This window comes from Carassius carassius, chromosome 5 (genome assembly GCF_963082965.1).
Source record: "Carassius carassius chromosome 5, fCarCar2.1, whole genome shotgun sequence".
Lineage (NCBI taxonomy): Eukaryota > Metazoa > Chordata > Actinopteri > Cypriniformes > Cyprinidae > Carassius > Carassius carassius.
The window spans coordinates 11,450,785-11,522,873 of record NC_081759.1 but is presented as its reverse complement, the minus strand read 5'-3'; the positions used below and the strand labels follow the sequence as shown (position 1 = coordinate 11,522,873).

The 72,089-nt window shown below is 37.9% G+C and overlaps 2 protein-coding genes across 2 annotated transcripts; one reads left to right on the top strand and one right to left on the bottom strand.

The window, feature by feature from the left end:
- Window positions 1–29,460: 29,460 nt before the first annotated feature.
- On the bottom strand, window positions 29,461–32,047 carry LOC132140178 (uncharacterized). Its single transcript, XM_059548988.1, has 4 exons — window positions 31,538–32,047; window positions 30,227–30,610; window positions 29,912–30,128; window positions 29,461–29,750 (listed from the first exon to the last, which is right to left on the bottom strand). Exons 2-4 carry the CDS (start codon window positions 30,368–30,370, stop codon window positions 29,461–29,463), a joined length of 651 nt encoding a protein of 216 aa, XP_059404971.1. The 5' UTR covers window positions 30,371–30,610; window positions 31,538–32,047.
- A 445-nt stretch (window positions 32,048–32,492) lies between these two features.
- On the top strand, window positions 32,493–35,070 carry LOC132140177 (uncharacterized). Its single transcript, XM_059548987.1, has 3 exons — window positions 32,493–33,455; window positions 33,563–33,649; window positions 34,963–35,070. The coding sequence occupies exons 1-3, from the start codon at window positions 32,847–32,849 to the stop codon at window positions 35,068–35,070; spliced, it is 804 nt and encodes a 267-aa protein (XP_059404970.1). The 5' UTR covers window positions 32,493–32,846.
- The last annotated feature ends 37,019 nt before the right edge of the window (window positions 35,071–72,089 follow it).

Here is a 72,089-nt window from a genome sequence, read left to right as displayed (position 1 = left end):
GAGGCAGCGTAGTCGTGGGTCAAAACACCGCTCTTCTGTTCCGATCAAAACATTAAACAGGTTCTCCCCACTCAGTGATGCACCCACTGAGAAACCTGATGAAAGTGCTCTAGTTATTGGTGATTCTATTGTACGGAACGTGAATATAGAGACACCAGCCACCATACTCAAATGTTTACCGGGAGCCAGAGCGCCTGACATCTTGGCAAATTTAAAAGTGCTGGCTAATGCTAAACGTAAATACAGTAAGATTGTTATTCATGCCGGCGCTAATGATGTTCGACTTCGCCAGTCGGAGATCACTAAAAATAACATTAAAGAGGTGTGTGAACTTGCAAGCACGATGTCAGACACTGTAATATGCTCTGGTCCCCTCCCTGCTTACCGTGGTGATGAGATGCATAGCAGATTGTCATCACTCAATGGCTGGATGTCTAAGTGGTGCCCACAGAATAACATAGGTTTCATAGACAATTGGACGAGCTTTTGGGGCAGACCTGACCTGTTTAAAAGAGATGGTCTTCATCCCTCCTGGGGTGGCGCCACTCTTCTCTCTAGAAATATGGCAAATAGTCTTAGTGTTTATACTTGACTAACTGGGGCCCAGGTCAGGAAGCAGACAGACTGGCTAAACCGACCGTCTCCTAGCTGCCTCCCGTCACAGAGGTCAGTTAATTCTCAGCATCACACTATAGAGACTGTGTCTGTTCCCCGAACTAGAAAATACAAAAAACGTCCAAACCAAGTTAAGATTAACAATTTAATTGAGGTTCAACAAATAAAAAACAGAAGCAATATGGATAAACAAATGATAAAGCTTGGCTTATTGAATATCAGATCCCTTTCTACGAAAACACTTTTTGTAAATAATATGATCACTGATCATAATATAGATGTACTCTGTTTGACAGAAACCTGGCTAAAACCTGATGATTACATTATTTTAAATGAGTCCACCCCCCAAGATTACTGTTATAAACATGAGCCACGTCTAAAAGGCAAAGGTGGAGGTGTTGCTTCAATTTATAACAACGTTTTCAGGATTTCTCAGAGGGCAGGCTACAAGTATAACTCGTTTGAAGTAATGGTACTTCATATAACATTATCCAAAGAAACAAATGTTAATGATAAATCCCCTGTTATGTTTGTACTGGCTACTGTATACAGGCCACCAGGGCACCATACAGACTTTATTAAAGAGTTTGGTGATTTTACATCCGAGTTAGTTCTGGCTGCAGATAAAGTTTTAATAGTTGGTGATTTTAATATCCATGTTGATAATGAAAACGATGCATTGGGATCAGCATTTATAGACATTCTGAACTCTATTGGTGTTAGACAACACGTTTCAGGACCTACTCATTGTCGAAATCATACTCTAGATTTAATACTGTCACATGGAATTGATGTTGATGGTGTTGAAATTATTCAGCCAAGTGATGATATTTCAGATCATTATTTAGTTCTTTGCAAAATTCATATAGCCAAAATTGTAAATTCTACTTCTTGTTACAAGTATGGAAGAACCATCACTTCTAACACAAAAGACTGCTTTTTAAGTTATCTTCCTGATGTATCCAAATTCCTTAGCATATCCAAAACCTCAGAACAACTTGATGATGTAACAGAAACTATGGACTCTCTCTTTTCTAGCACTTTAAATAAAGTTGCTCCTTTACGCTTAAGGAAGGTTAAGGAAAACAGTTTGACACCATGGTATAATGAGCATACTCGCACCCTAAAGAGAGCAGCCCCAAAAATGGAGCGCAGCTGGAGGAAAACAAAACTAGAGGTATTTCGTATTGCTTAGCGGGAAAGTAACATATCCTACAGAAAAGCATTAAAAACTGCTAGATCCGATTACTTTTCTTCTCTTTTAGAAGAAAACAAACATATCCCCAGGTATTTATTCAATACAGTGGCTAAATTAACGAAAAATAAAGCCTCAACAAGTGTTGACATTTCCCAACACCACAGCAGTAATGACTTTATGAACTACTTTACTTCTAAAATCGATACTATTAGAGATAAAATTGCAACCATTCAGACGTCAGCTACAGTATCACATCAGACAGTGCACTATAGACCCCCTGAGGAACAGTTCCACTCATTCTCTACCATAGGAGAGGAAGAATTGTATAATCTTGTTAAATCATCTAAACCAACAACATGTATGTTAGACCCTATACCATCTAAGCTCCTAAAAGAGATGCTTCCAGAAGTCATAGATCCTCTTCTGACTATTATTAATTCCTCATTGTCATTAGGATATGTCCCCAAAACCTTCAAACTGGCTGTTATTAAGCCTCTCATCAAAAAACCACAACTTGACCCCAAAGAACTAGTTAATTATAGACCAATCTCGAATCTCCCTTTTCTGTCCAAGATACTAGAAAAGGTGGTATCCACACAATTATATTCCTTCTTAGAGAAAAATGGTATATGTGAGGATTTCCAGTCAGGATTTAGACCGTATCATAGTAATGAGACTGCTCTTCTTAGAGTTACAAATGATCTGCTCTTATCATCTGATCGTGGGTGTATCTCTCTATTAGTTTTATTGGATCTTAGTGCTGCGTTTGACACAATTGACCACAACATTCTTTTGCATAGACTTGAACACTTTGTTGGCATCAGTGGAAGTGCATTAGCATGGTTTAAATCGTACTTACATGACTGCCATCAGTTCGTAGCAGTGAATGAAGATGTATCCTATCGATCACAAGTGCAGTATGGAGTACCTCAAGGCTCAGTACTAGGGCCGCTACTCTTCACGCTTTATATGTTACCCTTGGGAGATATCATCAGGAAACATGGTGTTAGCTTTCACTGTTATGCTGATGATACTCAGCTCTATATTTCTTCGCAGCCCGGTGAAACACACCAATTTGAAAAACTAATGGATTGCATAGTCGATATAAAAAACTGGATGACGAGTAATTTCTTACTGCTAAATTCTGAAAAAACAGAGGTGTTAATTATAAGACCTAAAAAGTCTGCTTGTAATAAACTAGAACACTGTCTAAGACTTGATGGTTGCTCTGTCAATTCTTCGTCATCAGTTAGGAACCTAGGTGTGCTATTTGATCACAATCTTTCCTTAGAAAGCCACGTTTCTAGCATTTGTAAAACTGCATTTTTCCATCTCAAAAATATATCTAAATTACGGCCTATGCTCTCAATGTCAAATGCAGAAATGTTAATCCATGCATTTATGACCTCAAGGTTAGATTATTGTAATGCTTTATTGGGTGGTTGTTCTGCACGCTTAGTAAACAAACTACAGCTAGTCCAAAATGCAGCAGCAAGAGTTCTTACTAGAACCAGGAAGTATGACAATATTAGCCCGGTCCTGTCAACACTGCACTGGCTCCCTATCAAGCATCGCATAGATTTTAAAATATTGCTTATTACTTATAAAGCCCTGAATGGTTTAGCACCTCAGTATTTGAATGAGCTCCTTTTACATTATAATCCTTTACGTCCGCTACGTTCTCAAAACTCAGGCAATTTGATAATACCTAGAATATCAAAATCAACTGCAGGCGGCAGATCCTTTTCCTATTTGGCGCCCAAACTCTGGAATAACCTACCTAACATTGTTCGGGAGGCAGACACACTCTTGCAGTTTAAATCTAGATTAAAGACCCATCTCTTTAACCTGGGATACACATAACATACTAATATGCTTTTATTATCCAAATCCGTTAAAGGATTTTTAGGCTGCATTAATTAGGTAAACCGGAACCGGAAACACTTCCCATAACACCCTATGTACTTGCTACATCATTAGAAGAATGGCATCTACGCTAATATTTGTCTGTTTCTCTCTTGTTCCGAGGTCAACGTGGCCACCAGATCCAGTCTGTGTCCAGATCAGAGGGTCACTGCAGTCACCCGGATCCAGTACGTATCCAGACCAGATGCTGGATCAGCACCTAGAAAGGACCTCTACATCCCTGAAAGACAGTGGAGACCAGGACAACTAGAGCCCCAGATACAGATCCCCTGTAAAGACCTTGTCTCAGAGGAGCACCAGGACAAGACCACAGGAAACAGATGATTCTTCTGCACAATCTGACTTTGCTGCAGCCTGGAATTGAACTACTGGTTTCGTCTGGTCAGAGGAGAACTGGCCCCCCAACTGAGCCTGGTTTCTCCCAAGGTTTTTTTTCTCCATTCTGTCACCGATGGAGTTTCGGTTCCTTGCCGCTGTCGCCTCTGGCTTGCTTAGTTGGGGACACTTCATCTACAGCGATATCGTTGACTTGATTGCAAATAAATGCACAGACACTATTTAACTGAACAGAGATGACATAACTGAATCCAATGTTGAACTGCTTTTAACTATCACTTTTGCATTATTGACACTGTTTTCCTAATGAATGTTGTTCAGTTGCTTTGACGCAATGTATTTTGTTTAAAGCGCTATATAAATAAAGGTGACATTGACATTGACATACAGTACAGACCAAAAGTTTGGAAAAATTACTATTTTTAATCTTTTTGAAAGAAGTTTCTTCTGCTCATCAAGCCGGCATTTATTTGATCAAAAATACAGAAAAAACTGTAATATTGTTAAATATTATTACAACTTCAAATAATAGTTTTCTATTTGAATATACTTTAAAAAATAATTTATTCCTGTGATGCAAAGCTGAATTTTCAGCATCATTACTCCAGCCTTCAGTGTCACATGTAACATCCAGTCTATCACATGATCATTTAGAAATCATTCTAATATTCTGATTTATTATGAGTGTTGGAAACAGTTCTGCTGTCTAATATATTTGATGAATAAAAGGTTAAAAAGGTTTTTTTTACTTTTTATTCATCAAGTATCCTAAAAAAGTATCACGTGCTGAAAAAATATTAAGCAGCAGAACTGTTTCCAACTTTGATAATGAATCATCATATTGATATGATTTTTAAAGGATCATGTGATAATTAAGCTTTGCATCACAGAAATAAATGATAATTTAAAGTATAATAAATTTAAAAACAATTATTTTAAATTGTAATAATATATCACAATATTACATTTTTTTTCTGTATTTTTGATCAAATAAACGCAGGCTTGATGAGCAGAAGAAACTTCTTTCAAAAACATTAAAAATAGTAATGTTTCCAAAACTTTAGGTCTGTACTATATATATATATATATATATATATATATATATATATATATACATTAGGGGTGTAACGGTACGTGTATTCGTACCGGACCGTTTCGTTACAGGGCTTTCGGTACGGTGCACGTGTGTACCGAATGACCGAATGCAATATTTTGTGTGTGGAACATAGGTCCATTTTCATGTTTCCAAACGAACATATTAAGTGGCGGAAGTCTCCGCGTTCAGCGCAAATCCCGCCCTGCAGCTGATTCTAAGGCCGGTGACACTCTGGCTGCGTGGCGTGAGCGTGGCGTTTCTGCTGCGTGTCAGTTGCGTGACAGCTGCTTCGCGTTTTCTGTGTCTTTACACACCAGAACCGTGCCTGACGCGGCGCAGGCGCGCTGCTGCTACTGTAGGTGACATAGAGGGAGGCCGCCGAGGCGCCGACAGACCAGGATCTTGGCTTCACGACAACAATACCTATACTTCATGTTGAGCATAAATATAAAGCCTACTGATAAAGGACACAGTCAACATTATTGACAGCAAAATAGACTATGTTTGACAGGTGCAATATGCCAGTGTGTCACTGGCCTAAGGTTTTCAAAAGGCATCACGCGAGGAAAAAAAAACGATTGTAATTCAAACGCAGCTCCCGTCGGCATTTTAACAGACCTTTGCTCTTAATTCCGATCGCTCTAACGTAATAACGAAATCTGAGCAGGTCTAAAAACTGAAACTGTTGTTGCTGCACTTTACACTTTGGAAAAGTTATATATATATTTTTAGATTTTTATATTTATATTTTCTTAGACAAGTGGATACGCACCTCTCCCATCTCAATGCATGCACTTAATCACTATATGTTGCTAGATGAAGTCATATGCTAATTAGTGTATTGCCTTTTACTTTTATGTCTCTCTGTGCTCACAAACTGTATTTTAATTTAGCCAAATTCTCAATAAAACTGTTTGAATTTATTTTACTGTCTGTTTTTCAGACAACAGATTAAATAGGATGCAATGACTAAAACGTGGCCCTTTAAGACTACATATTTACCAGCTCTCCCTCCAAGATGTTAATCTGCACAAAAATCCTAATTTGTAATTGAGCCGTCGTATGTTGAAATCTAATACACGTAAGATAAAACAAGCAAAGACAATTCCTGAGCTGTAAAATTAAAGCAACATAATATCTGTTTTATCTGAAAGCGCTGCTCCTCTCAGCCTCTCTCTGAACAGAGCAGACACAGAGAAAGAGTTGTGCGCGCGCTGGTAAAGCAAGATCTTGTGCTCGTGTGGCAGTAACAGTAAGTCATTCAGACTCGCTAAGGTTTGTCCAAGAAGTCGCTAGTCGCTTTTTTGGGAAAACGTCGTTAGGGGGTTATGAAAAGTCGCCAAATCTAGCAACAAAGTCACTATGTTGACAACACTGGCAAAACTCCCCTCTCCCTCTCCCTGCATGCCTGCAGTATTGGTAGTAGTTTGGGGGAGTTTTCAGGAGTGATGATATTACTGTGCCGAGGTCGAAGTGCTCTTCCGCCATACATTATAGTGATAATTTTTTATCCGCTTAGAAAATCTCCACATTTTATTTTGTGCCACCATACTTACTCATGTAACTACTCATTAGAGGCTGACATTTTTTCGGGATTTCCGCGGGTCACGGGAATCCCGCATTATTGGGAACAAAATCACTATTAATCATGGGATTGGGACGGAACGGGATAAAATGTCAGCGGGAATGGGCGGGACCGGGAATACACTTGGATCCCCAACTTTATACACAAATATAGCCTACCTTTTATATAAATAAACTATAAACTAGGGGTGTGCGATATGAAGATTTTTGATCGTGGACAATAAAAATGTCTCTACAATCTGCTTTTGAAGAAATGTAGCATCGTGCTGCAGCGCTCATTCTATCAGCTGCAGTTCTGGCTCCTCCGTCATATAGACGGTTTCAATCGGGTGCACGCGCCTGGCCCTAAGTTAACTTCCGGTCTGTGTTGTGTATATCGGTCGGGCTGCAGTGCCTTCTACAAGCGCAGTTAAAGTCAAGGTGATGAGTAGACTGAAGTTGGGCTCAGGTGGTTGTGCTGTGGGATGTTTTTCCCATACATTTATTTGTTTTTGGAGACTCGCCACGATTTTAAAACTGATCGATTTTCAAAAAGGCTTCGTTGAATAAATATGAGTAACGTTACGTACCGCACGTTTAATAATAATAATTCCTTACATTTATGTTTAAATATCAAAACGAGGCACGGGTGTTTTTATATCACTATTTCTGAAGGAAGACTTGCATGTTATATGCCTGATAAAGCAGCGTTTGTGAGCGTAGATCTGCTTTGTTTTCAGCTGTTACAAGGGAAACCACTATTTCTCACGCTTTATGCATCTCCTGCTCGGAAATAATTAATTTGCATTTTCATTAAGTCCACCTGATTTACGCAGCAAACATATTTTGTTTGTTATAAAAAAAAAAAACTACTCTAGAGGGACTTGGCTGTTGTTATTGATTCTATTTGGAAGTCTACCGGAAGTTAAGTTAGGGCCACAAAAGCGCGCATGCGCAGTAACGTTTGTTTATGTTGATCTCTCCAATCAGAAGGTTATAATGACGGCAATAACTGAGTGGGAAGTTACAGGCTAGTTCTCAAGGAGTTTGTCTGTTCCTTTTACTGAATATTTTCGGGTTAAAGCATAATTTAAATAGATTCAGCACATTCATATGCAGTCCCTTTCCCAGTAATGCATTTAAAAAAGTAATCTTACAGCGCTACTTCATCTGTCTCTGATTTTAAATAAGCAGAAATCTGTATGTATGTGTTTCTGGTGTCAGTGCGCGCAGAGCGGAGTGATTATTAAATGCTCAGAGCATAGGGAATTTGTTGTCAAAATACTCCATCATTTTTGGTCATTCAGGAGACCCTTCCATACAGATAAAAGTAATCAATCTTTCGACGTTTATTTGTGCGCACTCCGAATAACAACGAAACGCAGTGCTTCTGTAAAATAATTAGGCTAAAGCAAACAAGATGCAGTTTCTGCTGTCTGGGTCATGTGAACTTGAGCGTGACTCAGGTTAGCATGGATGATTTACATGAAATGTAATGTGTGTTGTGCAATGTATATATATATATATATATATATTTTAACATTTTTATTTTACTAAAGTTGGCATGCTGTGATCTGTAGCCTACTGTATTTTTTTTCTTTTACGGTAACTGACAGATTCCAGCCAAAAAATATACAATCCGGGAGTGGGCGGGAATGGGAATCATTCTTCTGGTTTTGGGACGGGACGGGATTTTCCCCCAGTTTTTCCGTGGGATTGGGACAGGATGGGATTTTTTTTTTGCGGGAGTGGGATGGGACAGATTTGAAAATCCACTCCTGTGTCACCCTCTACTACTCATGTAACCGTCTTTCAATAGGGAAAACATGGAAGTGTTTGGTGGCTTCTAAATTCTTCTTGGTTTGGATCCTAAGGAATAACTGGTGCTAAGCTAAGTGCTTACATAGTGGCGCTACAGCGATAAAGTGCACACACTGAGACGGGAGAGGTACGTATCAAATCGTCTAATTTGAGGGAAGAACATAGTGAAATATGAAAAAAACGGTGGCAGTTTCCTTTAACTAGGCAATGATGCAAACCATCAACTCCAACAGATTCCTGTATGACATGGACCCTAAACTCAGAATGAATCCTGAAGGCAGCATATCAATACCTCAGGTTTCTATAGTCTTCCAGGAAATATGGCATATGAAAAAAGTATGACTGAAAAAAGTAAAACAACCATGTCATTTATTCAAAATTGGACCAACTGAAATAAATAAATAAAATCATGGTTTTTAGTTTAAATGCCATGGAGAATAAGATAAAAATAATAATTATACACTTGACACCAGATTATTGATGTGCACTACTGGCTACTGTTACTAGCTGCAGGGCGTATTGTGAGATTTATTCATATTTCTGTTCTTTCTTTTCTGTTTATTTTTCAACTCTAACTAAATTTTATTTTATAAATCATTTTAATGAACTAATAATAAGTAAATTAAATTAAACATTGACAATCATGATTATCTTATATATTTCAGCTAATTTAGCTTTTGATTATAGTGAAATTAAGTTGTAAAAAGCCTAAATATATACTTTAAGCAACAATTGATACCATACTTTGATTGAAGTATAGTTATGGTCTTTATAATAATAAATAATCCATTTACTTTGTATAAATAGTTTTTTTTGTTTTGGAATATTAAATCTAATCTAATCAAAATTGGCTGCAATAAATTATAATATTAAGTCTTGTTCTTCTTCTTCTTCTTATTATTATTTTTGTTTTAGAACAGAAATGAACTACATCATTCAGAACGAGGGAGAAAATTCACTACTTTTTTCACTGACCTTATAAACTGTACTTTGATTTTTTTCCTTAAAAATAAGATATTTGCTGCAGTATGTCAGTGATACTATTTAGCTGTTTTCACTTGCTAAATTTGAAAGATGTCTCTGGTCAAAGAGCAAAAAATGTCCATTATACAAAAATTTGCAATTAAAAGATTATGTATGTTTTCCATGTGTAACACAGGTTAGAATTCAGCTATTTAAGAAACAGAAAGAAAATAATATAATTTTCAAATAATTATATTTCTAATAAAATACAGGATATATTTAAACAAAAAGCTTAATAACGTCATTGCAGTTTAAAATAATAAATTAATAAAATGACTAAATGCCTAATTAACATAATCAGTCTGGACGGAGATTGCGCGTGATGTCATTGAGACGAGACGCGAAAACAATGAGAGACACACACATTGCTGATCGCGAGAGGAAAAAGCTAAGATGAATCTGAGGCAAATATCTAAATAATCCTTTCTAATATTCGAATAATATGATGTATAATATGTTGCAGACCTATTATTTAACTATACTGGGTTACTTTTAGAAGGTGATTGTTGATATTGCCGCTGATGATTGTTGATTGAGAACCCCTGTGAAATCCAATGTGGGTTAAAAGCATATGAACCCCGGATTTGGTGAGTTTCTAAGTAATATTTGTTAATCTTACTGAAAACTGAATATTATAATTGTTTATTTGTAATAGTTTCTGAAGGAGTGTGAAATGTGATGTAATATTCCAATTAAGCACTTACACGCTATATTGTGCATAATTAATGTTTTATCTATGCTGAATAAGAAAGAAAAGGGTTTTTGAATACTATTTTCATATAGATTGATAGATGATTAATGAGTGTGTAGTGTGTGTATATTGTGTTGTTCTAAAGGAAATGGTGTGTAAATGCTTTTGAAACTTAAGACGCTGTTTGTATGAACAGGTCAGGTTTTTTTGGTGTGATTGGATCAAACCCTTCATACGATGAGATGGCGAGCCTCCCAACTGAATCTCTGTGAATTTGAGAAGTGCGGATGGAGTAAACCTGTGCGTTCCAATGGATTAGTGCTTCTACTGATCAGGTGGAATCCAGTTCATTGCATATATTCTGATCGGTAGGATCGCAGCAAAGTTTCAGAGCTCCAGAGTCAGATGACAAAGCTCAGTGTACAAAAGAACTCTGAGTCGAAGAGCAATTCAAGTAAATCAAAGCAAACGCACACACAAGTTCGCAAAGACCCTCCTACAACTGACCATAAACAACCTCACAGGCCTAAGCCAGGCTATTGCTTCCAATGTGGCGAGGATGGACATGTTGTTTCAGTTTGTGAAAATGACCCAAACCCGTCTCTTGTAACTGATAAGAGAAAGCAATTGAAAGAACGTCAAGTCCTATGGGATAGTCAGTATGGTCCAAGTTCCTCAGAAACTTTAAACGCCGCCCAGCACTGGTAGCGAGACGTACGAGGGCTGTCACTTGTCAGAATAGTCTCAAGAAACCAGTGAACATCAGCAACTTAAAGTCCCATGGTATAAACCGTCTAGTTGATCTACCCAAAGGATTAATTGGTACAAAATGCACTGCTCAAGTGAACATTGAGGGAAAACCTTGTTCTTGTCTACTTGACACCGGGTCACAAGTGACCACCATTTCCCATTCGTTTTATGAGCAGAATTTGCCTGGACTAAGCATAACTTCCCTAGATGACCTGCTGGAAATAGAAGCAGCCAATGGTCAAGCAGTACCCTACTTGGGGTTTGTTGAAGTAAAAATTGCATTCCCCAGAGACTTTCTTGGATCTGACGTTGAAGTGTCTACTCTTGCCCTGGTTATTCCAGAAACCGGAGGCACTGCTCAACCAAAGGTGCGAATAGGCACGAACACCTTGGATCTCGCATATGACAAACATCTTGAAACGAATAATTCAGTCTGTCGAGCCGTCCCATTTGGTTACCGAGCTGTAATCCAGACCATCGAGCACAGACGCCAACAGAAAGTAGACAGCAGCATAGGAATCGTTAGGCTTCCTGATGTTACCCCTACTGTTGTTCCTGCGGGTCAAAATGTTGTTCTTGAAGGAGTGGTGAGTGTAAAGGGACAAGTAGCTGAAAAATGGGCTGTGATGGAACCCCCTTCAAATTCAACTTTTCCAGGAGGATTGCTAGTTGCCAGTTGCTTACTCAACCTACCTCAGCATCCATTGCGTAAAGTTCCAGTGGTGTTGAAGAATGAGACCGAGCATGATATCATCATCCCTGGAAAAAGTGTGATTGCAGATATTCATGCACTGCAGAAAGTGATGTCGGACAATATTGTGCAAGCTGATTGTTCAGAGTCAAGTAGCCATGAAAAATCCACCAAAGAACTTTGCTTTGACTTCGGTGATTCCAGTTTGCCAGAAGAGTGGAAAAGAAGAATCACTCAGAAACTGCGCACCATGCCCGAGGTCTTTGCATTGCACGACATGGATGTTGGACAAACGAGCAAAGTGAAACACACCATCAAATTACACGACGAAACCCCCTTCAAGCACAAAGCAAGACCGATCCATCCCAACGACCTTGAAGCTGTCCGCAGACATTTAGAGGAATTATTAGATGCTGGTATCATCCGTGAATCAGAGTCATCCTTCTCTTCCCCTATTGTTGTAGTAAGGAAGAAGAACGGCGATATAAGACTTTGCATCGACTACCGCAAGTTGAATACGCAGACCATCAAGGATGCATATGCCTTACCCAACTTGGAGGAAACCTTTTCAGCACTTCGAGGTTCAAAATGGTTCTCAGTGCTCGACCTCAAATCTGGGTATTACCAGATCGAACTAGAAGAGAAAGACAAACCCAAGACCGCTTTCGTTTGCCCATTAGGTTTTTGGGAGTTTAATAGGATGCCCCAAGGTATCACAAATGCTCCCAGCACATTCCAAAGGCTGATGGAGAAGTGCATGGGTGACATCAACCTCTCGGAAGTCCTAGTGTTCTTGGACGATTTGATTGTCTTCTCAGATACCCTAGAAGAGCACGAAAGACGTCTTCTTCATGTTTTAGGACGTTTGAGGGATTATGGATTAAAGCTTTCGTTGGAGAAGTGCAAGTTTTTCCAGACGTCAGTAAAATATCTCGGTCACATAGTCTCAGAAAACGGTGTGGAGACGGATCCCCAGAAAATAGAAGTCATCAAGACCTGGCCAAGTCCGAAGAACTTGAAAGAGTTGCGTTCCTTCCTGGGTTTCTCCGGTTATTACCGGCGATTTATTAAGGATTATGCAAACATCGTAAAGCCATTAAATGAACTTACCGTGGGATATCCTCTGCTTCAGAAAAGTTGCAGGATGAAAAGTAAGGAAAGGACTTACCTTGACCCCAAAGAACTTTTCGGAGGGCGATGGACAGCTGACTGTCAGCAAGCATTTGAAACGCTCATCTCAAAACTAACCGAAGCACCAGTGTTGGGATTCACAGATCCTGGGTTTCCGTATGGGCTGCACACAGACGCAAGTACCACCGGACCAGGTGCAGCGCTCTATCAGGAGCAAGAGGGAGTGCTACGAGTAATTGCATATGCCAGTCGAGGGTTATCAAGAAGTGAAGCCCGGTATCCTGCTCACAAGCTGGAATTCCTAGCCTTGAAGTGGGCAGTGACTGAAAAGTTTTGCGATTACCTCTATGGAAACACTTTCAAGGTGATCACAGATAGCAACCCCCTTACTTATGTTTTAACTTCAGCCAAGTTGGATGCAACAAGCTATAGGTGGTTGTCTGCTTCGTCTACCTTTTCCTTTACTCTCCAGTATCGACCTGGAAAGAACAATCTGGATGAATTGCACTTTCGAGACGACCCCATGGTGATCTGGTAAATGATCCTACATCTCAAAAGGAACAAGATCGAATACGGCAGTTTACTTTGTACCATTCACCTGAAACGGCCAATTCCATCTCAGTTTCCATGGATGCAATCCAAGCAGTCTGTGAAAAACACTCCTTACATCAAGCAGGTGGCAGTAATGGTATCACTCTCGTTGAATCCCTTTCCATGAGTCCAGATGCAATTCCTGAGGATTACGAGCAAATGGAAGGATCTTCTGTTGTTCCCTGCATGTCGGAAAAGGAATTGAAAGAAAAGCAGAGAAATGATCCAGCCATGCGGGAAATAATCATTCAGTTGGAATCAGGATGTACTGTCTCACCTGTACTTAGATGTGAGCTTCCAGAACTTCCTTTTCTGTTGAGAGAATGGAAAAGACTTGAGTTAAAGGATGGTATTCTCTATCGCAAAAGAGCTCATGGAGACTGTACAACTTACCAGCTTGTTCTACCACTTGACTTAAGAGCCATGATCATGGAGAGTCTACACGATAATATGGGTCACATGGGAATAGAACGGACCCTTGGTCTCATCCGGTCCCGATTCTATTGGCCCAGAATGGCCATGGATGTCGAAAATAAAGTCAAGACCTGTAATCGCTGTGTGTGTAGAAAGACCCTACCGGAAAAAGCTGCACCTCTAGTGAACATCCAAGTCACCCGGCCACTAGAGTTAGTGTGCATGGACTTTTTGTCATTGGAGCCCGACCGTAGCAACACCAAAGATATCTTTGTGATAACAGACTTCTTCACCAAGTATGCGGTCGCAGTTCACACCCCAAACCAAAAAGCCAGAACTGTCGCAAAGAGTCTGTGGGAGAATTTTATAGTTCACTATGGTGTGCCTGAAAAGCTCCACAGCGACCAAGGACGTGACTTTGAGTCCAGGACAATCAAAGATCTTTGTGACATTGTTGGTATCAGGAAGGTTAGAACTACACCGTAGCATCCTAGAGGGAACCTGGTCGAGCGTTTCAACCGCACGCTGCTAGGAATGCTCGGTACCTTGAAAACTCAAGAGAAAACCCGATGGAAAGACTTTGTTAAACCACTTGTACATGCCTACAATTGTACAAAGCATGAAACAACAGGATTCACACCGTACGAGCTGATGTTCGGACGACAGCCAAGATTGCCAGTTGACTTGATTTTCAACACTACAGTGAGTCAAGACAATCCTAAGTTCCATTCACAGTATGTGCAATCACTGAAAACTCATCTTCAAGAGAGCTACAAATTAGCTCAGAAGAATGCAGCCAAATCTGCAGAGAGAAACAAAATCCGTTTCGACCGTAAAGTAACAGAGTCATCTCTCGAGGAAGGTGAAGTACAAGTGAGGATGAAATTCAGTTAAGAAGGTCCAAAAGAGTGAAGCAGAAGTCAAAAAGACTGACTTACCCGGAAATGGGAAACCCAATGATATCCATTATCCAATCCCTGCTTCAAGGACTGAACACTGCTTTTGTAGAAACACTTGCAGAACATCCCAAACCAGTTAGACACCCCAAGCTCTAAAGTCTTAGGTTTTAGCTATGCAAAGGGACTTGCATAGATTTAAGAGGGGAGGGTGTAACACAGGTTAGAATTCAGCTATTTAAGAAACAGAAAGAAATTAATATAATTTTCATATAATTATATTTCTAATAAAATACAGGATATATTTAAACAAAAAGCTTAATAACGTCATTGCAGTTTAAAATAATAAATTAATAAAATGACTAAATGCCTAATTAACCTAATCAGTCTGGACGGAGATTGCGCGTGATGTCATTGAGACGAGACGCGAAAGCAACGAGAGACACACACATTGCTGATCGCGAGAGGAAAAAGCTAAGATGAATCTGAGGCAAATATCTAAATAATCTTTTCTAATATTCGAATAATATGATGTATAATATGTTGCAGACCTATTATTTAACTATATTGGGTTACTTTTAGAACGTGATTGTTGATATTGCCGCTGATGATTGTTGATTGAGAACCCCTGTGAAATCCAATGTGGGTTAAAATCATATGAACCCCGGATTTGGTGAGTTTCTAAGTAATATTTGTTAAGCTTACTGAAAACTGAATGTTATAATTGTTTATTTGTAATAGTTTCTGAAGGAGTGTGAAATGTGATGTAATATTCCAATTAAGCACTTACATGCTATATTGTGCATAATTACATATTCTGATATGTTTTATCTATGCTGAATAAGAAAGAAAAGGTTTTTTGAATACTATTTTCATATAGATTGATAGATGATTAATGAGTGTGTAGTGTGTGTATATTGTGTTGTTCTAAAGGAAATGGTGTGTAAATGCTTTTGAAACTTAAGACGCTGTTTGTATGAACAGGTCAGGTTTTTTGGTGTGATTGGATCAAACCCTTCATACGATGAGATGGCGAGCCTCCCAACTGAATCTCTGTGAATTTGAGAAGTGCGGATGGAGTAAACCTGTGCGTTCCAATGGATTAGTGCTTCTACTGATCAGGTGGAATCCAGTTCATTGCATATATTCTGATCGGTAGGATCGGACTTTTCCTTAAGCGATCATTTTGCACCATTGACTGTTGAAACGAAGCGTTCATCTACACCAAGAGACTCTTGCACACACTAACATATTTTTTCCACTTTGGATGACAAAGAAACATTCATTTATACACAGACTGAGAAGTTATTGACTGTTATATTGTTGGAATTATTTTCGAATTGTTTCAAATTGAACTATTGTGATTATTATACTTTTCTTTTCTTATTTCAATTGTTTTAATTTGGGTTCATATTTTCTATGGTCTTTTATATAAAGATAGAAAAACCCTAAATATAAGAAAAGCTCTTATTAAACTAACAGACAACTGAAAATATAAGTTGAATAACTAGAAACAAATAGAAAGAAAAGCTAAACCTATTTAAATAGAGAACAGAGCTCAAAGATACCAAAAAGAACAACAAGGGATTGAAAAGAACATTTATTTCATTTGTTTTTATTTATTTTTCTTCTATTGTTGTTGTGTTTGTATTACATTTGTTTTTTATTATTATTACTTTTGTACTAACAAAATACATCTGAGTCATTTCCAGCTATTATCTGTGTCCTTGTGTGCCTTGATTACTTACCCTCCTGTAACGAACCTAGTCACTGGTCCAATATCAGGTGTCTAAAGTGACCTGTCCCTTAGTCAAGTAACTTTTTATGCTACACATGGAATACAATTCTTAAAAACTGATTTTACTAATTTATTGTTTTGCATTCCCTACAAAAGTTACCGGCCAACATTTTATTTATTCACCAAAGCCAATGTCCACTTATAATTCATGTTTGGCAAGTGTTGATTTGTACCCTGGCAGCATTTATAGAAAGCATCCTGTTTTTGTATTTTGGCCATGCAGGAAGAGCAGAAGATAGAAATGACTGTGAAGAGTGCAGAGAGGATCACTGAGACTGACCTACCAGCAACACTTGAAGGCCTCCTTCTTATATAAATCATGCTTTGTAAGAAAATGTGTTAATACTTAGGAGTTAGGGATTTGAACAAATCCAGTTGGTGCTTAAATGCTGTTGTCTTCACATTGCATCTGCGACAGAAGACCAACTCATTTAAGAAGTATACTTGTTTGTTCTGTAAGCAGACCAGAACCCTAGAAACCCCTTGTGAAAAAGAAGTACACTTAGAGTACCTATTATGTGTCACAAATCAGTCAGGCTCATCACTCTTTCAATCACAGCGCACTCCCTCACCTAAATAATCATCACCGGCACCTGTTCAGAATTCAGTCACCAATTCACCACCACGTATAAGCACATACCTCAGTCAACACTTTGTTCGATCTCGTGGCTCCGCCGGAACAAGCTCCGGAGGTCCTGCCCCTAAACACCACCTCCATCGAAATTCCCTTGGAAAAAAGTTCCCGTGGATATTCCCTCCTACTACCAAGAATTCAATGACGTTTTCTGCCCTCACAAAGCCTCACAACTACCTCCTCATAGCCCCTGGAATTGCGCAATTGATCTGATTCCAGGTGAGCCAGTGCCTTGTGGTAAGATTTATCCTCTCTCCTTACCAGAACAGAAGGCCATGGAGTCGATTAACGCGGTTTTATATACGCGTTTTGAGTCATTTTCTCCTGATAACCCCGAAAATAACTAAATTACACTTTCAGTTTTAATCGTACAGATAAAGAGCAATACATCAATCGAATCTGTAAAGGGTCTACTTTTTTGTATACAGACATAACAACAAAACTTTGTGCACTTATAAAATGAAGATAACAAACAAGGTGTGCTGTCTGCAGCCTTTGTCTGCGCTGATCTTCATTTATACACGCGTCATTAAAATGAACTGTAACTCAGTGAATATTTAACGAAGAAACATGAGAGAGATATCTATAGAAAGCCTGACATGTCTTCTTTTAAACTAAACTAGTGCTACTGAAAACAAATATTCTTTGATAAAGTAATCCATATGAAAACAACGCGATGTCCGTTTTTCACGTCTCCCTTCATTATCTTCTAATGCGACCACGCCCCTGCGCTAAATGCGCTATTCAAATTCTAATGTTTCACTGAAGCACGCGGCTTGAATACCCCCATACAACTGAAGACAACGCAGCGAGAATGTTCAAGTTTTTTTTATTTTATTTTACTGTTTGCTTTACAATGAGAGGAATAAGACATAATTCACTCCAAAAAGATGTGACGTGGTTGAGGATTTGAGATTTGGATTTCCTCAGAAAAAAAGAATGAAGCACTTTATTCAGCAGAGATCATAAACATGAGTAAGTCTCTTTTTATTTATTTATATACTTGTACTAGTTTTCACATTACGTGTAAACATTTTAGTAGTTAGACTCTTTCTAACTAAATTCATGACTAAATGTATAATGTGAAATATAATGAAGTTTCAATAACTATGTACACTACTATACCATTCAAAAGCTTGATGTAAATAATATAAATGTAACAAATAAATGTAACTGTAACAAATGTAACACAATGCTGTTCTTTCAATTTATCCCCCCTAAAAAACCTGAAAAAGCTATTTTCAACATTAATAATAATAATAATAATAATTAAATAATACAAATTCTAGGCTACAACCCAGGGGTGACAACCCTGGGACAAAGTGTGTTATTTGAAGTGAAGATAATGTTTTTGGTCATTTAATTTGAGGAAACTTAACAATGAAATGCACGTAGTGCAAAATGGAATATCAAACATGTAACTTGAGTGTATTTTAAGGCATGATAAAATATTGCTAAAACAATGATTTAAAATGTGATTTAATAAAACTATTAATTGGAAATTTTTATAAAATACATACTTTGTATGTCTCTTTTCTAAGAAACAGTCATGGAAGTGAACTTTAATTTCAGTCAAGGTTTTATTAATATTATATTACCTGTAAATGCAGGTTTTTAAAAATATACTTTTAAGAATTGAAGTACACTTCAAGTGTACATTTATACCAAATACAGTAAGTGCACTTAAGGAGACTTATAGAAATTCACTAAAAGCCATTCAGAACACCTCAGACTGGCAGCCATCCACATACAGGCAAATACAGCTCACACTTTCTTCAGTTCATATGTATTTGTGATATTGAAAAATTGATCAGCTAATCTCTGTATTGACCATAGACTGTCAATTTTCAAATGGTAGATTGTATGTAGATTCTTTATTCTAAATGCCGTTTATAAATTATTTGTATATAACTCTGAGTATAGAGATCAGAAAGCCTTGCAGGAACATAAATATAAATTTCTGGTTAAGTCTATTCACTGCTTATACAATTTGGTCTTTCCATCAGAAAAGAACAGGAGAAGCTGGCTCGCATCCATCTTATAAAGATCCTTATCTCTTTGACACTGAACAAAATTGAATTTTAAATTAAGTGGATTAAATTTTCAATGAGATTGAAGCAAGTAAAAAAAAATACAAAAAAAAATAAAAAAGGTTTTGTTTCCAGAACCCCAGAAATGTGAAACAAATGTTTTTGATAAATTCACAAATCAAAAGCTAGTAAAATTATAGTGTTCATTTGTTTTGTACTTTTCTTAAACTCGTCGGTCATCCGAACATCTGTCCATCCATTTTCCAAACTGCTTATCTCAGCTATCAAATTAGTGTCTTCACTATTCTATTCTATTCTATTCTATTCATTCAAGCTGTCCAATGACTGAACAGTCAAAGAAAAAGAAGCATTAACTCCATACACAAATTATCTAGTAGTCTAGTATTACACAGTTCATATTTCTAAATGCACGTGAGCATTCGATGGCATTGAGATTATTCATCAGAATTTGCAGTTGTAAACCACATAACACATTTTCTTATTAAATGAAGAGATGGCAACTTGGCATCTGTGTCACTGAAGAAACGGTGAACCTGGTTTCTCATAAGCCAATTATATAATGGCCTTGACGTCACTGAATCACTTTAAGTAACCATTCCCTTGGTAGTTTTGTAAAATGAATCCTATCTGTCACAAATCTGTCCACGCTTTCTCTTATGAAATGCCAATTTGGTAAGAGACTACAAATATAAAAATCAACATCTAATGACTATCTAAGATTGAAAATTAGCACCCAGGCAGTTGATTTATGATGTGAGTAGCTGTTTCTACACCAAACCAGTTTATTCAGTATACTTCAACACTGTGGATAACAAAAGAAGCTTGACATCCAGATTGTCATTATTTGGTTTGATTATATTGTAGTGTAAATATACAGTATGTAATCTAGTGCTATTGCCCTTGCATGTTCCATCATGCCACATTACTAAATCCCTATGGGCTGAACCAACATCAGTGTGTACTTGTGAGTGTCAATGCATAGACACAAAACAAGAAAAGCTTGCTTCCCATTTCACATATTGTCTATCCTAAAAAGTAAGAGATGCTGTAGGAATGTTTGCATTTCAAATCCTAGAATGTTGGAAAATTGTTTGTTCTAAGTGTATTATTGTTATTCTACGTCTTATGTATTATTCTATTCTACTTCCTATATTAAGTATTATTTTTATGATAGTTATTAAACAAAATAATCACACCAAATATGGTTTTCTCTAAAATGAATCATCATAAACAAGTTGAAGATTAGCAGACAGACATGGTCTTGTTTTTCATTTGTCAAAGAGAGACCATTTTTCACCATCCATTGCATTTCTGGAGGATAAAATTAAATCCCATTCAACAAATTTATTTATTAATTTAGGTACCGTATTTTCCGGACTATAAGTCACACTTTTTTTCATAGTTTGGCTGGTCCTGCGACTTATAGTTAGGTGCGACTTATTTATCAAAATTCATTTGACATGAACCAAGAGAAATGAACTAAGAGACATGAACCAAGAGAAAAGATAACCGTCTACAGCCGCGAGAGGGGGCTCTATGCTGCTCTGTGCGCCTGTAGTCTACACTGAGCAGCATAGAGCGCCCTCTCGCGGTTGTAGACGGTAATCTTTTCTCTTGGTTCTAAATAAATGTGACTTATAGTCCAGTGCGACTTATATGTTTTTTTCCTCATCATGACGGTTTTTTGTACTGATGCGACTTATACTCAGGTGTGACTTATAGTCCGAAAAATACGGTAGGTATGTAGGTACGTACAAAGCTAAACAGATAGCTTACCCACAAATTAACATTTCTTCATCATTTACTCACCCTCAGTGTTAATTTCGTTAAGGCCATCCTTAAAAATATTTTGTACAAACAGTGTACATATAAAAAAAAAAGGGTCGGTAGGTAGGTCTATATATATTTTTTTTTCCAAGTTTCAATGTAAAAAAAAAATGTACAGTTTTGGTGATGGTGATTAAGTTGGTATGAATTTAAACAAATTAGCATATTGTGACGTCACTGACTGGGTCTTCAACACGTGCCCTCGGGCGCATCATTGCAAACCTCATTTTGATGCAGGCTATATAGACCACAAACAAATTGAAATCATTTTCAAAAACATGTTTATTGCATGAATTTCAGGTGCATTCATTTGAAGAAAAAAAAATGTGGTAGAATCAAGAAATAAAGAAGACACTAGATTTCAATTAAAGTGGATTTTTAGAGGAAAACAAATAAATTAAAATGTCAGACTAGAATTTACAAAATAAGAGTTAATTGCATGAACATCTAATATGAGAAAACGAGTCACATTTGGAATGTTTACATCCATAAACAAACATATCAAGGAATGTGTAGGAACCCTGTTAACATGACAAATCCTTTTCTTTCATTGCTATGGCCAAACTATGGCATCTTTGGAAAAGGTGCCCTTTTCAGTGCAGGCTTGTGCTTGCACTGTGGGCAGACTGGCAACACAATTTTATAATTCTTTAGAAGGTCTTTGTCCTTCTCGGCCCCAGGTGCTGCACAATATGCACATAAATCCGTAAATTCCTTAATTTCAGGTTGTCTGATGCATAGTAGGCAAACTCTACAAGACAAGTGGATATCCTTCATTGTTAACTGTTCTCCTTTTTTTATAGTTTTGTTTTCTCCAGTTGTCCTATAATTAATAGATATAGATAGATAGATAGATAGATAGATAGATAGATAGATAGATAGATAGATAGATAGATAGATAGATAGATAGATAGATATTTACTGACAAAACTGACAAAAGACCACCTATAGAATATGACTACATGACGGAGTGCACATAACCTAAATGGACAGAGACTTGGACAGATTACTTATTTCATGCAACCATCACCACCACAACACTGTACATCAATCAAAACCTAAAGAGATGAACAGATAACATGATAAAGTTCAGGAGTGTGTCAAATTCTTTAAATGCATACCTGTTATGTTTCTGCGACAGATGTCAGAGTATGCTTGCTTCGATTTGGCATGTCTTTTTCAGATGTTTCATGTCCAAATAAGGAATTAAAAGACTCAAAGTGGGCTCCATCTTCTGACAGCAGAGGATGTGGTATCCAAGCTGGTAGGTCTCCCTCAACACTGCTTCTCAAGGGCTTACAACAAGCACAATCACCACATTTGTGAAATTCCACAATGTAATTTCTCTCCCTACAATGTTTAGCCATGAAGGTTTTGTAGTTTTCCTTATTTGCAAGGTCTCTCTTGTGGTACTTGCCGATCTCTATTGAAGCATTAATTTTGCCAATAATATCAGCCTGTTCCTGATGAATTGCAAAATCAGATGCTGGTTCCAGAACTGTGAATGGCCTTCCTTTCAGCTGAACACGAGTGATGCGATCTTCCAGTAAATCATTCATAGGTTTGACAGATCCACTCCACTCATCTCGGAGCTTCTTCACCATATCGGCTTTCTTTCGAATATCCTGCATCCCACAACAGCTTCTCAAAACCTGTTCAACTTCTGCTGAGCATTCCTGTCTGGACAGAGCAATGTTTTGGAAAGCAAGGTTTAGAACAGACATGATTCGCTCCACTGGATTTGCCCAGAGGTGGAAAGAATACAAAAATATTCTACCATTACATTAATGAAATTTTACTTAAGTACAAGTAAAAGTACCAGTCTAAAAATCTACTCAAGTAAAAGTAAAAAGTAGCTAATTTAAAATTTACTCAGAGTAAAAATGACTTTGTTACATTTTAACAGTGGGAGGGAGGCAAAAATGGGACAGGCCAAGGGTGTCGAACTCAGTTCCTGGAGGGCTACAGTCCTGCAGAGTTTAGATATAATCCTAATTAAACACACCTGATCCAGCTAATCTGATCATTTAAGCTTATTTGAAAACTACATGATATGTGTGCTGGAGTAGGGTTAGAACTAAACTCTGCAGGGCTACAGCCCTCCAGTAACGGAGTTTGACACCCCTGGGATAGGCCTATTAATCTCAAACTATTTGTTTTTAATTAAAGGAATCAGTTATTTAGAATAATAAGACATTTGGGCTGTTAACAGGCAAATCAGTATCAACAAACTCATCTTTTCAATGCAGACGAAATGCAGAAGCTTCATCGGAAGTGGCATTTAGATGTACAACCCGAATTCCGGAAAAGTTGGGACGTTTTTTAAATTTTAATAAAATGAAAACTAAAGGAATTTCAAATCACATGAGCCAATATTTTATTCACAATAGAACATATATAACGTAGCAAACGTTTAAACTGAGAAATTTTACACTTTTATCCACTTAATTAGCTCATTTAAAATTTAATGCCTGCTACAGGTCTCAAAAAAGTTGGCACGGGGGCAACAAATGGCTAAAAAAGCAAGCAGTTTTGAAAAGATTCAGCTGGGAGAACATCTAGTGATTAATTAAGTTAATTGATATCATGTCTGTAACATGATTAGCTCTAAAAGCTTTGTCTTAGAGAAGCAGAGTCTCTCAGAAGTAAAGATGGGCAGAGGCTCTCCAATCTGTGAAAGACAAATTCACAGAAAAATTGTGGAAAACTTTAAAAACAATGTTCCTCAACGTCAAATTGCAAAGGCTTTGCAAATCTCATCATCTACAGTGCATAACATCATCAAAAGATTCAGAGAAACTGGAGAAATCTCTGTGCGTAAGGGACAAGGCCGATCAGCAGATGCCAACTAAAGCTCTATCATGCAAAAAGGAAGCCATATGTGAACATGGTCCAGAAGCGCCGTCGTGTCCTGTGGGCCAAGGCTCATTTAAAATGGACTATTTCAAAGTGGAATAGTCTTTTATGGTCAGACGAGATTAAATTTGACATTCTTGTTGGAAATCAGGAGGAGGGAGACCTTCCAGCATGTTATCAGCGTTCAGTCAATGTCAATGTCAATGTCAATGTCACCTTTATTTATATAGCGCTTTAAACAAAATACATTGCGTCAAAGCAACTGAACAACATTCATTAGGAAAACAGTGCCAATAATGCAAATTATTCAGTTCAAATTGTTCAGTTCAAAAGCCAGCATCTCTGATGGTATGGGGTGCATAAGTGCATACGGTATGGGCAGCTTGCATGTTTTGGAAGGCTCTGTGAATGCTGAAAGGTATATAAAGGTTTTAGAGCAACATATGCTTCCCTCCAAACAACGTCTATCTTCAGGGAAGGCCTTGTTTATTTCAGCAGGACAATGCAAAACCACATACTGCAGCTATAACAACAGCATGGCTTCGTCGTAGAAGAGTCCGGGTGCTAACCTGGCCTGCCTGCAGTCCAGATCTTTCACCTATAGAGAACATTTGGCGCATCATTAAACGAAAAATACGTCAAAGACGACCACGAACTCTTCAGCAGCTGGAAATCTATATAAGGCAAGAATGGGACCAAATTCCAACAGCAAAACTCCAACAACTCATAGCCTCAATGCCCAGACGTCTTCAAACTGTTTTGAAAAGAAAAGGAGATGCTACACCATGGTAAACATGCCCCGTCCCAACTATTTTGAGACCTGTAGCAGAAATCAAAATTGAAATGAGCTCATTTTGTGCATAAAATTGTAAACTTTCTCAGTTTAAACATTTGCTATGTTATCTATGTTCTATTGTGAATTAAATATTGGCTCATGTGATTTGAAAGTCTTTTAGTTTTCATTTTATTAACATTTAAAAAACGTCCCAACTTTTCTGGAATTCGGGTTGTATTTACACACGGTTTAGTGCACACTGCAAAAAACGCCCCCCTTGAAACAAGCAAGATGTGCTTAAATCCACTAAAATCAAGCAAAAAAATCTGCCAATGGGGTAAGCAAAATTGACTTGATAAGAATTCTTGAAAATAGCATAAATTTCTAGTCACTAATAAATGCAATTGGATCTTAAAACTAGACAAAAATGCTTAAAGCTATGCAGTATTTTCTTTCTATAAGAATCTAATAATGAATACATTTAGTGAAAATTGCATTAAAACTAGAATATTGTACTTAAATCTAGTCACTAAAAATACTGTTAGGTCTTATAACTAGACAAACATGCTTATAATTATGTAACTTTCACTTTTTATAAGCACTGAATAAGAAGTACATTAAGGGCAGATTTCATTAAAACTAGAAAATGTTATCTCAAATCTAGTCACTAAAAATACTATAAGGTCTTATAACTAGACAAACATGCTTATAATTATGCAACTTTCACTTTTTATAAGAACTGAATAAGTAATATTAATGCAGATTGCATTAAAACTAAAATATTTACCCTTAAATTTATCTTATTTTGATTTTTTAAAGATGCTCAATAACCTGAAAATAGATAAAAATTCTTGAAAAACACCCCAATAAAGAAACATAAAATGTACTAAATGAATAAACAAACTTACGTTTTGCTGAACATTTATTAAATAACCTCCTCTTAAACAAATGGAGCATATAAGCAGGATGAACCGATTTCAAGGCTATTCAACTGACACACACACACACACACACAAAATAACAAGCATATCAACAGCAAATGTTCTGCACAAAGAGATATGCATCAGTCTATAAGCTGCATTCACTATAACCTCAAACAGCAATTACTCAATGAATGTATTGCATTTATGGCAAATTCAATAAACAGTACTGAAAAGTGGGAGAAACTAAAAAAATATCACAATTCAAGTGCAAAAGAAATAGGTGAAAAACAACAACAAACCAAAAAAACCTGCAGCCCTCACTGACTTATCCATACAACATCTTAGGAAAGAAATTACTCAACAAACATTTTCCATTCATGAATGGCCTTCTTGTACGAGGAGGTTGCATCCTGCTCATGGATGACATCTCCAAGTACTTGTGTTTGTAACACAGACAAGAGTGTGGCAATACACTTGGGATACGTCAGGTGAAATGCGTAGTAATAGGTTGAGAGGTCCCTCGTGGAGCAAATCTTTCTCAAATGTTACAACTGGAGTTGTACCTACAACCACAATGCAGTTCTGCTCACCAATCAGCAAGACAGGACTAGAAAGCACACGCCGGTGGATGTAGGTATCAGGATCCTCAGACGGCTAGAAAACCAAATAAATAAATACAGAATTTAGACTACAAACACAGCAAAAAAGCAAAGTAAGTAATGTTTGTGTTTCATATGTTGTTGGGTGGACATGGTTAATGAGGAAAAGGAAACATCTGTTTCAAGTTTGAGGCTCTTCCTGGGTAAAAATGCATCCAATATAAAACATATGAATAAAGCTCAATTACACGTAACAACATTTACACCCTTCTAAATTACTGGTTATTATGGGTATTTTTTCTACCAAAGGTGGGGTAGAGTTTTTTTTTTTGTTTGTTTTTTTTCATGGCCAATTTTTGAGTAGCCCAATTAGGACATTTTCTTATTGAGAGTGTAGGCATCTTAGGCACCTGCTAAGTTATCACTACTGAAGTTAAACTTACCGTGAGGACGTGGAAAAGAGCCTCACTGATTGGGACCAGTTTCTTGGGTGCTGCAGAGCCAGATGGGAAGAGCAGTGGCAGGGCAGTAAAAACTGCAATGGCATGTTCAACTAAAAAAACAAGAAAAAAAAAAAAAACAAGAGGAAATCGATATTGATATGCACTTAAGAATTAGGTTAACACTTTATTATACAGGAATAAAGTACATCAAAATCATTAACAAACTATTAGTTTATAGTTAATTTGTAGTTAATATACATATATTAATATACAAATAGTGAGTAGACTGTCACAGAAATTAGTTATTATTGTTTAATTAGCTCATAGTAAAGGAATTGTTAATTAAAGGCAGGGTAGGTAATACATGTATAAACAACTTTCTTCCAAATTTGTTTAAACTTTCTATATATATCAATGCATAATTAAAATGTAAGTGCTCTGATAAAAAGAGTATAAAAATCGAGTGACTCTAGACCGTTTAATCTGTATTAAACACAGCTCATTATTTCCATTTCGGGACGAAACATAGGATTGGCCTAGGCGACTGTCACTCTCTCGCAACCATGGCAACCACCCTTTTGCCACACATGACCTGCCCACTTGCGCGCACACGTTTGATTTGAGGAATTCAACAGGCACGGATGCTAGGAATACCAAAACAATGGCAGAGAAACAGCAAGCAAAATTCACAGTACCAGCCTATGCAGTTAGTGAAGCCAAACCAGGCAAAAAAAGGAAGACAGTAACAGTACAAGAAAAAGTCTTTGGATAAACAAAGAAATAAAACGCGAGTTTATAACAGCGTGGCTTTCCAGCGATGGCGAGAACTGAGGGAACTCAAGGGGCTGAAAAGTGACTCCTTGATGGCTTTATTTCTGCTGGACAGGTAAATCTTTCTTTTTGTATTTTGATCATACATATTTTTTTCATGAAGCATGTGTCATTAGCACACGTAGCTGCGTAATATGGCTAACATAACGTTACTTAGCGAGCCGTAGTAGAGGCTTTGGAAGGAGCCCAGAAGGGAGGGGGTGGAGTGAATGGAAATAATGAGCTATCTTTAAAACAGTCGTGAGAGGTCTACAGACACTCGATTTTTATACTTTCTTTTTCAGAGTACTTACATTTTAATTATGTATTGATATATAAATAAAGTTTAAACAAATTTGGAAAAAAAGTTTTTCATACATTTTTTTTTACCTACCCTGCCTTTAACTAGGAGTAAATAGATTAATTCAGTTCAACTCACATTTATTTGTATAGCACTTTTCACAATACATAGTTTTAAAGCAGATTTACAGAGAATGCATGTCAACATTACAATTTAGAGTGATCTGTTATCAAATGGCTGTCCAATTTTAGTAATTTCAGAAATGTACATATACAAATCATAGTTAGCTAATAATGTATTAATTTAAGGTAAAAACAATGAGCTCATGGAAGTAAAGAACATATGTTAACTACGATTAGGATACATAGCAAAATTCATGGAAAGGTCATGAAAAATGGAAAAATGTCATTAAGTGCTTTAAACCAACCTTTATTAGACATTAACTGCATTCATATTAAGTGTTCCTTAAAATAGGCGTAATGTTGTTTATACTGTACAAACTGTATATTCTCTCCCCCTACACTAACTCTACCCATAAACCTACCCATCACAGAAAATGGGTATTTAAGTTTTTAAAGGAGCACTTAATACTTATGCAATTAATTTATAAAAGGTTGGTGTAAAGCGCTTAATTAATGACATTTTCCAATTTTCTGTGACCTAATCTAAAGTGAGATCACCTTACGGTTAAAGGGTTAGTTTACCCAAAAATGAAAATGATTTCATTTATTTCTCACACTCATGTCGTAAGACCTTTTTTCATCTTTGGAACACGAATTAAGATATTTTTTATTAAATCCAATGGCTCAGTGAGGCCTCTATAGCCAGCAATAACACTGAACCTTTCAAGATCCATAAAGGTACTAAAGACATATTTAAAACAGTTCATGTGAGTTGAGTGGTTTACTTTCCAACAATATCTAGTGATGGACGATTTCAAAACTCTGCTTTGGAGACTTACGATTTGTATCAATGATTCAGGGTGATTCAGGTCTTTAGTACCTTTATGGATCTTGAGAGCTTATAAAAAGTACAAAAAGTTTAACCCCTGTAGTCACATGAACTGTTTCTGAATCTTGATAGGTGCAGTGTCATTGCAGCTGGCAATAGAGGCCTTTCTGAGCCATCATATTTCATCAAAAATATCTTAATTTGTGTTCTGAAGATGAAGGTCTTATGGGTGTACAACAACATGAGTGGGGGAGTAATAAATTAAACTATTTTCGTTTTTGGGTGAACTAGCCCTTTAAGTTGTAAACAAAGCATAATAAATATTAACTAAGTTATTACTTATGAGCTAATTAAACAACAATAACTGTGTTAATTCCACTGAAGAACTCACTAATTGCATATAGCCTATTAATGTATTACCAATGTAGAGACTACAATATAATAACTATGAATTAAATATAAACCAATAAGTACTATAAGGGTAAGTAATTTATTACTGTATATTTATTATAAATTGTTACTGAAATCAGGTAGGTCAATCAATGAAATACATCTTTACCTCCATTTAATGTCCTTGGAGGCTTCATGACTTTCTTCATGACGCCATAAAACTGAACTTTGGAGTAGAAGTTCTCCCACCTGCCTTTCACCTCAGAAGTGTATTGGCTATTGTTTGGCTCAATGACTCTCTGCAGTTCATCCAGTACATGAGTGAAATATTGAAAGTTATAAAAATCTGTATGTCTGCAGTTAGGCAGATGAAATGGGACATTTGTCACTCAGTCTAAAGTATGTTGCAGTGTGTATACCCACATGGTCCAGTTCTTTGAAGCACGGGTATGCCTGTAAAATTTTTGTGGGTCGGTCTTGCTCCTTCAAAGCATTTGAGTCAATGAAATTTCTTCTGGACTGGAACTCCAGGTCTAATAGATGAGTTACAGCAGCTTTGTTTGGCTTCTTTGCTTTGTACATTTCTTGTAGAGTCCTGTAATGTCGTGCCTGTGTTTTCTGGCTGTCAAGGCTGTTGTCTGGACCGTCGGCTATAATTCAGGCATTCAATATAATTAGAACAAGAATGTATGCCATGCCACATAAAAATTAATAAAGCAGAATTAGGCTTACATATATTACCAAATACTATGTTATTACTTACTGCAAATACTATACTTGTGAATTTTCTTGTAAATGTTAATGTACATACATGCTTCATCAATGCTGTCATTTTCTTGCTGTGGGGTGCTTGATCTTGAAGGTGGTGATAGATGAACTGTTGATGCACTGGAATCAGCATCATAGTCACTTGCCACTGCAGCAGACGGTATTTCATTCAGACGTGCTCTCTTGGAGGGAGGGTGTTTGGCCTTCACAGGACTTCGGATATTTGAAAGTCGCTTCAAGAGCTTTTTGGCAACAGTGTCCTGTAAAAAAGAAAAAAGCATCAATGAATAGTTTTGAAACAATGTTAGCAGGAAAACATGTTTTGACTATAAATATTCAAGCAAATGAAGTCTCTCACCCACTCATGACTCGATCCAGTTGACTTATCTTTTATCATAGGGTAGTACTGTACTAACCGCTTTGCCATGGCAATAACTTCATGTTTAGTGGGATATTTGTAGTCATCTGAAGAGGCTCTTGCAATAGATATCATATTTGTCATGGTATTTCGGATAAGTCGGCAGAAGAGCTCCTTTGATAAGGTGACTTCACCCTCTTTTCCAAGACGTTGCTGCTCGAAGTATGCACGTCTCACATGTTGTAGTTCACTATCAGGGAAGAGAACGTATTCTGGGCTGGGTAACTTCAAAAACTTTGAAGTGCTGGGGTCATCTCTTTTTGGACTTCCATTATGTTCATAATCAGCTGATGAACCTTGGGGTTCAACAGGAATGGTGTGCCCCTAAAATACAAAATGTATACATTAATCAATTCAGAAAAGAAATGTATAATTTTATTCCAGAGGGTCTCACTTGAATGTATAAGTGTTAATCTTTAACCACACAAACTTACATATAAATCCTCTGTGCTGAAAATGTAATTACAGATAACAGGTAAAAAATATCCAAAACACAAATATTTTAACCTTAACTGTCACCATCCCACTGGCGGGACACTTGGCACTCTTCTTAAATATTGCCTTTTTTCATATCACATATTTTATTAATCAACACCACAATTAGGTTCGACCTATGAAAACCATTTGAAATCGATGTGGTGTTACCATGGAAATGGTACATTCATTTCTTTTAGTGAGCTCCTACCCTAGCGGGTGATGTCAGGTTACAAATTACAATATTTAGTTTAGCTACTTTATAGTCAAATCTTGAAAAAACAAATAATGTTGCAAAAGTCTGGGTCTCACGGTTCAATATTTACAACTGTTTTGAAATTTGGACAGACCTTTATAAATTTGTAATAGTAATTTAAAAATAATAGTACAGTTTATTAATAGTAAAATTGGAAATTGTTTCTATTTAAAAAATTTAACAATGTCGGTGACACCCAGCGGCTTTTTTTTTTTTTTTTTTACATCAACTTGAAAACGCAACTTGGATAGACATATTGCTTCAATTTGATAGCAATTTTAGTGTTAAATATATTTGATAAAATATACATTTTATATAAAATAAATGCTAAGTACAGTACACTTGATTTACAGTAAATTTAAACTTTCATAAGTTTTTCATACTTTTCATCAGCAATATTAAGCAGACCAAATTTAGGTCTGTTTTTCAAAGCATTCTTGTATTATAAACATTTAAGTTTGGATTGGAATCATGTTTATTCTCAAAAATGGGGTGACAGTTAAGGGTTTAAGTAAAATTACCTGTTCTTCCTTATGAACAATATGCCAAATGGCTTTGCGTCGCAGGAAGTGCTCAGGACCAGGAAAGAGATCTCGGATATCATCCCGTGAGAGAGTTGGTAAAATGTCTTCCCCAATGTTAGCAGCTTAGAACACATGTAAATACGTTAGTTAGCATAGGTCAGGTGCATTATACTTTGTATGCATAACTTTTTCAGATATTGTGAAAATGCATTCACTTGATTATAGCTATTTAATAAGAGAAATAGAGACATTTCTGTTTTATAACATGGTCCTAACATGGCAGAAATATAAATTTATGAAATGGCTTATTAATTAAGTTAAATAAACAGGCAATAATGATAAAATATTCAACACTTGACAAAAAGGTTATTTTTGTCAGCATCAGTAAATGCATTAGGTATCATGAAAAAGCAATAAACAGTTTTAGAGCATTTAAAAGTATTGGTAAATGGTTGTAAAAATGTTCATTGTATGTTCATTATGAAATAACCAATGTTGTGGTATGCACATTTAAAAAAAAAAATATAATAGTCCATGTAACACGAGGATCAATAAGTGCTGCAAAACAAATGTTGTAAAACAGTTGACTATTGTCACTGAATACAAATTTATTATAAAGTGTTAACGATAAAACAACAGAAGTGATAGTTTAATTGAATTTGCCTCAGGGTGACGTCACAAAAAAATTGAGGTCATATTTGGATATAGGCCGCTTTTAATAAATTAAGTATAACTTAATTTGTACTAACTAGTACAACTAAAGAGATGGAAAGCAACAAGGGACAGGCTGAAATTTCAGACAAAAAGACTGAGAAAAAGACTGAATGATCAGTTAATTTCATTCAGTTACATGAGCGCTGTTTCCGGTAGGAATCATTTAAGATTACAATTCAACTTCAAATACACAGAATGACCAATAGAATTAACTGACTTTCCAAAAAAGTCCTTTTAGAGTACAAATCGCAACTTCATCGAGTCCGTCCATCGTGAGAAACTGGCGGGAGGAAGTGCCTTCGTTTCCTTGCTGCACTTTGGCACGATGATTGCGCATGCGTATTACAAAACGTTAATACGTCACAGGATCGACGCACTGTTGCGCATGCACTCTCGCGCGTTTTTCTTATTTCCTGTGTTGTACGTTTTTAATTTGGCACGTTAAGAACGTTATAGTAGTTATTCCGGCTTTAATGTAGTTAATTGGTTACTGTTGAAAAATAGATTTGACATTAGTTTTAAACTCAACGTCTCTTCTGTTTAATTTGAGGTACGTTAGCTACGAAAGCTTGCTTTGATTTTACCGGAGAAAATGATTTGGCGCTGCATCATTTGTTATGTGTTTGTGGCTCTTACTCTCAAATCTTTATTGAGCCACATCAATTTTGCACATAGTCGTAGTCCAGATTTCCGTCTGGTTTGTGGAATAGATGGGTGCACTAAAGAGTACCGAGTCTACAACTCTTTTTGGTATTACATCAGACGAACACACTCACAATATCTAGACGGCGTGAGTAGCAGCAGATCACATCGGAGAGAGAGATCAGCACAACACGAGGCATCCGGTGAACCTAGAATAACGGACAGCAACAACTTGTGGACATATAGTGGACGAACGCTGGTGGCTCAGGAAACTCGGAACTCAAGTGACAGTCCGGATAATGAAAAGACACTGGAAAATAGTGTGGATTTGCAAACCTCTCTTCTTGTTCCTGTGGAACATTTTGGTGATTTTGATGCTTTTGTCACTGGTGAAACAGTTTTCTCTGGCTTAAGGAGTAACACCGTTTTGCGGTCTCATCCGAACCTGGAAGCACAGGATGTACTACTAAATGAAACTTCAGATTCGAATCCCACTCTACCTATTCCAAACAGGCCTTCAGATGACTCAAGTTCCTCATGCCTCCACCAAGAAACCCCGGTAAATTAATAACTTGGTTCATGATTATGTCATAGCATAGTATATTATTTAACCTAATTATAATACATTCAAGTATATTATATTTTGACGATTTTCTTCATGTTTAGAATGACGAATTATCAAGCGATGATGTGCTATCCAGACATGCCACTGCTATTGTGATGACTGCTAGAGAGAAACATCATCTCTCACAGGTTAGTATCAGTAAAAGAAAGATGCGTTGTAGTGCTTAACACAAAAGGTCTCATTCGTTAACATTAGCTAATGTATTAACTATCACGAACTAACAATTAACAATACAGTTTTTAGTTACAGTATTTATTCATCTTTGTTAATGCTCGTTAATAAGAATACAGCTATTCATTGTTTGTTCATGTTAGTTCATAGTGCATTAACTAATGTTTAAAAACTACAGAATTTTTTTTATGTATTAGTAAATGTTAAAATTAACATTAAGTTTAATAAATGCTGTATAATTGTTCTTAATTTATGTTATCTGTAGTAGTTGAAACACATTCATTATTAACTTGAAACACTTTTGACTTTTCTTTGAAAAAAAACCTCCTAATTTACTGCTTATTAATAATTAATATGTTTGTTGTTAACATTAGGTATTGGGTAGGATGAAGAATATAGAATAAGGTTATGCAGAATTAAGCATTAATATGTGGTTAATAATAATAATAAATTAATTAATAATAATAATGATAATAAAATAAAGTGTTACCTCTAATGTTAACTAATAAAACCTTATTGTGAAGTGTTTTTTGTTGTAATCTGAAATCTAAAAGAACAGCATTTATTTAAAATAGAAATAATTTATAACAATGTACACTACCATTTAAAGTTTGGAGTCATTTATTTATTTTCTTTTTTAACAATTGATACTTTTATTAAGCAAGGTGGTGTTAAATTGATAAAAAAAGCAACAGTAAAGACATTGTTGGAATATATTTATATTTTGAATAATTTCTGTTATTTTACTATTTTTATTCATCAATGAATCCTGAAAATATTATTAAAGGTTTACATTATCACAAGATATTAAGCATTACAACTGTTTCCAACACCGATAATAACTGAGTATAAAATCAGCATATTTTCATGATTTCTGAAGATCATGTGACACTGAAGACTGGAGTAATGATGCTGAAAATACAGCGGAGCATCACAGAAATACATTACACTTTAACACAGATTCACACAGAAAACAGATGTTTTAAATTGTAATATTTCACAATATAAATTTTTTTCTGTATTTTTGATCAAATAAATGCTGGCTTTGAGCATACGAGATGTCTATCAAAACCATATATTTTTTTAATATTTCCAAATTTTACCTCACAACCTCAAAAGTACACCTCTAAAATTAGTATTTGCTACTATAAAACTTAGCAAAAACTTTGTTCCTAAGTCACGTTAATGATCTATCAATGTTCTCATTCAGTGATGTTTGTAAAGCTGTAACATATATTTCCCTCCTAATTAATGTTTTTATTTTTTTCAGAATGGTGTGAATGATGTTGTGGCTGAGGTTCAGGAGTATCAAGCTCAGTTACTGAACAGCTTGAGGAGTCAGCTAAAAAACAGTATTCAGCAGACATGCAGGAAGTGAACTTCAGCGAGAAGCTTTGGGACTCTTTGACTCCTTTAAACATCCATTTGCTGCAGTTTCAACATCATATAGACAGGACAGTGTCATAAAAGAAAAATTCAATTTTGTTGAAGCAGAAGAGGTTTCAGTCGGATTAGCAGTATGTCGTCAGAAAAGAAAAAAACAAAGAGACCTCACAATAAAAAACAAATGTTTCCATTATATACCCCTGATAAAGAGTTTAGAACAATTAATGTCTCATCCAAGAATCTTTGCCATGATAAATGGTGGATCTCAGAAATGCAGCAGTGGATATTTTTATGACATCATAGATGGCGAAATAATGCTTTCACACCCTTTATTTTCTTCTAGACCCTCTGCTTTACAGATAATAATTATTCGGATGAAATCGAAATTTGCAATCCACTTGGGTCTCATGCTTCAAAGAATAAGTTGCTCATGTTTTACTACACTTTGGGAAACATTAATCCAAAGTACAGGTCAAAATTAGCTTCAATCCGCCTTCTTGCTATTGCAAAGCAAAGTGAACTCTCAGAATGTGGAGTTGATGCCATATTGGCAAGATTGCATGAGGACTTGGTAAAGCTATATAATGGCGTGAAGATTCATCTTCCATGTGGTGAACGTGAGATATATGGAGCAGTGGTGTCTGTATGTGGAGATACTTTAGCTCAACATGAGTTATGTGGATTTAAAGAGGGTGTGGGCTTTGCATACAGTAAATGCCGACATTGTGAATGTTCTTTTGAAGACATGCAAATGTTTTTTAATGATGAAAACTTTGAGCAAAGAACACTGGAAAGACATATTCGACAGTGTAGTGACATTGAGAAAGCCAGTACTGAATATCTCAGGAACAGCCTTAAAACTACATATGGAATAAACCGAAGGAGCAAAGTAATGGATTTTCCTGCCTTTAATTTAATCCATCAAACTCCTCAAGATATAATGCATGTAATTCTTGAGGGCATTGCTCCCTTGGAAATTAAGTGTATCCTGAAACAATTGGTTCTTTTGGGACAACTGGACCTTGATGCTTTCAATGCTGATATAATTGGATTCCCATACTCTCCACAAGATACTAGAGATAGGCCTAGCCCTATTGCGTACAGTACGTTAGCTTCCAATGACAACAAACTGAAGCAGTCATCAGGTCAAATGCTTGTTTTGCTCAAAATAGTGCCCTTTCTATTGGATGTGATTAAAGGTACTGCATATTTTTCCTTCATTCTTGAGCTTCTGGAGATTGTTCAAATTTTGTTTTCACCTGTTATTAGCCTTGAGACTACTGATAAGTTGAAAGTACTTATTGAACAGCATCTTAAACATTTTAAGGACCTTTTCTCAGAGAACAACATTACACCTAAACAGCATTACTTGATTCATGCTCCATCCCAGATTAAACTGTTGGGACCAATGCTCCGTCACATGTGCATGAGGTTCGAATCCAAACATTGTTTTTTTTAAAAATGGGTTTCAAAAGTAAATTTTAAAAATGTCTGTAAGTCCTTAATTAAGCACAACCAAATGTTTGAATGCTGTCAGAATGTAAACCATTCCAACCACCCGATTTTTGCCAGTGAATGTGTATTGGGACCAGTATCAGAAGTAAAAAACATGCCGTATTTAAAAGGAAAAGTAAGGGACTACTTTGGAGTTGATCAGATAAAACATGCAGTGTCTGTTAAGTGGATTACTTTAAATGGAAACAAATACATTAGTGAAAAAACATTAGTGGTGTGTATGGCAAATGGTAGTAGTCTACCGGAATTTGGACTTGTGAGGAACATATGTCATAAATTCATCTTTGTATTGTTTTGAATGTCAGATGTACAGTACAGTCTGTTTTGACAGAGACTACATGTCTTATAAAATTGAGGTTCCCAACCTGGCAGAGGCAACTGAACTAGTAAATGCAGACAACCTTATAGACTTCACACCGTATTACATTTTAAGTCACAGGGACATTACATGTGATTGAATTACATAAAGCCTCAAGTGTGTGAGAATTTATGGGTGTGTTCTAAATTGAATACGTTTTGAATTATTTTGGATGTCTAACAATTTCAAATAAAATAATTCTTTAATTTACCATTGGGATATTTTGGAATAATCTGCGTTCAATACAAGTTGAGTTCATCGACATTGTTTTGACAGCCCCAGGGTTAAATAAATCTGTGTTACCTTGAAATATAGTAAATCAGATTTAAACCACTTTTTGACCAAGTGTTTTTGTTCACACAAGCAATTTGCCTTAATTGAATTTTCAAATACATGAACAGATAGAAAAAATATATATATATTTGAACTTTCTTAATTTTCTTGAAAATAGAATTTTTAGGAGTGGTATTATTCTTAAAATTAGCACAACAATCTAATGGAAAATCCACCAAAACTCGCACTTTATAGCTGTCACTTGTTTCTGGTAAAATCTACCTCAAAATGAGTTAAAATTTACTTATCAAGACAGAATAAGACCAATTTTCTTAAATTAAGATTAATGAACTAGTATGCAATGTATTTTATAAGAATTTTGGTCTTTTATGGCCAAAAACAAGATGTATTTTCTAGAAATAAGATTGTTTTACTTTCTTAGATTTCTGTTTTTGCAGCAGGACAAGAATGCATTTAACATGCAGTTACAAATGCATGAATAATGTTTTGATATACAAGACATAAAATGTTAAATACTCATTTGAAATTATAAGAAATTAATTATAAAAAAAAAATCTAAAGATACTTTAAATGTGAAATTAAAATGGCCAGTATGTGTAAGCAAGTCACTGTTAATAAGTGAGTCATCACGATTGAACCGAATCATTTAAACGGTTGATTCATTCAGGAACGAAACATGTCATGTTGCTCAGAGATGCAAAACTGTGCTTTGGTGGCTGTGTTTGGAATTATTTTTTGTTGTAGAAATAGAGCAAAAACAGGCAATATGGTGTCTACAATGCAAGTCTCTTAATTAACTTGTTTACTGACCTGTTGTGTATATATGCATATATATATATATATTGTGGCGGGGTGAAGAAGGACACGACTCGAGGATGGAGGTAAGTTCCCCGAAGGGTGGATTTTATTGAAGAAAGGTGGTGAAATGGCGTTGCTGTGAGGCGGCTTGGTGCTCGGCTTCCTCAGTGGTGCGCTGGTGCAGTGTGGGTCCGTGCTCTCCTGTGGGCGTTGGGGCTGGCGGTCACACGCTGCTCTCTGTAGGCACAACGAAAGAAAGGGTTAGCCGAATCTTGCGGAGACATCTCTCACCTCTGTGTTCGCTTGCTGGGTTGAAGTAACCAGAGCTTGATGGGGCGCAGGTGTGGCTGCTCAGCCCGTGACGAGCAGGTGCAGGTGCGCCTCGGTTTCCAGGGTGACGCTGATGAGAGCTCGGGACACGTGTCACCCCAACCCCCCCCCCCAAGCATCGTCCTGTTCCTATGGAGAAGGGAGATCGGGGGAGGGGACAGGGAGTGGAGCCTGACAGACCTGTGAAAGCTGCCCATATCCAGGAGAGTCCGTCAGCGTTGGCGTTGGCCATCCCCGCTTGCCGTCGGGCTTTGGAACCATGACGATGGGGCTGGATCATGGGCTGCGTGATGGTTCAATTACCACTAACCTCAGCATCTCCTGTACCTCTTCCTCGATGGCATGTCGCCGAGCCTCAGGGACACGGTAGGGCCGCTGCCGGAGTGTTTTGTGGATACTTCTTGGATACTCTTTCAATTAGATCCCTTACAGAGATGAACTCAGACAGGTGGGCAACCCCATGACGTCTTTCATCAGCTGCAGTTATCTGCTCATGTTCCATGTTCAGCTTTTCAAAGAAAGTGTCAAAGGTGTCTTGGGGACGACCATTATTTAGATGACGAAGGTCTGTGGCAAGTTCAGGGTCTTCACCTAAGATTGCCGGTCTCACTCGTTCATCAACTGCCGGGTTTTGGTCAGCTGATGCGTCAGATAAGTATTCAGCGTAGATGTGACATAGAATATGTTTCGGCATTGAGTTGTTTATTGCTGACGATACGGTCTTGATGAAATCCTTCCGCAATGCTCGTGTATGATAGACAGGAAACTTGGATTCCATTGTTTTCATTATTTGGACTGCCTTGGTCATTGCCTCTTCCTCCTCTCTCATGGCTGGAACTTTCCAAAAAACGCAACCCCCCCAACATTGCCACCAGGATTATACCTGTATAAAATATATAAAAATAAAGGAGTTTTTCCCTCCATCCTACCAAAAAACATTTAATACAAGTAACAAGTGGTGTTGAAATTTGCAAGAACTTTAGAGAACATTAAATTTGGGTGCACCTGTAAGCAGTAAACAGTTTCTACACTTCAAATACAATGTCTTAATGTTGAGTCCAATCATCACATTCACTATGTAAAAAAAATATTCTTATGATCAACTAATACCTTATTTGGTCAACAGCCACTCCAACAGCATCGAGTCCATCAAGAAAACGTTGCCGTTCTGTTCTGTTCTTGAATGGTGATGCTGCATGTTGACATTCGTAAAAAAATATTGGCTCATAAAAGTCCTTGGTGTTCAAGGTCCTCAATTACGGAGTACATTGTTTGTTTTGGTTCTCCCTTGCAGTGTAGGACTTCGACATTTTCAGCCAGTTTTCTGACTGGATGAGGCAGAGACTGATAACCAGTTTAGCTTTTGACGAAAGGTCAAGGAATTTGGCATATTCACTCATGGAAACTGCTAGATGTTCCAGGTCCTTGGCATAGCCCCCCCCCCCCCTCAATGATACAAATTTCTGTTCCATTAGTGTTTGCAAACTTGTAACATGACTCTTGAATGATGCTGAGTCCAGTTGTGGTGCCTTGATTTTCTTTGTCTTATAGTCATTGTACCCATTGTAATTGTTCATGAACCTGAAACACAGAATATCACAACCACATATGCACTGATATGGCAGACCAACTTTGAAAGATTTATTTAAAATACATTGACCCAACCACAATTGAAAAAATATATATATATGAACTTTATTCCACTATTTCAACTGGTCAGTATTCATTGTCTTTTAAAACCCTGCTATCAAAATTGTGCTGTTGTTTCATTCTGTTGTTCATTTTGATTCCATATTACCTTTCTGGAATATGGGTTATGGATCCAGACTGGTTCAGGGCTCTTCTTTGAATTTTTTCTTTTGTACCATCCAGATACCACAACGCGTTTACTATTGCAAGCACATAACAGCTTATATCGACATCAGCCATTGATCCAGGGAACTTTATTTCTTGTCTCTTCACATCAGAGACCACATCATTAAAAAGCCGATCTTTAGCTGTAACAAAACACAACATTAGTGTCTTAAAATGTATAGCTTTAAATATGATGTAATGTTAGAAAAAGTAAACAAAAAATATATATCATATAAAAATATATTATAAAATTATATATAAAATTTTAATGGTGTTACTGGTTACTGTTATACTTGCATCCACCGCTAGGTGTCAATACAACCTACAAATGAGAGATCGTTTACTTTGCTTTCTTGGGTTGTCACTTTTGTGAAAAAAATCCTGTTTGATTTGAGAGACAAGTGTTCATTGAATCGATTGTAAAATCAATTTTGCATGTCTAAATACGTTTTATACAGCAAATAGCAATAATAGTGTTCCTGTAGCTCAATTGGTTGAGCACTGCTCCATCAAGCGCAAGGGTTGGGGGTTCAATTCCCCGGGAACACATGATATGTAAAAATTGATAGCCTGAATGCACTGTAAGTTGCTTTGGATAAAAGCGTCTGCTAAATGCATAAATTTAATTTTAATGTTTTATTTAATTTAATTTTAATTTAATTAACACCAAACATAGGTAAATCCACGGACAACAGGCAGGACGAATGTAAAGATTCAATATATTGGTAAAGACCAATATTTCTGATGATTTATTGGAGTGAAGTTTTGTGCACAATGACAAACAGAGTATGCATGAGAATGTCTGAATACCGGCAGAATTCACATTTCTGTTGTAAAAAGAGAAACATTGTGCAGAAGTATTATTTTCTGTTATGTGTGTGTGTCCGAAGCTGTAGTTTCTGTGTGACACGTGTTCAAAAAATAAAATAAAATAAAAAAAATACCTGGACGCGCTACGAGAGAAGGCCATTAAAATCAATTTCCTATTTTCGTTTTTCGAAACTTGTGATGGTTGGCCCAATCAATTCATGCAATAGATTTTCGAACATAAAGTAACAGCTCAATAAGAAAAGGTTCCAACCAGCAGCTAACTTAGCTGTCATTGTAAGCCTCCATGTATTGCCTACTCCTTGGTAATGACCATTAATAATTTTGAATAATGCGTGCCTAAATGTAGGCTCATACAGACGTAAATCACAAGCATATCTCAAAATTCTCCATCTCATACACTATTGAAGTTAGCTTTTAACATTAACAGGAAGGCTAGAAGGGTTATGCATGTTAGCTTTAAATAAAAAAAACCTGCTCTGCTACTCAAGAATGCAAACTCACCATTGTTGCAGGAACGAAGGATCGCTTGGCCCATCATGATGGAAAATGCATTCCTCAAGTTGTTGTGTGGTGGTGTCTCACTTTGAAATTTCAATTTAAAGGAACACTCCGACTTTTTGGGACTTTAGCTTATTCACAGTATCCCCCAGAGTTAGATAAGTCCATACACACCTTTTTTATGTCTGTGCGTTCTGTAAGTGTTATTTGACGCAGCCACCGCTAGCCTAGCTTAGCACAAAGACTGGATGTAAATGGATACTGGTAGCATAGTAATCCCAATAAGTGACAAAATAATGCAAACATTTTCCTATTTACATGTTGTGATCTGTATAGTCACAGCGTGTACAAATAACAAGGCTATATGAGACAGAGACCATTTTTAATCGTATAAATACTGGGAACTATATTCTCACTAGGCGTAGGAGCACAGCTAACGTTACTTGGGTTGAGTGGCTACTTGGGCGGAGTGATTAGCGCAGCACACGAGACGCGCCGTGGTGAGGAGAAGAGAGTTCGCTCAGAGTTGGAGTAATAGAGTCAGCAATTACTAGATAGTAGATTTATAGTGTACAATCATGGGTGTTCGCTGTATTGTAAAGAACTGCGACAATAAACGGGACACCAGGTATTACTATGATGTTTCATAGAATTCCAACCACAAACGCTGACCTGATGAATCGATGGATACTTGCTCTGGAAATAGATCCAAACACACCTGTAAACACCATCACGAAGTATTTCGTTTGCTCTGAACATTTTACTGTAGACGACTATTTTGAAAAAATGCAAATTGCCACACGGACCATGAAACATGTGCTAAAGGATACAGCCATCCCATCGATAATAAAGACAGGACAAATAGGATCACCTGTTGCTGCGGTAAGTGTTCCGTTATGTTTTGAGATGACTAACATTAGCCATACTGTAACAGTGCCATGCTAATGTAATATAACCTTAGTAGTGACACAATTACGTGAATAGGGGCTCCGTGTATCCCCTTTATTGTTATTATTGTGACACACTGTATGCAATGGCTATACTACAATTTCATTGAACTATGAATGATCATTATAACAAAATCACTTACTTGGTGGACAGTTGACCATTAGGTTCACTCGGCATGGGGCGTTTCTTCCAGTTGATATTGTCACAATGGGAAAAAAGACAACTGCCGGGTGTATTAGGGCAGAGAAATCTTCCGTGGTAGTGACGTGAGCAAATATTTTGATTGTCATCAAGCCTTGACATTGATGGCAATACCCGGTCCCATTCATTACAACAAAGGCACTCGGTTTCTGTCGGCATAGGTTGTCCACCAGTCCGTGTTCGTTCTGATTCTCCCTTCGTCTTACAGCTTCCAAAGTTTGTAGCTCCTCGTCTGTGTATTCTGGCTCAAAACTATATGGTTCTGGATCTTGGTTTGATACACAGTAAAATTCCTCTGAGTCTGCCAATTCCTCAAAGTAAGCCATGATCACGAGTCACATCTAGCTAGTTAGTCATGTTTGTTTTGTTTACGGTCTCGTCTGCTGCGCTAATCACTCCGCCCAAGTAGCCACTCCGTCCAAGTAACGTTACCTGTGCTCCTACGCCTAGTGAGAATATAGTTCCCAGTATTTATACGATTAAAAATGCTCTCTGTCTCATTTAGCCTTGTTATTTGTACACGCTGTGACTATACAGATCACAACATGTAAATAGGAAAATGTTTGCATTATTTTGTCACTTATTGGGATTACTATGCTACCAGTATCCATTTACATCCAGTCTTTGTGCTAAGCTAGGCTAGCGGTGGGTGCGTCAAATAACACTTACAGAACGCACAGAAATGAAAAAGGTATGTATGGACTTATCTAACTCTGGGGGATACTGTGAATAAGCTAAAGTCCCAAAAAGTCGGAGTGTTCCTTTAAAAGAACCCACTTTGATTTGTGGGTCAAATTATAGCACGTTACGAGTTTCTTCCACCAACATTTTAGTGGTTACCTTCAAGTCAGTCGACACGGTCACTGTTAGCTTAGTCGAGAGAAGGGATGGGAAAAGATCTGGGCACAGTTTTTCTAGAACATTGTACCAGGTTAAAGCGGTGTTGAGCTGTTTTAATGCATTTTTTAGATGAATTATGGTGCCTGAACCCGTAAGACTTTGAACAGTGACCGTGAACATTTTGTTTACTGCAGCCATCATACCAAGAACAAACCGTTGACTGACAGTGGATGAGAGTTCTTATACGAAGAGAAGGCACAGGCCGTAGTGTGACATCCGTTAACCAATAGTGTAAACATAGATGACGTCACACGGTTTTATTTAAAAGAAAGAACGTAGCCTTCGTTTGTATGTAGGCCTAGGAAATGTATATATTTACAATACTTACTAAAATATTATTAATATTATTTTATTGCTTTTGTATTAGTTGTTTGAGGAGTAAAAAAAAAAAAATGTCGGTCTTAACGCAAATTTACAACTGGCAAGTCGATCAGACTAAAAGCAAAAAAAATAAAAATTTGAGTCGGTCCTAAATTGACATGGTCGGTCGGGTTACGGCAAACAAGAATATTTTTAAGGATGGCCTAACGAAGACGAAAAATATTTGTTAACGAACATTTTTTTCTGTGACGAAGACGAGACGTTGATGAGCTAAAACTAATATCTGATGATAAAAACTAAGATGAAATATATGCCGCGTCTTCGTTAACAAGACGAGATGGGACTATACCCACCCAGCACCAGACGTTATTTGGACGTCGTTTTCTGGTCTAAATCAAGTCAGCCCGTCATGGCTTTCTTTTAAACCAAAAAGCGACGTTGAAAATTGGTCTTCATTTGGTCCATCGGAATTGGTCCAAATTAAGCCCAAAAAGCTACGTTGAAAATTGGTCTTCGTTTGGTCCGTCGGATTTGGACCAAGTTAAGCCCAAAAAGCCATATTTAGCATCTTTTTTTTAATCCAAATTTAACCCAAAAATAGAAACGGGGCTCAGCCCAACTGTCAAACTGTTGAACGCTGTCTCTCATGGTTGTTTTCACAAATTTCAGGTAAATTTAATCCCTAAATTACACAAATATTACATAAAAGAGTTCCTGAAACTTTCTTTCATGTAAATGACACGCTACCGTTGAAAATGTACTTTATAGAAATGGTCGTGTCTTCAGAAAAAGTCTGTTAGCATCTCAACCGTAATGCTAACTACAAGAGGTAACTTTATATGCATATTTCACAATATATTTCGCCTATATCAGCATGAATCTGTAATTTTCTTATATATTTGTGTGTTTATATAATATTTTCATAATGTGTGTGTGTGTGTGTGCCTGTTAGTTATTTTGATGTCCACACTGTAAGAGCATTACTCTGTTAGTAAACCTAAAACTTTAAATTCTGTTATTCTTTAAATTTTTTTTTTTTTTTGTATAATCTGTAAATTATTTTTCTTTTCTGCATTTCACCTGGCATTGTATAATACATATTGTTGGCTTTGACAGATTGACAGAATGACAGATTGTTTATGTTCTAGATTCTTCCATGCTGATGGCCGTGCTCTAGATTTGAAGCGTGTATCCAGCTGAAGAATATTTTTAGACATTATGAAACACATGACTAGTAAGTAATACCTCAAACATACACTACCATTAAAAAGTTTAAGGGTCGGATTGATCATGTATTTAAAATAAATCTTTTGTGCTCACCACTGCTGCATTTATTTGATTAAAATACAGTAAAATAGTAATATTGTGAAATTAGTAGTGGTGTCCTCGACTAAGGTTTTTCATAGTCGAATCAGAATTTTCAAATCTTGCTGTCTTAGTCTTATCTAAATAATAGTTCATTGATAGATCTTTTCTATTTCAGTGACTGAAAATCATTGATAAACCACAAGGTTATTGTAACTTTTTGCAAGAGGAATAATAAGAATAAAAGAAAATGCATGTGTGACTTAATATTGCTGCTTATTTTTCAGTGTGTTGAAAGTTCTCATTAAACGCATAGCTTTCTTCTCATCTTTGTGCATTTTCAGATGTTGTGCATATTTATGAATCACATTTTTTAACGTTGTTTAACTTTTTAACATTATAATATTGGTTGTCTTCTCTTTTTCAGAGTTTAGTTCCAACCCCAAATAAGCAGACCTGAGCAGCTGATCAAGGATCAGCAGAAACATCTCGGTTACGTATGTAACCACGGTTCCCTGAATAGGGAACGAGATGCTGCGGTGACGTCACCGTATGGGAACACCTCACCGGTGTGACGAATGTCTGAAGCCCTATACCATCCCGCCAATCCTAATGGCCAAATAGCGCTTGGCACCACCCTACGCATGCGTACGCATCATATACCTGAGTGCCGCGCGTTATTTCGCACAGATTTCATGAACTGAAGAAATGCTATCAAGGTACGGAACAGCGGGGACCGCAGCATCTCGTTCCCTATTCAAGGAACCGTGGTTACATACGTAACCGAGATGTTCCCTTTAATAGGTCACTTCGATGCTGCGGTGACGTCACCTATGGGAAGCCTATACCATAACGCCTGACGTACCTGATAGTTGGAATCCAAGGAAAGCATCTGCTCAAGCGGACAGAATCCGGGAGCCAGGAGCCATCCTCACATCCAGACTGTAAAACTTGACAAAAGTGCTCGGTGAGGACCGAAAAACCGAAACCGAAAGAGCCTGTAAATCCCCAACTCTCTTGAGGGAGGATAAAGCCACAAGAAGAACTGTCTTTAAAGTCAGGATTTTATCCGGTATAGTTTCAAAGGGCTCAAACGGATGCCCTGATAAACCTTGCAACACAATGGATAAATCCCATGAAGGAACTCGCACAGGGCGGAAAGGCCTCAGCCGTCGCGGACCCTGTATAAAACGAGAGACCAGCGGATGACGGCCCACTGAAGCACCATCTATATATACGTGGTTAGCTGAAATGGCTGCCACGTAAACTTTCAGAGTGGCTGGCGTTACTCCATCAGAGAAACGGTCTTGAAGGAACTCCAGGTCATAAACAGTTTCTATTTGAAAGCATATAAGCGTCTTATAGAAGCTGCCCTAGAATTCATTATAGTCTTGGTGGTTTCAACAGAAAGACCGGGACATATTAACTCACTCCGCTCAGAGGCCATGCCCACAGCTTCCATAGATCTGGCCTTGGGTGCCAAATCGTTCCCTGTGCTTGCGGTAGTAAGTCCTGTCTGAGGGGAATCTCCCATGGAGAGCCCGCTAACAGACTGACCAGGTCCGCAAACCACGGCTGTGTGGGCCACCACTGAGCCACCAGCAGCAGCTGCTCCACTCTGTCCAGCCGTATCCTAGATAACACCGCTGGAATTAGACGAATCGGGGGAAAAGCATACAAGCTGGTTCTGGGCCAATTGTGAGCTAACGCATCCAAGCCTAGGGGCAATGGAGGGCATAGGGAGAACCACAGCGGGCAATGCGTAGTCATGCTCGACGCGAATCAGTCCACTCTTGCTTCTCCAAATATTTGCCATAAAAGGCTCACCGTTTGGGGGTGCAACCTCCATTCCCCCTGCTCCAGAGTCTGTCTGGATAGCAAATCCGCTCCGAAGTTCAAACGTACGGGGACATGAACCGCTCGGATCGACAGAAATCTGTTCTGAGACCAAAGAAGAATATTTCTCGCCAGCCTGCACAGGGGGCGAGAGCGTAATCCTCCTTGATGATTCAGATACGACACAACCGCTATGTTGTCTGACCTGAGTAGTACATGACGGCCGATCAGCAGATTCGAGAAATACTGGAGAGCTAGAAAAATCGCCAGTAATTCCAACCTGTTTATATGCCAACTGCGTTGTGTCGCCATCCATACTCCGTGAGCTCCGGCAGCTGTGTGAGCCATCATAAACTGGCCGTCTTTGTCAGCCTCTTGTGCCGTCCCTCAAACTCTGAAGGCTGGATTGTGCAGAGTGTCTGAGGGGGCGCTCAAGTGATAGCTCAATCCAATAATGCTCGAGGTGCCTTTGCTGCGAGACAGTCAGTGTTAGAGTGTGGGGACTGCAGAGTCTGAAGCCGCGGTGGACATAGTTTGTAAAAGCAAATCTGCTGATTAACACACTCGAGTGGGGGAAAGCGAACAAAGTGGAAAAAACTCCAGCGCATCACTGTATTCATAGTCCAAGCCGCACACATCGCCCCAAACCACCACCTCGTGCGGCGCCTCGGCGTCCGCAGAAGCGTAACGGTGGGGGTTAGATGCGAGGCGACCTATAGAAAATACACTCCAGAGCGCAGAACTGTAGGAGCAGGTCACGGAGAGAACATGTAGAGAGGCTGCTAAACGAACCTCTCATGAGTGCCTCCCCGTGATAAACCCATTATACGGCTCTTACCTTTTGTTGACTCAACGCATCCGCGAAGAGGTATTGAACACTGCTCGAAGAAAAAAACGCTAAGAACGCGAGATGGTTTCCTTAGGGCACAGATGATTCGCTTTCCTGAAGGAAATGAAATCTAAGTGAAATAGCGCGTGGCACTCAGGTATACGATGCGTACGCATGCGTAGGGCGGTGCCAAGCGCTATTAGGCCAGTAGGATTGGCGGGATGGTATAGGGCTTCAGACATTCGTCACACCGAGAGGTGTTCCCATACGGTGACGTCACCGCAGCATCGAAGTGACCTATGAAAGGGAACTGCTGCCTCAATCGCAATTTTCTTTTTACGGTGCACTGAAATGTTTGCTCCCTACAAAAGCTGTGAAAACCAGGAAGCATCGATGCTCAGTGCAGGTGTAGCAGTGTCCTCTGGTTTGATCCAGGTCTCTGTTAGGGCCATGAGATTAAGCTTTGAATGACTAATAATAGAAGTAATGAAATTGGCTTTGTTAACAGCAGACTGGCAATTCCAGAGACCATAAAATATATTCCAGAGATATAAAAAGAAAGTAGTGTATTAGAAGATAAAGGGTAAAGTGTGCAGATTGTTAAGATTGTGCTGTCTACATTGTGTGATGTGTGGTTTGCGAGTGGTAGGGATCTGGAAACACATAGTAAGATTTGGTTATAAACAAAAAACAACTGAAACAGAAATGAAACAAGGAGAAAGAAAAATAGATTAATCGAAACAATACTTATATTCGTGAACCCGATATCACAAAATGCTTTGTTTTGAATTCTCTCACAACAGACATGGAAGAGAAGACAATGCTGAATAAAGTCGTAGTTTTTGCTATTTTTGCATTTTCAATATTTTAAAGATTTATTGTTTTGAAAAATTATATTTATACAGAAAGATGGATTAATTTGATAAGTTACAGTAAAGACTTTTAAATTGATAAAAAATCTAAATAAATACTGCTCTTTTGCAAGGTCTATTAAAAAATACTGATAAATGTAATGGTTTCCACAAAATATTGGGCAGCACAACTGTTTTAAACATTGATATTAATCAGAAATGTTTCTTGAGCAGCAAATCAGTATATTATAATGACTTCTGAAGATCATGTTACATTGAAGACTGGAGTAATTGTTAAAAATTCAGTTTACAGGCATAAATTACATTTTACAATGCATCCACATAGGAAACAATTAATTCTGTAGTTATATTTGACAATATTACTATTTTCAAGGTCTTTTTAATCAAAGGAGGCTTGAGATGTGATCAAGAAAGTGTTTGTTTTCTTACATGAAAGATGTAATGTGTCAATAAATGTGTCAATATACTCTTGTGAATTGTCTTAATTTCACTCATTAGGAAAATGAACAATAATTCACGGTTGTAATTAGGCCTGAGAAAAGACGTCTTTTCAACTTTAACTTTACAACCATATCTAGACGTAACTTGGACATCTTTATAGACATCTTTTCACCTTTCACTTTACAACCACATTTAAACGTAATTTTGGACGTCTTTTTATAGACGTCTTTTCGACGACCTGAAAAAGACTTCTTTTCACTTTTCAACGAAATTTTAACGTTGTTTAGACGTCTGCCAATGACGTCTTTTCGACGAGTTTTTGCTGGGTGGGTAATGTTATTTGAGGACTACAGAACATTCAAAATACATCCCATAGGCTACTGTCTTGTCCTTAAAAATGTGTGTTCCTGTCATTGGATTTCAATCAGATAAAGGGCGTTCGCATATCATTGTGGCAGCTGCAGTGAATGGATAGACTACCAAAACGTGAACTAGCAGTCTGAAACAATGGCCTTAGCACCCGAAAGGGTAGGGATGAGGTGAACAGACGTCCCGTTTTCCCCGGGAATCACGATTCTTTGTCAATTAACTTAAAGTTAGTGAAGGCGGGATAGGTGGAATCGCGCTGATGGCGGTGCTCTCTCGCGCACATGCTCCACTTCTTCAGTTCTCATATACAGCGCGCGATCAGTTCTCAGTGCTCAAATACACACACATCAGTCCAAATGTCTCTAGTGTAGAATATCTCACGTAAATACAGCTATGGATTAAGTGAAGGTGAACAGGTGGGTGAAAACTGAATGCCTGTCAATATAACATGCAAGCCGTCTTAAAGGGACACCTACCCAGCGAGCAAGAAGTAGTCTAGTAGACGTCTAAAAGACGTCATTCTTAGACATCCAGAAAACGTCCTCACAGGAGCCAGAATGAAAGTTTTTTTGACGTCTTTTCTGGACGTTGTTTAGACGTAAATTAAAGACGTGATAATGACGTCATTTTTAGATATCCACTAGACGTCTTTTCTGGACATTGTATAGACGTCAATTAAAGACGTGCTAACGACGTCATTCTTAGACATCCAGAAGACGTCCTCACAGGAGCCAGAATGAAAGGTTTTTTGACGTCTTTTCTGGACGTTGTTTAGACGTAAATTAAAGACGTTGTACAGACGTAGTTGTTAGACATCCAGAAGACGTCCTTACATGAGCCAGAATGAAAGTTTTTTTGACGTCTTTTCTGGACGTTGTTTAGACGTAAATTAAAGACGTTCTATGGACGTAGTTGTTAGACATCCAGAAGACGTCCTCACAAGAGCCAGAAAGATAGTTTTTTTGATGTCTTTTTAGGACATTATTTAGATGTCAAAAACGTGCTAAATATGTAATCTTTAGACAGCCAGAATAAAAGTTGTATTAGATGCGTTTTCTGTAGAAATGTCAAAGATGACTGTTAAAGACTCGTATTAACATGGAAATCCTATCTGGACATATTTGCAAGGATCAAAATTCAAAAAAATGTTTGCTTCAAACAGTGGCATTGAGTGAGTTAGTTCTCACTGAGAAAAACCCAGTTACTCATTGTTAATGGTTGTCGTGTCATGAAACTGCAGACAGACCATAGACCTAAATTATTTGAAAGAATATGGATTAAATTGAATATTCAATTGAATAATTGTTTAGTTTATATACTAGTCTTGCATTTTTGTATCTTATCAATATAATTGTAATAAACTGCTTACCATTTTCCTGTAAACCAAACTGATCACTCCAAGAAATCATCTAAATTTCAAAATATATTTTTATTACTAATATTTAGTAAAACTTAAAACCAGAACAGCAGTATAAATTAAAACAATAACACACTAATACTTAAAACGAGAACAGAAAGTATAAATTAACACAATAACATAATAAAACTTAAAAGTCAGAACAGTAAAGTAATAAATAAAAGTGCTATAAAATTTTGTACTATTAGCACAGTGTATTTATTTATTTATAAGCACCACCCCGACTCTCCCAGGGGCATGTTTAAGGTGGTCCGATGCAGCCGACTTTATCTGGGCCTCTGTGGCAGCTGCATCCCATTTCATGACAGCATCTACAATCAAAGCAAAGAAATCCTGTGTAAAATAAATCAATTCAAACGCCACTGTTGTGGTTTAGCTTGCAGCAGAGATACATATTATGCTTAGATGAAAATTTGAGTAACAAATCAATTAAATGAAATAGATAACAAATTAAGTAAAATTACATCAAGCCTGATATTAAGCATTCCACACAAATTTTTTTAAAATTACCATAATATAAATTCTTACCTTTTATTGCTGAAAACAATTTCTTGTCTTCGAGACCAATTTTCTCTTTTTTGCCCTTCCCCTTCAAATTAAATAGTGTCATTAGGTGGTTGGTGAAGAGCCTAATCCAATCCAAGACAAAAATAATATGCAATTATTCCACCACACGCAGAATTGTCTTCAAATTAAAAAACAAAAAAAAACAGTGATTTTGATAGAGCATTGGCATTATACACAGCCACACTATTTTTACCTTCATCAAATCGCCTGAAAAGACACTATACAATATAACCATACAGATCTCTACATACATTAGACCTCTTAGCTGAGAAGCACATAGGGATTCATAAATTAGCCAGTGTCAGCCTTAGGCTGGCTACACAAATTGGCTGCGTCGCATGAGCCTGGCGTTTCTGTTGTGTGGCGGCTGCGTTGCATTTTCTATGTCTTTGCACACCAGAAACATGTCTGACGCTGCGCTGCTAGCCTTGTCTGTACACACGCATGTTTCCAATTGATTTACTGCAGTAGCACACTTCATGTTAAACATAAAAATATACTGATTTGATTTGAAGACAACTTTGGAAGTACTGACTTTTATTCAAGTATTTAATAAAAGTATTGCATTTTTATGTCAAAACCTAGACACTTTCAAACAACATGTAATCGCGTGAAAAATAAGCGTCGGTTCTATTTCTAGTATGCATGCGTTTTCGGTGCGGCATTCTGGGATTGGAGCCAGGCAAAGCCACGGTGCCACTGCAAATTAGCCTTAGGAAGAAATTTCTTTTGGTGTAACATACATGTTCAAAAGTTGTTTTAGTCGTACAACAGAAAACTCAGATTGGACAGATAGTCTAGCTAGCTGTATGGATTTACCCTGCAGAGATCTGAGGAGCAATTTACATAAATCGACAGAGCTTAAATTTATTTTAAAGGGGCATTCCACCCATTTGAACATTGTTTTTTATTTAAAGTGGGTCATATATGTAGTCGAAATGTAAAATAAATTTTTAATTTGGTGCCTTCGTGATCGAGGAAAGACAAAAAATAACTTCAGGACGCATTTGTATGAAAGACAACAACTCCCACAATGCACCACATTGCACAGCTCCGCAAGCCACTCCCACTAATCCAGAAAGCGCATATCTGCCTATAAGAGAAATCACTCTTCCGTCTACAAGGCTAGCTACCACCAGAGCTTGAAATTAGGGGAGAAATCCGTTATTTACCTCTTACACTTCCTCCTACAATGACGCAAAATGACGATTTTTGCGTCATTTTTAGGAGGAAGTGTAAGAGGTAAATAACGGATTTCTCCCGTTTCAGGGGAAAAAGAAAGAGTGTTGCACGACCATTCAATAGTATGACTGGGTTTCTAACAATGCAAAGCTTAATGCAAATGGGTGGAGTGTCCCTTTAAAGAAAGATAACAGACATCTGGCCGAAAAGAGTGAAATCTGGTGGAATTTCCTCTCATGCCCTCTTTTGTCCGTGAGCCCCTGTCTGTCTCTCCTTCTCCCTCTCTTAATCCTCCTGTTATTGTTGTTGGAAACCAGAAATAATGCTTTTTTATTCAACGTAGGGAATAAAACAGGGAAGTAAACCACTGCATTTTATTTTAATGACCATCCGTTTAAATAAAAGTGCATATGTCATCTCTAAGGTGGATTTGACTTACAAATTTAGCCATTTTCATAAAATATATGATATACAGTTTATCTTTTAGCACCATTTAGCCAAAAAACACCAAGATATAAAACTATCCATATTGCCAAGCCCTAGTGCACAGTCCTGCTCTTTACTTAAACCAACAACTAAACCAAACTACCAAATGAAAACAGATTGGGGATCTGTGTCTGTTAAGTTAATATGTAAATAAATACCTGTCCATCACTTTGTGCGTGCAGTCCTTCACATCTTTCCCACCCACTCTTGCCAGCTGACAAACCTATAATTAAAAAAACACATGAAAATATATTAATGGTAAAAAATTGAGAACAGGGTCCAGTTGTTTGCTGCCCTAAAAAACATCACATGTAAACCATACAAAAATCATATGTATAATCATGAAATAATTGAAAGATTTTAACTCAAATATAAAAAAAATCCCAAAACATTTTATCAGCAGGTAAATACAAAAAGCTGAAAGAATTTGCTGGATCGATATTGAAATGTATCAATATATAAGATCTCTGCTGTATTACTCTGTTGCATATATTTTCTGGCATAAAATGCGACTCAGGGTGTGTCTCCTTACAACAAAATTAGCACGCATAATCTTTCGGAAGCATATCACCCTGACTGACTTGCAGCTTGGCAAAACAAAAACTTCCAACATTTTAATTAAAAGAAATACACTACAGTTTATACAAATTTTATTATAATAAGCAAAACTTCAGTTACCTAAGACATCACCTACCACTGCAGATGTGTTCTGTACTGAAGTGAAAAGTGGAAATAAGACCTGTTTTCCGGTTAGAACGTTCGGTGTTCCGCATAGCCCCCTATTGGCATTAGTCAAGTCCTAATTAGTCAAGTTAGTGCTGGGCGGTTTGACCAAAAATTTATATCACGTTTTTTTTTTTTTTTTTTTTTTTATGATGACGGTTTTCCGGTTTATGACGTTTTTTTATTTTATTTTCATGCATAGTCAGGTGTTCAATGCATTTTCTACTCATTGAGAGAGGAATTACTGCAGTAAATTGATTTAGGATGGTCTATTTTACTGTCATTAGTGAATATTGTAGAATATTTCCACACTAGTAAAACAGGTTTGCATGGCCCCAGAAAATTATGCTGTTGCTTACAAATAAGAGCCAGTCATGCTTCTAATGAAGTGAGGAATCAGAATGCAAAGACAATTGTAGTCAAAATTCAGAACTTTAACTTTTCAAATTTCACTTCTTTTTTATTTTTTATAAAAAACCAATACAAAAAAATAGAACAACTTGCAATACAGGTACATTACACAGTATTCAAGTAAATCTAAAAAGGAAATATAAAACAAGTGACTTAGTGAAGTTACAATTTGCATTAATATTACATACACTATCACACATACAATCTCGCTCTTTTAATAAGTGTTTATGTTGAGAGGAATGGATTCCGAATGGCTACTGTTCTCTGTCATTTTACATTGTTTCTGTGTTTAGCGTGAAAGCTCACGTGATTGCCACCAACTCGGGATAAAATTTGTGCAGGACAGTCGTGCCGTGTACCGGCTGCATTGATGCGAATGTGTGCAATATCTCACGACCTCCCAAGTGTCCGAACTTGCAGCGTGTACATCCGTAACACCAGAACACTGCCGTTTGTTTACCCTCACCACTGCCTGCAATCGCTGAAGTGCAACATTTTAAAGGGTCCGTCTGAAACAGTGTCGTGTGGCGCAGTGCAACGTTCCGACTTCCGAACGTTGTGTACTTGAATACATCAGTTTGGCGGTTTATTAAAAATTAACATCGTAACGAAAATATACAGCGGCTTTCGGTATGAACTGGTTTACCGCCCAGCACTAAGTCAAGTCAAGTCAGGTTTATTTATATAGCGCTTTTCACAATACGTATTGCCCCAAAGCAGCTTCACAGTACCAAATTAAAGGTAATAATGTAACAAGGTTTATTTCTAGTGGAAAAACACAATGTGATAATGTCTATGTTTATTAAGGATAATCAATAGGATTGTAAGCTCATTAGAGGTTGAAAACTTCTTACCAAGGTTTCAAATTTGTTTTTATCCAGAAGAGAAGCCTCCTCCCTCTCAAACTCTTCCAAGGTGTTAATCTTTCTGATCTCAATGCTAGATTTAGGCATGCTCCTCTGGAGTTTTTTGACCTCATCAGTGAGAGTCACCAGCTTTGTCAGCACTATTTTTTGGAATTCTGGCAATAATGAGAAATTAAGAAAAATAATAATAATTACTCACTATAATCATGGTTCTCTGGTAACAGCAAGGCATTTCAGTAAAAGTGTGCTCTCTAGCAATCCTAGAAAAATGAATAACTATTCAATTTGTTACATAACACTATTTAACAGGTAAACTTTAACCCTGTATTTGACAAATCAGTTGTATTAAATAACAATTTTATTAAGAGATGGTTCTAGACTAAATGTCATAAATGCCAAAGCAATAAGATGAAAACCTGAAGTCTGATTCACCAGTTACAAAGAGAATGTAATGTTAATACATAAGTAATTAGTCTGGGTGTTACATGAAAATATTCTTGTACTTACTCGCTTCTGACAGGGGGAATGTGGTTGGCACATCCCTATTATAACTGGACTTTTCATGTGAAAGACCTAAGCAGGAAAGAAAAAAGTGTGTGAAGCGATCAATATATTTAGAACACTTGTACAATGTGCCTCATTAAGTGATACAACCAATGACATTCACCATCTATGGACCTACTTTCCACAGCCTGGGACCTGGGTACACCTGAGAAACCCAAACCACCAACATTAGTTATTCAGTATGAATAGTATTATTCATGCTAATTTGATATTCAATAAGACAAGCCAAATGTAACTGGCAATACTCACGACTGCTTGAATTGTCCCGGCCCACAGACCTGGATGAACCTGTGCAACCCAAATGTAGCCATTATCAATAGTGCAAATTACCCATGCTAATTTAACATTCAATAAAACACAACTGTGCCTGGCTATACTTACAACTAATTGAACTGTCCCGGCCCACAGACCTGGACCTGGATCTGGACGAATCTGTGGAACCCAAAACTGAAACATCATTTTGTCATGACCAATTAGTAACCTGCATGCTGATTTGAAAATTTAAAAATGAAAAGTTTAACTCACCACTAGTTGACCTGTCGAAGTCCAAAGACCTGGGTGTGCCTAAGCAATGCAGAGCAGAAACATCAGTGATTCATTATCATTAGTCCTAGTGACCAGCCTGCAATATTCAGCAATGAAAGGCTATACTCACGACTAGTTGTCCTGTCACGGCCCACAGACCTGGGTGAACCTAAGCAATGCAGAACAGAAACATCAGTCAGTCAATATCAAGTGTTAGTTACCTGCATGCTGCTTCGATAATTTAAAAATGAAAAGTTATACTCACGACTAGTTGACCTGTCACGGCCTGTAGACCTGGCTGTACCTAAGCAATGCAGAGCAGAAACAAACATTAGTGATTCTTTATCAACAGTCCAAGTGACCAGCCTGCAATATTCAGCAATGAAAGGCTATACTCACGACTAGTTGTCCTGTCACGGCCCGCAGACCTGGCTGTACCTAAGCAATGCAGAACAGAAACATCAGTCAGTCATGATCAACATTGTTAGTAACCTGCATGCTGATTTGAAAATTTAAAAATGAAAAGTTTAACTCACCACTAGTTGACCTGTCGCAGTCCAAAGACCTGGGTGTGCCTAAGCAATGCAGAGCAGAAACATCAGTGATTCATTATCATTAGTCCTAGTGACCAGCCTGCAATATTCAGCAATGAAAGGCTATACTCACGACTAGTTGACCTGTCACGGCCCACAGACCTGGGTGAACCTAAGCAATGCAGAACAGAAACATCAGTCAGTCAATATCAAGTGTTAGTAACCTGCATGCTGATTCGATAATTTAAAAATGAAAAGTTATACTCACGACTAGTTGACCTGTCACGGCCTGTAGACTTGGCTGTACCTAAGCAATGCAGAGCAGAAACAAACATCAGTGATTCTTTATCAACAGTCCAAGTGACCAGCCTGCAATATTCAGCAATGAAAGGCTATACTCACGACTAGTTGTCCTGTCACGGCCCACAGACCTGGGTGAACCTAAGCAATGCAGAACAGAAACATCAGTCAGTCATGATCAACATTATTAGTAACCTGCATGCTGATTTGAAAATTTAAAAATGAAAAGTTTAACTCACCACTAGTTGACCTGTCGCAGTCCAAAGACCTGGGTGTGCCTAAGCAATGCAGAGCATTGTCATTGTTCTCTGTATTGACAGCACTCCAAATGTACAAAAAAATGAGCTCAATGTTAGAATTGACCGGAGTTCTCCTTTAACTTAGTTGACATGTAGCTGCTAGTTGAAAAGTTACTAGTTAGTAGACTGTCTAAAGTGGACTATCAAAATAAAGTGTAACCAAAAAAACTTTATGATATTTTGAAAAACACTCACTATTGGTATTACCCTATTATAACAATGTTATACTTACAAAGTCCTTGATGGGACGTCGACTCAAGTGCAACACCGTCAAACAGCGACACGAGGAGCCTTCCTTGGCAACTAAGCTAGCTTAAGTAGCTAGCACGTCCTTTTAGAGGGAAAAAAACATTTGAATTACTTAGCTGAACCAACTTGGACTAACGAAAAAAACTTTATGATATCATTTCTGGAATCACTCACTATTAGTATAACCAATATTTTAACATACTTACAAAGTCCTTGATGGGGACGTAGACTCAAGTGCAACACTGTGAGACAGCGACACGAGGAGCTAGCTTAAGTAGCTAGCGCGTCCATTTATAGGGAAAACAAATTGAATTACTTAACGTTAGCTGAACCGGGACTAACGAAAAAAAACTTTGATAACATTTCGAAAAACACTCACTATTAGTATTACCATATTATAACATAATGTTACTTACAAATTCCTTGATGGGGACGTCGACTCAAGTGCAACACAGTGAGACAGCGACACGGAGACTAACGTTAAGCGATCTTAAACGTTCGTCCATTTAGAGGGAAAAAAAAACACTTGAATTACTTAGCTGAACCAACTGGGACTAACGAAATAAAAACATTATAATAACATTTCGGGAATCGCTCACTATTAGTATTATCAATAGTATAACATACTTACAAAGTTCTTGATGGGGACGTCAAGTGTAACACGATACAGCTAAAAGCCTTGGTGCAGAATGCGGCGGAGCATGCTGCGCGGACTGCAGTCACATATATCCGTCCGCCACAGAACTGATAAACTTGTATTCCGAGCATGTTTGATCATTATATAAATCATGTTATAAAAGTAAAAAAAAAAAATCAAAGTAATTGACACAGTTTGTATTTTTTATTATCACTATAAAGGTAGAACTATTTTTTACATGGGATCTAGGGAATCTTCTTGAAACCGGAAGGTGTACCCAATAAAACCGCCTTTTCCACCACACTTTTAAGAACAAAAACGAAAGGAAAAAAAAAAACACTCTTATCCGAAAAACATCTATGCTTATCACTTTTAAAAATATATAATTTTACTAATTAGCATACACGTCATAAAAAAAACACCAAAACAATAAACTATAAAATAAATTGACATTTGTAGGAGTATGGGTGAAATTTATTTTATATTTGGGCTTGCCCATGTTGCTGAAGGGGTCAAGGTGGTCAGAACAGCGCTCTTTTGGAACCCCAGGCCTTTAAAAATAACTTAAGGCCAAATATGTGGAAATTTACCCATCACCCTCAAACAAAGACAATGACAAATGGAAAAAATACAATAAATAAATAACTTTTTCTAGAATAAATAATTTAAAAACTTTAGAATAATAGTCGGACTGGAAGTATTTGTGTCAACGTCTACCATTCCCACTTCCCAAAAATCATGTGGTTATAACTCACATTATCAGTTATTGTTTGGTTTATTCCTCGCCTTGAATTTGAGGGACCAGATCTGTCAATTTGTGCCAACCTGCCTGTATCCTATAGGCCTACCTCTCAGAGATGATCAGATCATAAAAAATCATTAGTCATCCTGCCACTGCTTTCCCCATTGTGACTGACCTGCCTAAGTTTAAAAGAGCAAGGTGACCAAAATAATAAAATTATGTAGAGGGTTGAATGCAATACAATTGTGATATTGACAAGGAACTAGCGTCAACTATGGCGTCGCTCCTACAGTGTTGTGACCGTTTCGGAGTGATATATGATAAGTCTGATTTTGAAGATCTAATTTCAAAATGTTACTGCATATTGTAGTGTTTTTTTGCAAATTCAGTGACTACTCCACACAGCTGATCAACACAGGACCAGTTGACCATGTTCTTGGCCTCCGTCACCTTGACACGAATTAGGGTTACTCATTTTTGGAGGTGCACACCAAAGGAGAAGCTTGTTTATTTTGGAACTGTCTTTCACGTGGATATTTTGGTGGTACATTTTGTAAATTTTTATAAAATATTATGTGAATCCTAACTTTGAATTTAAATGTTTTCATGAATGTAAAAAGAAAATTGATAATTTTTAAATCTGAAAAAATTCTGTTAGCTAAATGTATTCACAAATGTAAATTTTATGCAGCCCTTTTTTTAAAGATTTAAACATGAAATGAAAATATATTTTGAGTATTGAGTTCTATAAGAAAAACTTAAAAGCCATACAGGCTGCGCAGTGTTTAAGGACCTTAATCTGGAATGAAAGACTTTAGGAAATTGGACTGAGGGACTCTGGAAATGTTATAACAATGATGATGGTTGTTTTTTTTAACAGCCTTTTGATTATAGTGGGCAGGCCACAGTGGCCGGCCTTTAACATATTTTCAATCATTAAATCTGGATGTTTACGAATGTTTAGATTGTGGCAAAATTGGACATCTTTATTCACATAATTTGTCGAATAATTCTGGATGTCAACGTACAGATTATAACCATATGAACGTATTTCCTCAACTAGTTCTGGCTGTCAGTGGACGTTTAGATTATGGCCAGATTGAACATCTTTATTCACATTTATGGACCGTTTCTGGATTTTGTTGTAGTTTCAGTCTTTCAATCAATCTTTCTGGCAAAATGACTTCAGAGATCTTTGATGCCAGAAACAATTAGACTTTATTTGAACAAACAAAGCCGAGCGCCTCCTGCAGAAAGGACACTCCAGTTCTGTGGGGTTTCACAGATAATATACCCACATCCCTTCCAAATATGGTCTCCTCCTTTAGATTATTTTTGGGTGAGACTTTGTACCAGGTGTCTTTACTGAAATAACATTCTCAGGCCTTGGTTTTCAGGCCTTTGCTACCAAAGTCAACCAAAGTCATACACACAAAGGGAATAAATAATAGTGTACAAATGTAGGCCTATAAGTAAATTGCTTATTTTCTAAATAATAAAATCTTCAACATTGTCAACGGACGTCCAGATTATAGCCTATGAACGTCTGTTCAGTGGACGTTTAGATTATGGCCGGATTGGACATCTTTATTCACGTCATTTATGGACTGTTTCTGGATGTCAACGGACGTCCAGATTATAGCCAGTATGAACGTCTTTTCTGAACTAGTTCTGGCTGTCAGTGGACGTTTAGATTATGGCCAGATTGGACATCTTTATTTGCGTCATTTATGGACTGTTTCTGGATGTCAACGGACGTCCAGATTATAGTCAGTATGAACGTCTTTTCTGAACTAGTTCTGGCTGTCTGTGGACGTTTAGATTATGGCCGGATTGGACATCTTTATTTGCGTCATTTATGGACTGTTTCTGGATGTCAACGGACGTCCAGATTATAGTCAGAATGAACGTCTTTTCTGAACTAGTTCTGGCTGTCTGTGGACGTTTAGATTATGGCCGGATTGGACATCTTTATTTGCGTCATTTATGGACTGTTTCTGGATGTCAACGGACGTCCAGATTATAGTCAGAATGAACGTCTTTTCTGAACTAGTTCTGGCTGTCTGTGGACGTTTAGATTATGGCCGGATTGGACATCTTTATTTGCGTCATTTATGGACTGTTTCTGGATGTCAACGGACGTCCAGATTATAGTCAGAATGAACGTCTTTTCTGAACTAGTTCTGGCTGTCAGTGGACGTTTAGATTATGGCCGGATTGGACATCTTTATTCATGTCATTTATGGACTGTTTCTGGATGTCAACGGACGTCCAGATTATAGTCAGTATGAACGTCTTTTCTGAACTACTTCTGGCTGTCAGTGGACGTTTAAATTATGGCCAGATTGGACATAAATTCACAGTGTCATGAATCGACTAATTCTGGCTGTCAATGGACGTTCAAATCATGGCCTGGACGGACGGACGTGATATCAACCTGTTTTGTACGTCCACAGACGTCGCTTGCTCAGTGGGTAGCCGTGTCTTTAATGTTAACCTATAATGTATCTGAAAAAAAGTTTAATTTGTATCTCTTTTGTATTTGTCTTTCTATTATCTTGTTCTGCTTCTTTTTTTTTTTAATATAAATTATTAAATATACATGAACTACTATAATTTTTATAAGTTGCTACCTTTTCACTACTATTGAAGGGATAGTTCACCCCCAAATGAAAATTGTCATCAATTTAAGTTTTTCCCAATTCAATCCTTGATTCAAATTTATCATATAGTACACAGAAAATAACTACCAAAATAAATGTTGGTAACTGTAGTTTGGCTAAAAGTAATGACTAAATGTTGACAAAAATGCAATGAGTTTTGTCGACTAAAACTATATAAGACTCATATGACTAAAATGTGACTAAGACTATTAAGCATTTTCATCTCATGATAAAGACTAAGAGTAAATCAAAAATCACTGCTCACCCTCAAGTTATTTCCAAACATGCATTCACTTAAGGCGGGCATACACTGTGCAATTTCTGTGCGATTTCGGCAAGGTACCAACTCACACTGTACGAGTACATCGCATGCGATGTAAAGCCAAAGCTCACTATTTTTGTGCGCTCACTGTAAAGTCCGATCGTCGAGTTGCGATTTGACTGCTCACACTATACGTGGGGAATCAAACGAATCAACATGTAGGATCCCTCAGAACCCAGATATTTGTGGCTGTTTCAGAATAAACATGGTTTCCCGGGATTAACGCACTGCTTTGGTGATATGCACAATTCTGTGTGCTGAAACGTCCAAAAAAAAACAACTAAATAAAAAAAAAAATAAAGGCGTCGCCGTATCTGGATGCGCAGGAGGCTCGGAAGACGTGGCCAATGGTTTATCTATTTTGCAACCAGGCGTTTTCTTCCCTCTTTGATTTTTATTTTTCTTTGCCATAACTCCACAAGTTATCCCTCCAACACTTCAGTCCACACTGCACGCCGTGTCACCATGGTTTTGTTTATGGTTTCACACATGCACAGTGAGGGAAATGCGGAAAATCGGTTGGTAGCCCTGCTTCAATAGTGTGATACCTCACAAGAGGCGACCAAAATTTCTGACATGTCAGAAATCCATCTGACCAACCGATTGCTGGTCGGGAGAGGTTAATCGCCTCTCGTTTTCCCCTTGTACACTGCACGAACACTGCACGACAAACAATGCACGAAGATGCTGAAAATCAAGAGTCGCACGAGTCAGAATTCGGCTCAAAATCGCACCGTGTATGACTGGCCTTACACACACAGACACACACGCACACACACACACACACACATACACACATATATATATATATATATATATATATATATATATATATATAATGTTGGTAACCAAACATTTGATGGTTCCTTTAGACTTCCTGTTAGGGCTGCTCGATTGTGGCAAAAATCATAATAACGATTTTTTTGGTTAATATTGTAATCACGATTATGAGGGGGCCATATGACCAAAGCTTTACATGAGTCATTTATTTAAAGATAGTGACAAATATCAAATATGTATTTCCTGTAAATAAGGTTGCTATGACATCTACATTGTAGAGACCAGTGGAATTTCAAAAAACAAACAAACAAAAAGTCCTTAAAATTATTGAAAATAATTAAATTGTCAGTAATAAAAAAAGTCAAGGACAAATACAATAGAATAAAAATATACAAATGAAACTGTAATGACGAGGCTGAGGCAGTACTAGAATCCATTTGCAGGAGTTTATTAAGGGAAGATCTTACAATCAGAGTCGTGAAACCAGGCAAAGTGTCAGTACCGTAATGGCAGTCCGATCTTTCACCATGCACAGGGGTAATCCAGTAGGCAGAGACGAGTAGGCAGGCAAACAGGTCAAACACAAACATCAGTCCAATCATGCAGTAAATCCAATGGGGCAATCCAAGAGATGTGAACGAGGAAACAGGCAGAATCGTAAACAAACAGGCAGTCAGAATAATCACAAGGAAAACGCTCGGTAAGGAAGGTAAACTGGCTATGCTTCGCAGTGAAGTAACATGCTGACTCGTGTTAAATAGTCCCAAACAGGAAATGGAAAAGAATGCACAAGGGTACAGTTTACCCGGTTGACCATGGCGCTGGGAGAGCACGGCTCCAATTCCTGAGTCCGAGGCATCTACTTCCATGATGAAGGGTAAGTTGGGGTCAGGGTGCTTGAGGATAGGAGCCGTGGTAAACTTAACTTTTAAGATGTTGAACGCTTGAGTGGCCTCCTCACTCCACCTGAGTTTGGAAGGTTTTCCCCTTGAGGAGTGATGTCAGCGGTGATGCAACCATGCTGTAATTTCTAATGAACCTTCTGTAAAAGTTAGCAAATCCCAGGAATCTCTGAAGTTCCTTGACGGTGGAAGGTTGGGGCTATTCCGTTACTGCCTTGACCTTGGCTTCGTCCATCTTGACACCCTGATGACTAATGTGATAACCCAGGAACGATGTCTGCTTGACGTGAAACTCACATTTCTCTGCTTTGACTTACAGGTGACTCTTAAGGAGCCGAGTGAGGACGGACTTGACATGGTTAACGTGTTCTGCTTCAGACTTGGAGTAGATGAGAATGTCATCAATGTAGGCAATTACGTACTGGTTCAGTAAGTCACGGAAGATTTCATTTATGAAGGACTGGAAAACAGTGGGTGCGTTGGCAAGTCCATACGGCATGACCTGATACTCATAGTGCCCTCTAGTGGTGAGGAAGGCAGTCTTCCACTCGTCGCCCTCTTTGATTCAAATGAGGTTGTATGCACTTCTAAGGTCTAGTTTGGTGTATATTCTTGCTTCACGGATCTGTTCCAGAGCTGAAGGAACCAATGGCAAAGGGTAGCCGAATTTTATTGTGACATTGTTTAATCCTCGATAATCAATACAGGGCCTAAGTCCTCCGTTCTTTTTTTCCACAGAGAAGAACCCTGCTGCAGCTGGAGAAGTGGAAGGTCAGATGAGTCCAGAACTCAGGGCTTCCTCAACATAATCTTCCATGGCTTGGGATTCCGTTCGAGACAATGGGTACACACGACTCTTGGGAGGCATGGCATTGCTCGTTCACTTTCAAAGGGTTTGGTAAAGTTTACTCGCATGGGTTCTTCCCTGAATTTGGCGGTATCGGTAGGTATAGCCTGAATCATCATTGGGATAACAGGCGGTATCTCCCTCACATACCTTCCTCGCGGAGTCTGTCTCATTAAATTATCCATCTTGATTGCAAGCGTGACGAAGTCAGTAAACGAGGAATTTTCTCCTTTACATACCAGTTCTGCCTGAAGATCAGTGTTGAGGCTTCTCTGGAACACGGCTTTTAGAGAAACATCATTCCACCCACTCTGAGCAGCGAGGGTGCGAAACAAGATGACGTACTCTGCAGCTGTTCTGTTTCCTTGCGACATTTGCAGAAGTTGAGTTGATATATCCTTGCCCCCTGCGGGATGTTCAAACACTTCTTGAAGTTGTTGCAGGAAATAGTCAAAGGATCGTCTGAATCACATGTCAGTATCCCAAACAGCTGCAGCCCAGTCAATCGCCTTTCCAGATAACAAGGACATCATGACGGTACATTTCTTTTCATCAGAGTTAAACTTGTCTTCCTGGTTGTCGAAATAAATCTTCATTTGACGAACAAAGCCCCTACATCGATCAGCAGAACAACAGTCAATACTCAGGTGAGAGCTCCCTCTGCTGGCATGGCGTTACAGAAACAAACTGTGCTTTAATGTTTTTATTTATTTATTTATTTATGTCTCAAGCAGTATGATTATTTCATTTATTTACTATACTATGTATTATTAATGTCTCATTTCAGTTTTAGTTTGGCTCTATTATATATATATATATATACAGTCGTGGCCAAAAGTTTTGAGAATTACATAAATATTGGAAAAGTTGCTGCTTAAATTTTTATAATAGCAATTTGCATATACTCCAGAATGTTATGAAGAGTGATCAGATGAATTGCATAGTCCTTCTTTGCCATGAAAATTAACTCAATCCCAAAAAACCTTTCCACTGCATTTCATTGCTGTCATTAAAGGACCTGCTGAGATCATTTCAGTAATTGTCTTGTTAACTCAGGTGAGAATGTTGACGAGCACAAGGCTGGAGATCATTATGTCAGGCTGATTGGGTTAGAATGGCAGACTTGACATGTTAAAAGGAGGGTGATGCTTGAAATCGTTGTTCTTCCATTGTTAACCATGGTGACCTGCAAAGAAACGCATGCAACCATCATTGCGTTGCATAAAAATGGCTTCACAGGCAAGGATATTGTGGCTACTAAGATTGCACCTAAATCAACAATTTATAGGATCATCAAGAACTTCAAGGAAAGAGGTTCAATTCTTGTAAAGAAGGCTTCAGGGCGTCCAAGAAAGTCCAGCAAGCGCCAGGATCATCTCCTAAAGATGATTCAGCTGCGGGATCAGAGTGCCACCAGTGCAGAGCTTGCTCAGGAATGGCAGCCGGCAGGTGTGAGCGCATCTGCACGCACAGTGAGGCGAAGACTTTTGGAAGATGGCCTGGTGTCAAGAAGGGCAGCACTTCTCTCCAAAAAAAACATCAAGGACAGATTGATCTTCTGCAGAAAGTATAGTGAATGGACTGCTGAGGACTGGGGCAAAGTCATATTCTCCGATAAAGCCCCTTTCCGATTGTTTGGGGCAAGAAAGAGAAGAAAAGGTGAGCGCTACCATCAGTCATGTGTCATGCCAACAGTAAAGCATCCTGACACCATTCATGTGTGGGGTTGCCTCTCATCCAAGGGAGTGGGCTCACTCACAATTCTGCCCAGAAAACACAGCCATGAATAAAGAAGGGTACCAAAACACTCTCCAACAACAACTTCTTCCAACAATCCAACAACAGTTTGGTGAAGAACAATGCATTTTCCAGCACGATGGAGCACCGTGTCATAAGGCAAAAGTGATAAGTAAGTGGCTCGGGGAGCAGAATGTTGAAATTTTGGGTCCATGGCCTGGAAACTCCCCAGATCTTAATCCCATTGAGAACTTGTGGTCAATCCTCAAGAGGCGGGTGGACAAACAAAAACCCACTAATTCTGACAAACTCCAAGAAGTGATTATGAAAGAATGGGTTGCTATAAGTCAGGATTTGGCCCAGAAGTTGATTGAGAGCATGCCCCGTCGAATTGCAGAGGTCCTGAAAAAGAAGGGCCAACACTGCAAATACTGACTCTTTACATAAATGTCATGTAATTGTCGATAAAAGACTTTGAAACGTATGAAGTGCTTGTAATTATATTTCAGTACATCACAGAAACAACTGAAACAAAGATCTAAAAGCAGTTTAGCAGCAATCTTTTTGAAAACTAATATTTATGTAATTCTCAAAACTTTTGGCCATGACTGTATATATATATAAAATAATAACTGTGGTGTTTTGCATTTTCAGACACATAAACAGTACAATCAGAAAACACAACTACACAAACAAGAAAAAAAAAATCCTTCCATTAGATTCAGTTTAACAGATAGCCACATCACCAATAAAGGCAAAGGGGTTCAAGGCAAGTTTTTGCACAATATGACATCATAGACAAGGTGAAATCATATTGTAATAATAACAATTATAATAATAGATAACAACCTAGGCCTTTTTACCTCATAAGGGCATTACTTAATGAAAATAACATTAATAACATTACTTAATGACCAAAATAACAGAGCGCGTATAGATCTGCAATGGTGTCAACATTGTCGCTAGTTTTGACAAATAATTGATGAAAAAGAAAGTCAAATGTTAAAATGAAATTTAAAGAGAGAAAAAAAACCTGAGCATATTAAAATTGACACAAAAGTTGAAGAAGATAAAACAGTTTTAAACAGGTAATTGAAAAGAGGCCTCCAAGAAGCATCAAACTGATCAATATTTCCAGAAACGCTATATCTAAGTCTTTCCACATGAAGGGTGGAAGAGAGTTCTGACAACCAAGTTTTGAATAGCGGCTTTGACTTTTTCTTCCACACCCAAAGAATAGATTTTTTGCAATCATCATACCATACTGTATAGGCAGTCGGAGAGCATGGCTAAAACCCTGAAATGAAGCTGACCAGCCAAGAACAGCAGTCACAGGATCTAAAGGAAGCTCACACGCATAAGCATCAGAGAGAAATTGAAAGACTTCACAGAGTTTTGGGCATAACCAGAAAAGATGACCAAACAAAGCCTTTTGCAGATACCCACTTATTGCAGAGAAGGGGAAACAGTAGAATAAAAAGTGTTCAGTTTGACCCTTGAATATTGTAATCTATGCAAGACCTTGTACTGAATCAGCTGGTGTGTGGCATTAATAGAGCAGATGTTTATATTCTTAAGACATTTTTCCCAGTCCTCCTCAGAAACCTGAATACCCAATTAGTTTTCTAGAAATCTAAAATTTTGTGATTAACTTTGGGGTATTGGGGGTGAAAGTGAGCAATTTGTGTAATTCATTATCAACTGACAATGTTTCAAAATTTGGCATAGTGGAATGGACAAAATTTTTAATTTGTAGGTATCAGAAAAAGTGTGAAGCAGGAAGGTCGTACTTTTCTTTTAGCTGAGAAAATGTGGCAGTTTTTTCTTCCATATATAAATCCTTTTCTAGCTTAGCCTGTGAACACTGGATCTAAGAGTGAAGGTTTATAGGCATGGTTACGACTGATTGAAGCAAACAAAGAGGTATTTGGGAGTTTAAATGTCTTGCTGATCTGACACCATATCCTAAGAGAATTATTAATGATAAAGTGGGATCTTACTGCAGCTTTAGATATCTCTGGGGCTGCAAACAGCAACGAGGGTCGAGTCGAGTCTGAAGAACCCCGTTCAATCACAAGCCATGAAGGAAGATCATCTAAAAAACTATCAGGGTGTGGGTCATACCAGTAAGTTAAGACTCTTCAAATGGCAGCCCAGTAGTAGTGCTGAAAGTTTCGTAGACCTACACTACCCGTTGACCTTGGCTTGCACACATGTAATTTAGAAGCCCTAGGTTGGCCGTATAACATCCTCACCCAAGATGCAAATGTATCACCCAAGTTAATGTCTCTAATCACAGCTAAAATATAGTCCCACTCAGTTTGGTCAAATGCATTTTCTGCATGCAAAGCAAGTATTGCAATGTTGGTTTTAGAATCAAATTTAGTATATAAGATATTCATTAATCGTCTGACATTATAAAAGGAAAAATGGCCAGGAATGAAACCAGATTTATCAGGATGAATATTTTTTTTAATACAGTTATTTAATCTGTGAACAAGAATCTTAGTAAAAATTCAGAATTCAAAAGAGCAATGGGACGATATCATGATGGGTCTGTTTCCTCTTTACCTTTTTTTAGAATTAAATATTTACCTAATAAAAGGACAGGGGAAGCTTGTGTTCACCAAATGAGTGATTAAACATCTTCAACAGCAAAGGAGAAAGAGTTTGTGTAAATCTTTTGTAAAATTCAATTTCAAAGCCATCTGGGCCAGATGTCTTACCACTATGGAAAGACTTAACTCCTCTACTGTTATATGCATTCACAGTGGCCTGCTCTGTACACCCCATCTTTGGAAGCTTTAATGAATGAAGCACGTTTGTTATTAGTGAGGGGTCAGAACTAGAGATCGACCGATATGGGTTTTTCTACAGCTGATGCCGATGTTTAGCGGTCAGGGTCAGACGATGGCCGATATGTGCTGCCGATTTTTAGGGCTTGTAGATAACTGATGATGTGTCATCCAGTTAGTTATAACATAAGTTAGGTTTAAGGAAGCTATGTTCATATATGGTATTTCCCTGTGTTGAGGTGCCCCCTGGGAAAGAGGGCGGGGTGTTCTGGCTGGTAAATGTACTTGCTTCGTGGTGTTTGCGGGCTCTCCATGTTGGCTAATAAAAGTATGAGCCATTCTGAAAGATATAAACGTCTCCATCTCTATAACAAACTACATGGTGTCAGAAGTTAAAATCAGTCAATAACAGAGGACATAATGGCTGACGGATTTCGCCGACCAGACCCGCTGATTTTCGACGGCAACATAGCAGAAAACTGGCGAAAATTCGAACTGGAATTCGACATATTCATCGCCGCAGCTCACAGCGAAAAGCCAGATAAAACTAAAGCCTACATACTCCTCAATCTTGCAGGACCAGAGGCGATAGAAAGAGAGCGTTCATTTTCATATGCTCCAGCGATACTGACTGATAATGAGGCAGATATAGTTACGCCAGCTGAGTCAAGGGAGGATCCAGAATGTTTGAAGCGAAAATTCCGAGAAATTTGCAACCCAGAGACAAACGTGATGATGGAGAGACATTCATTCAACACCAGAAACCAAAATCCAGGCGAAACCATCAAGGCCTATGTGAGTACGCTGAGAAATAAAGCGAAAACATGTAACTTTGGTGCTCTCACAGACGAATTAATCAGAGATAGACTGGTGTGTGGCATAGGCAGTGATAACGTGAGAAGAGTATTGTTCAGAGAAAGTGATTTGTCCCTCATGAAAGCGATAAAAATCTGCCAAATCAGCGAGTTAACCGAGCAACACACGAAGGTGCTGGCTGCGCCGCGCAGTGGGCCAATGAGCGTTGATGCAGTATATACTAGAGGAAAAAAAGCCATCGGATACCGGCAACAGTCGCAACAGAAAACACGAGCGGGACAAAGAACATTGTAAATTGTAAAAATTGTGGTGGAAATCATCCAGCAAAGCGTGATCAATGCAAAGCTATCGGACAACAATGTCATCGATGTAAAAAGTTTAATCATTTCAAATCCCAGTGCAGATCTGCATCAAAAGAACATTTCAAATCCGTCTATCAGATCACTGACGCAAACACAGACAGCAGCGAGGAATCATTTCATATCGATGGGCTGTGTCTTGGAGCTAGTAAAATTAATGCAGTTAATCACTACTGCGCGATGAACAAGCAAGAAATTCACTGCAGCCTAACAGTGAATGGCAAGCCACTCGAGCTTAAAATTGATACGGGCGCAAAGTGCAATGTCATCTCAACTGAGACGTACAGAGCTGTGAATAAAGAAGAAAAAATAAATGAAACGTCAAAAGCAACATTAGTGGCTTATGGAGGCACAGTGATTGAAACAAAGGGAACCGTGATGCTGCAGTGTCTGACCAGCAAACGGAAATCACACCTGTTGGAATTTTATGTGGTTGATAAAAATGTAAAATCATTGCTGGGCCTGCCAGATTGTCTAAAAATGAACTTGATATCCCTCAAAGAAGAAGGGTACGCAATTGATTTCAATAAAAATGTGAGCTTGCCACAAGAAATATTCACAGAATATGCTGAACTGTTTGACGACGAGCTGGGCACCCTACCCGTAACGTACTCGATGAAGATCAACCCGGACATCACTCCAGTTGTCCGGCCCCCTCGTCGACTACCCATGGCAATGCGTGACAAAGTAGAGGCTGAATTGAAAAACATGACAAAACTGGGAGTCATAACACCCATTTCAGAGCCCACTGAGTGGGTGTCCTCAATGGTCGCCACACATAAGAAAGACACTGACAAGATTTGTTTATGCATTGATCCCAGGGATTTAAATGAAGCCCTAGGCATGGCCAACTATTTGGGTAAATTCATCCCAAATTTCAGTGAACTGTCAGCACCACTTCGACAGCTGTTGCACAGGGATATAGTTTGGTGCTGGTCACATCAACAACAGGAAGCATTTGAAATGCTAAAAAAAAATGCATCACATGCCCACCAGTGCTGAAGTACTTTGACGTAAGCAAGCCCGTTACAATCACATGCGATGCTTCTCAGTATGGATTGGGTGCAGCATGCCTTCAGAATAGTGAACCTATCAGTTATGCCTCACGCACTTTAACAGAAACTGAAAGGAGGTATGCTCAAATTGAAAAGGAGCTACTGGCAGTGGTCTTCGCCTGTCAGAAGTTTTATGACTACATCTATGGAAAACCGGTCTTGGTGGAAACAGACCATTAACCCCTTGTTACAATTCTGAACAAACCCCTTCACACTGCTCCAGCACGACTTCAGCGAATGATACTGAAGCTCCACAAGTTCAAGCAGCTCTACCTGGCAGACACACTGTCACGTGCTCCCAGGGCAGTAACAACGGAGGATCTCAAAGATGAGGATGAATTCGAGGTGATGACTGTCCAACTGATTTCGGTCAACCGATTGCAAGAGCTCAAAGAGCACACGGAAAAAGATAGCTCTTTGCAAAGTCTTTATAACACCATCAAGCATGGCTGGCCAAAGAAAATTCAAAGTGTGCCAGTTGCACTAAAACCCTTCTTTCCTTTCCGAGATGAGCTCACGATCAAGGATGGAATCATCATGAAGGGAACAAGAGTTGCAATTCCTCAAAGCCTACAGAGTGAATATTTACAGATCCTGCACAAAGGCCATTCCGGAGCTGAAGCGACCAAGCGCAAAGCGCGTGATGCTGTCTTCTGGCTGAATATGGCACAGGACATTGACAACTTCGTGCAGTCTTGCAGCATTTGCAACGCTTTAAAACCTCATTAACAAAA

What these genes read in the sequence shown, in the direction of transcription:
- LOC132140178 (XM_059548988.1), bottom strand. Translation starts at nt 30,370, where the DNA reads ATGACAAATATGATATCTATTGCAAGAGCCTCTTCAGATGACTACAAA. An exon ending in CTGGATCGAGTCATGAGTGG is followed by an intron (nt 30,129 to 30,226) that starts GTGAGAGACTTC and finishes TCTTTTTTACAG; the next exon opens with GACACTGTTGCCAAAAAGCT. An exon ending in TGACAGCATTGATGAAGCAT is followed by an intron (nt 29,751 to 29,911) that starts GTATGTACATTA and finishes CCTGAATTATAG; the next exon opens with CCGACGGTCCAGACAACAGC.
- LOC132140177 (XM_059548987.1), top strand. Translation starts at nt 32,847, where the DNA reads ATGATTTGGCGCTGCATCATTTGTTATGTGTTTGTGGCTCTTACTCTC. An exon ending in GCCTCCACCAAGAAACCCCG is followed by an intron (nt 33,456 to 33,562) that starts GTAAATTAATAA and finishes CTTCATGTTTAG; the next exon opens with AATGACGAATTATCAAGCGA. An exon ending in AGAAACATCATCTCTCACAG is followed by an intron (nt 33,650 to 34,962) that starts GTTAGTATCAGT and finishes TATTTTTTTCAG; the next exon opens with AATGGTGTGAATGATGTTGT.